This window comes from Lissotriton vulgaris, chromosome 8 (genome assembly GCF_964263255.1).
Source record: "Lissotriton vulgaris chromosome 8, aLisVul1.2, whole genome shotgun sequence".
Taxonomy (NCBI): domain Eukaryota; kingdom Metazoa; phylum Chordata; class Amphibia; order Caudata; family Salamandridae; genus Lissotriton; species Lissotriton vulgaris.
Genome location: NC_141696.1, coordinates 1,347,922,582 through 1,347,994,670, shown reverse-complemented (window position 1 = coordinate 1,347,994,670; position 72,089 = coordinate 1,347,922,582). Strand labels below are relative to the sequence as shown.

Sequence of the window (72,089 nt, the reverse complement as noted above, 5' to 3'; positions counted from 1 at the left end):
AGCTTCAGCAGCTAGGAACTTTTCCTTGCTCCAGAGCTGACTTGTCCAAAAACTGATGGAGTTTTCAAAGAACTGAGACTCTTTGATGGCGTTATTATGTCCACCTTTACTTCAAACTCGGCAACTTCAAGTTATAAATATGCCCAGACTTGCCTTAGCAAACACACAGTGGTTAGGAGCAGTTCGACTATCTACTTGCCCGATGCATCCTGCTACAGCACGTGCCGAAGGAAGCTGACCCTCCAGCAGACGGACTGGGAGAGACATTGTCTTTTCTTCTGCCGAGAAATCCGGCTCCAGTGTTTCCAAGCTACCCTTGCGGGTTGTTAGGAAATCGAATCCCGAGACTGATCTTCTCTATTCTAAACTAAGGTATGGAGCTGTTTAGACCCTAAGAGAAATCTTAGACAGATTCTTGGCAAAAGAATACTACATTTATGCTACACCTCACTTACTTCATCCCTTGTTCTAAGCTTAGGTTAGGTACACCGGGGTAGAAGTATTTTAGAAGCACCAGTTGAGTGCTTTTAGACTCTGTAATTTATGTATGTATTTATCTATGGTTTAGGTACCATACAATGCTCTTACAGTATTATTTTATTTTACTTTTTATACTGTATGCATTATATTTTACAACCAGTTTTACAATTGTAGCAGTTAATTTCTTATGCTTGAGAAAGAAGACTATTCAATAAATCCTGTTATTGAAAACGCCTGTCTATCTATTTCTCTGCACCTCTGGTGAAACGAAGCATGCATGATTGACTGAGTGAAATATATATCTATTGTTTCTACGACTCTGAAGGTCAGTTTTTTCTTGGGGAAACAAAGTTGTCATGTTTATGCGGTTGTCGGAAACTAATCCCTTCTTGTGAATTCAAGAAAGTTTCTAGTGACCTCTGAGCTAGCTGGCACTCACAAATAAGTCTAGTATATTTGATAGAGTCCTAGTAGACCTCAGTCCTACGTCTAATTTATAAGATATATTATTCCAATGTGCAGAGCCTATTGAGAATATAGGAACTACCCTACAACACCATCGACCACAAACCCCTGCTAGCCTGGGCCAGTGTGAGCATCGATGACACCATGAAGACCATGCACACAATCCACTCCGGCTCTCCGTCAGACCCATTCCCGCACCGCGTCTTCAACAAAGTAAGCAGCTCCATTGCATCCCACCTGTACAACGTCATCAATCTCTCCCTCGAGACCGCGACCTTCCCAGAGATCTGGAAACACGCCGAGATCAACGCCCTACTCAAAAAACCTAATGCAGACCCAAGAGACCTCAAGAACTTCCGGCCCATCTCTCTGCTCCCCTTCCCGGCCAAGGTCATCGAGGAAACTGTCAACAGACAGCTAACCCGATACCTCAAAGAAAACAGAATCCTCGACCCTTCCCAGTCAGGGTTCAGCAGCAACCACAGCACCGAGACTGCCCTCATCACCGCCACCGACGAAATCAGGACTCTGCTGGACAAGGTCGAGACGGCAGCCCTCATCCTCCTTGACCTCTCTGCCACCTTCGACACCGTCTGCAACTGCACACTACGCGCAAGCCTCCACACCTCAGGGATCAGAGACAAGGCTCTGGATTGGACCACCTCCTTCCTCTCCAGCAGATCCGAGAGCGTCCGCCTCCCCCCATTCCATTCCAAAGCCTCCGAGATCATCTGCGGCGTACCCCAGGGATCCTGCCTCAGCCTGACACTGTTCAACATTTACACGGCCCGCTCGCACACGTAGCCCGACAACACAACTTCAACATAATCTCCTATGCCGACGACACTCAGCTGATCCTCTCCCTCACCTAGGACACCGCCAAAGCCAAACTCCATGAAGGAATGAAGGCCGTCGCTGACCGGATGAAGACCAGCCGTCTGAAGCTGAACTCGGACAAGACGGAGGTGCTCATCCTCGGCTCTAACCCTTCAGCCTGGGATGACTCCTGGTGGCCGACAGCACTGGGGGCAGCCCCGACACCCACCGACCATGCACACAACCTGGGAATCATCCTCGCCTCAAAGCTCTCAATGACCAAGCAAGTCCACGCCGTCTCCTCCTCCTGCTTCAACACCATCTGCATGCTCCGCAAGATCTACAGATGGATCCCAACAGATATAAGAAAGAGAGTCACCCAAGCCCTCATCAGCAGCAGACTTGACTATGGAAATGCCCTCTGCACGGGAGCCCCACCCAAGCTTATCAAACGACTAAAACGCATCCATAACGCCTACCTCAACAGACGGCTCTCCTTCTACATCCCCAACCGCCAGCTACGCCAGGACAACCGCTCACTCGCCACCGTCCTGCGCATCCGAAGAACAACCACCGGTGGGAGATCCTTCTCCCACCTTGCCGCCAAGACATGGAACACCCTTCCACTGAGATTACGACAGACCCAAGACCTGCTGACCTACAGGAGGATACTCAAGACCTGGCTTTTCGTTCAGTAGCGCCCCCCCAGCGCCTTAAGACCCTCGGGGTATGTAGTGCACTTTACAAATGATTGATTGATTGATTGATTTATTATTATTTTTTTTTAAATATGCACAACCCCTTGGATACCCCCTAACGGGATCCCCATGCGACCCACCTGAGTCGCCGGTGGCGTAAGGAGGGACGTGCCCCAAAGCAGGAATAGTATGAAGACTTGTTTGCCTGGCTTGCCCGGTGGTGTGTGAGACTGTGTACGTTATTGTTGCCGGTTCTCATACTGTGTACATGTAGTCCCATCTACTAGTACTATACTAGAATCCTAATGCCAAAGAAACCAAAATTCAAGTAAACTGGAGGGCTGAAGGCAAACAGTTTGGGGGAAGTCCACACAATGGATGTCAATTCTAACAAAGTGAAAATATACTTTGCTGATCGGTGTTTAATTTTTTTGTGAGGTGTAATGGATTCCTTTGAGGACTATAAGTATGGAATTGACAAAGCTCAATCTTGCAATAATCAGAGTGCACACAGATTTTAGCTGACTATGTGGAATTAAGAACAAAATGTAGAGCATCTTTTTCCCTATAATTACCGGAAATAAACATGCTGCACTAATTATCAACTTTCTGCTTATAACTGTCCATTTTAGGAAAAAAAAACTATTAGAAGAATGAAAAGCCTGTTTTTATTTTCACAGCTTTGTTAAGACTGCACTGTGTTTATGCTCCATGACCTGCTCTTTACCCAGGCTCTTGGCATGTCTTAAGGCAACCTTAATAACTTCTTACTGTTGAACAGCTATGTCATTGGTATCCAGATGGTATTGCTTCATTCCAGGGCTTACTATGTGCAAGATCTGCCCCAGAATAAAAGAGGACTTGCTGTTTTCAAAGCAGGCTATAAAGGACTCTTTGACTGGTATATGTGGATTAATTAATATGTGTTAATTTGCAAGGGTCTTTGCTTAAATTGTGAAAATAATAAATGGTCCGAATGCTGCTCAGATGCCACTGATTAATGCTACTAAATGTCAGTGTGCTGAATACCAAGGCTCTGTAGTCCTCAGTCTATGTCAGCCTCTTTAATACACTGCCAGACACTTCCTGCCCCTTTCTCTCACTCTTTCAGGTTTCTACCTTCTCACTTGGTGATGGAGTTTCCATCTTTCTCTTTCTCCCTTTCCTCTGTGTGTGTTTTCAGGTTTTGTGTGCACCTCGTGAAATCCATTGTATTTAAAAGAAAACTTAAAAGGGGCTTACATCCCACCATCCTGCTTTCCTTGCTTTTCATTGGTTTCTGTGTTTGCCACTTACATTTCCTCCGTTTCTATTGGGTGTAGCATACAGTTTCCAGTTCCTCATGGTGTTTTCCTTATGTGCTTTTTTCATACTTTTTCCGGCGACCAAGTACTGTTTACATCCGCTGTTGTGAAACTCTTTTTTTAAGGTTTTGCATGCACAGAGCAAGCATGCAAACTCTAAAAAAATAGTTCCACAAAAGGGCTGTGCTTGTTTACTTTCTGCCGAGTGCATGGCTCTATACATTTCCTCTTCCTCCCTCAAGTTGCCCCCCCGCTCCCCCTTCGCACTCTCTCGAAGTCTTGGTTGAAAGGAGCCAATTGTAAACACATTAGCCATGGAGCCTTCAGAGACGGGTTTCTTCAGAGTCACTCTGTTCCTCCTACAAATTCCTGCTGTTGTTTCACAGGTAAAAGAAAAGAGTGTTTAAAAGCCTGAGTGTTTTGCACTCAGCTGCATTCACACTGTGCACTAGAGACCACCATGGATACGTGAGCCCTGGTAAGCCTACTGCTGGCCGCCGTCTGCCTCTCAGAAGGTGAGTCCCATTGCAGTGCAGATGCCAGGCTCCTCTTTTCCACTACATTCGACTAGTTGGGAAACACGATAGAAGTGATCAGCCATCTGCATTCTGCAGCATGTTAGTCTTGAAGGAGAAATAGAAGGAAAAATGCAGTTTTGAATTCCATCCAGGCACTTTAATAGACATATTTGTCTCACGTTTGCTATTTTAAATACTTTGAAACCCAAGTTTGGTGTGCAACTAGGCTACCAGACATGCAGTTGCAGGGGAAAATACTCTGAGCCTCATTTATGAGAAATGACGCATCGCTGCGTGAAAGCAGTGATGCGTCACTTCTCTGTGCGCACTCCGTGCGTCATGATTGATGCGTCATATTTATAATATGATGCATCATGGCGCAAGGAGTTACAGATATGTCAGTATTTCTGACATATCTGTAGGCGCAAAAATGACACATTGCTGGAGTGTGTCACAAAAGTGACGCAACTCCAGCAATGTGTACTTTCACATGGGCAAGTCCCATGTTGTTAGTGCCTGCGTCAGTCTTACGCCTGCTTCATGGCAGGCGTAAGACTTTTTTGACGCATTAGCGGCCAAGAAATGGTGCAGTGAAATCTTATAGATTTCACTGCGTCACTTTCATGACCTTTTCTGGCATCAAAACGCCCCCTTGCATACATTATACCTGGCGCAGGTATAATGTGGCGCAGGGGTTTACAAAGTGACGCATCTACCTAGATGCGTCACTTTGTAAATATAGCGCAACAAGGCCCATTTTGTACGCCACTGGTGCGTCACAAAAAGTGACGCAACGGCGGTGTAAAAGTGACGCAGCCTTATAAACGAGGCCCCGTGTTTCCAGAGTGGATTGGACAAAGGTCTGAAGGTAAGCGGACTATGTGAGTTGGGCAGAGCACCCACTTGAGTGCAGTGTAGTCCTGCTCGGAGTCTTGCACAATGTGCAGTCCCCGTAAAGCTCAGTGTCTGCAGACTGACATCTGACTCTTGTCCCTGAGCTCTGAACCCAACCATTAGTCACTGTTTAATCCCTGTCAAAGAGGCCCAGATACCACCATTTACCCAAGACAGTTTCCATGCTCCACAGTCATTGCTCTGAAGGCGCAATTACACATTTACTGCCCATTTTAGCCCATTATGAAAAGCTCATTAGGTTGAACATGAAGCTGCACCTTCAAAATGGCTTTGGTCTGTGGGAAGAAATGGAAAGTAATAATTCTCCAGTGGAACCCAAAACGTGCAAATACCAGTTACTTGTCGATCTCTGGATCCTAGCTCATGATTAAACGCTCCCAATGTGTTTAGAACAAGACACTGAGATGAAGTGACAATTTGACAATGTATTTACAGTCACTTGAAGCCATTGCAATAAGAACACCAAGGATATAACCTTGAGTATGTTAGTAGTACTGTATTGCACATATACAAGGATAACAATATTACTCGTAAAAGGAAGTCTTACACAATGTCCTTGCTAAGGAAAAAAAGACATATATATCAATGTTGAGACATGAATAACACCAGCAGCTAGTAGTCATCTTTTTTTTTTTGTTGAAAAGTCAATGCAAGTGTTCGAGCTGTATCGAGTCAACCCCTAGGAGAAAGAATGGCAAATGCAAGTTTGTGGCGGGGAGGCCTGATCAAGAACTGCTCTGAATTGATGAGGACTGGGATCTCTTGGCCATATACCGAGGATGCTGTCGGTCGGGCCCAAAGTAGGCGATGCCCTGCAGTTACTTCTGTGTTGGCCATACTGGTCCAGTGTGTCAATGGATTGCTCGCCCACCAGCTGGTAACTAGCTTTGTCAAAATGGTTTCTTGCATAGATGTTCAAGGTGTGCTTTAATAAAAATAGATTAGTGCAAGGAGTGGTTAAGCAGCGTGAGGGTTGGTGACTGGTCAATTCTCAAGGGCAGACAGCTGAGAAAATAAAAGTACAGGTTGTAGAGATTAGTAAACCTATCTAAAAGGGTTTAGTATGTCAGGAAAACTCTGGGGTGCGCCATTAAATAGTCAGTTATCAGTTTTTGGATGGGGATAGTGGAATTGGAAAGGGCTGGACTAAGGAATAGTAGGTCTTCCCGGTTTTTTACATACGTGGAACACCTTGCTAGAGTTTGAGGGTCTATTTGGGAAAAACATAGTGCTGACGCATCCAGGAATTTATGAATGTCCCTTTCAAAATAGAGTGGCTTCATAACTTCAGAAGAGATAACCTGGGGAATCAAGGGAAGGACAGCAGCACAAAAGGAGGCGCCAGGAGTCGGTCTTATAGTTGCATAGTCTGCAGGCCCCCTCCTCTCCACGTGGGGCTCATTGGTTAAGGTCAGTGATTCGCAGGCCTAGGAGTTGCATAAACATAATATTCATACGGGCCGATTGGTTTAGGCCGTCTGAGAGGTATGGTTGAGGTGTCCTTGATAAATAAGAATCAGTCAAGGCAGAAAAAATAGGTTAGGTTTTTAGGGTCCGAATGTCCTGCTGATTTGACATTTGTCTCACCAGCTTCTGTATAATCCTTTTCCAAGCTACATAGGGGATGGAGTCTAATTTCAGTGCTGTATCTTCGATTTGTAGAGATCTTGTGGCCTTTTGAATTTGTTGTTTCCATAGGTTACCAGGGCTCTCAAAGTGTTCTGTTAGGCGGGCTTTGAGGGTGTTATTCGAGGCTTTTAATACCCTTATAAAAAATGTCAGGGTATTAGCCTTGCATGTAAGTGATTGCCTTGGAAGGCCCAACTCGAGTCTGAATCTTGCCCTACATATATATTTGGGAAGTTGGAGGACTAATTTGTAGTTCATGCATTGGTCGTTGTCTAGGCTGGCCAGATTTGCATCTGGGAAGGCCTGACGCCTGTAATTTAGGGTGGGAAGAAGAATGGCTTTTATGACCTTTAGTATGGTGACGGCAGTAGCGCTGCGCAGATTCTAGTTAAGACTTGTCAGGCTGTGTGCTATAGCTCTGGCTCTCTTTTTCAGGGCAGCTAGATGACCTAATTGTCTGGAAGACTCGATAAACCATACCTCCAGATAGTTGAGCTTGAGCATAGGTTTTATTGTGGCGGTTCCAATACTCCAGGTTAAAATTTTATTTTTTGGACTGTGACCGAAGTTCAGGACCTTGGTCTTGTCCTGTTTGATTTTGAGAGAGTTGGCTTTGTTACATTTGTCGAGCCTGTTAAGGGCACGTTGGAGTCCAGAATTGGTATGGTCCATTATGACAATATCGTCAGTATATTATAAGATGTGCAATTTTAGGTGGCTCAGTTGTGGCGGGGGCATGCTGCTGTGCTCCAAAAATCTCCCAAGGTTGGCTGACTAGAGGTTGAACAAGAGGGGTGTGAGAAAGCATCCTTGCTTCAAGCCATTCGATGTGGCAATTGTTGTACAAATGGTCGAAGGGCCCGTTCTCACTCGTACCCATGTATTCATGTGCAGAGAGGTAAGAGCTCCAAGCAGGTCCCCCCGGATTCCCCAGGTGTCTAGTTTCCGCCAGAGAGTGTTGTGGACCACTTGTCAAAAAGAGCACTTTAGTCGATAAATCTACAGTAAAGAGGAAGTTGACTTTTTCGTGCTGCTCAATGGCTAAGGATGGCTTGGGCAGTGATGTTGTCGATTGTGGAGACAGCTACACAGAACCTATTTTGGAAATAGGGTATGATGTTTTTTTCCACAACCCATTCTTCCAAAGAATTGAGGACACATGGAGCATAGACCTTGGCCTCTGTATCTAATATGTCAATGAGTCAGTAGTTGGAAGGAAGGATGGGGTCCCCTTTTTTGAAGATTGGGCATAAGGTTGAGGCTCTCTCCGAGACGGGGATCTGTGCTGCGATATAGACATGGTTAAAGAGGGGGTTAGATACTTAGCCCAGTCTTTCAGGGTGCATTTGAAGGTAATATGGGGGGGGGGAATGGGGCCAAGGGCTCCATAGTTTTTCAAGAATCTGCATAACTGGCTGGTGTTGTCAGAGTGTGGGTTTCCATCAGCATGTTGTTGTTTGTACCTCTGCTAGGAGCGTCTATGGGGCCTGAGGCTTTGCTGCTGTATTGTATATTGACATGCAATATCCAGGATGCCACTGAAACCACATTCCCCTACAACTGTTGCAGGATCCTAGTTTGCTGATGTGATTCTAAAATTGGGCCAAGCTTTTCTCTTTCAGCATGCAGTGTATTTTTACCCACTCCTCCAGTTAATTAAGTGTCTTGGTTTCCCATGTTAATTTCTTGTACAATTTGAGTAGAATGACCACGCTTTTAATGGACAGAGAGGTGGGTTTTTGCTTGTGTGAACAAGTGACTCTCCTGAATGGTATTTGTGCATTGACAATAGTCCAATTGTGGGGTTTCCACGGAGGGCTCTTGGGATGTCGGCCAGGGGCACCGGATCTCATTCGAAGGCTTCTTAGTTTAGTTATTAAATCATCTCTTCTGTGAGGGTTTTTTGCAGGGAGTTGTTAAAGAAGTTTAAGGTTGTTTCTTTGAGCCATTTACCCACCTTGGCGGAGCCTGAGGTATCCCATTTAATTCTTCTGACTAGAGCATGAGATTCAGTCCGAGCCGAGAGCCCCCCTTCTGTGACTATGGCAGCTGCTGCGGCTTGTAGATTCCCAAGCACCTGATATTAAAATCGCCTAGTAGAAGAATTTCAAGAGAGGTAAAGTCTGAGAGAAGATGTTCCAAGCTCTTGGTCAAGAGTACTATTACAGGTAGTTTTGGTGTTTTCGTTATGTTATGATAGCAATTTACTAAGAAAAGGGGGAGATCCTTTGTTAGATTTGAGGCCCCTAAAATTAGAACAACTTGCCCAGATGGGAAGTTTCGGTGCAGAGGTGTAGCCGTGATCCTGCAGGATTGTTTAATGAAGATTGAGAGCCACCCTGATGGGCGTCCAAAAAGGTGGCCGGCTGGAAAAGCTCATATTAGTGATAGAAGACCAATGGATTTAGATCCCAGGTCTCCTGTAGGCAGGTAATGTCACTTTTGTTCCGATAAGCCACAAGACAGAAGACAGATGAAGTGATTTCGCAGGATCACACAGTTTGTTTAATTGCAGCACTCTGGACTGAAGCAGTTATTTCTAAGGTGGCCCAACTGAAAGTTTTGTCACAAGGCGACATCTGTGCCCACCAAGCCACCAACTCAAGCCTACCCATTCACATCACACAGATATTGCCATGGAAAAAAAAATCAAATGAAATTCCTGGTAGAAGAACAGAGTGTGGCGTCTTGAAGCCGTGCACAGTAAGACAGTGTTTGCTCACAGTGAGTGATTGTTCAAATGACGTGTCATGTTTTGCGTGCTACAATCTGAGATTGTTTTATGCACTTTTATATAGCGCAAACTCAACCCGTAGGTAATGGAGTGCTGTACATGAGAACCAATTACACTCATGTTTTTGTAGGCACAGGGAAATTAAGTGATTTGCCCAGAATCACAGGATGTTGGACTGATGCAGAGACTCGAACCTGCCTCCCCAGCTCCAAAGTCATTACGCCACATTCTGTTTTTTATGTTATAGATCTGTCAATTAAGGTAACACAAATATTAAAATGCTGTTTGCATAATACTGCCTTTATGATGTACCACCTGTAGTTGCCATTGGCTTTGGTAAATATATAAGAACTGGGAAATAGGCTCTGTTAAAATATACATCTAGTAATCAGAGGGAGATTTTTTTTTACCCGCCGCATTTTTTAGTGGTCTGGACTATAACCCATTGTTTATATTAAGTTTGCAAATTGCAACGTTTCACTGCAAGGCGACTGGGGATGATGGATTGCCAGACGAATTATACAAAAGGTTCGCCCAAATTCTGAACGTACAACTCCTTAAACTTGCTAATTACATATTAAAAGGGGGTATACTTCCGTCTTCCTTCTACACAGCGGTGGTAGTCAGCATTCTGAAGAAGGATAAAAACAGTGGCAATATCAACTCCTATAGACCAATAAGTCTTTTTAATGTTGATTATACGATTTTTACAAAGCTCCTTACAAACAGGATCAATAGATTTGTGGGTTCATTGATCCACATGGATTGATGTGGTTTCATAGCAGGGAGACAACTCTTTACTAATATGAAATGTTTAATAGAAGCATTGGATTACTTCAATAGGAAAATTATAGGGGCACTGGTGTGGTTTCTAGATCCTGAGAAAGCTTTTGACTTGGTGTCCTGGGAATTATTTTTTAATCCTCACTAAATTTGGCTTTCCAGAAGGATTTATACAAATAGTAAAATGATTATATAAGGGCTCACAGGCATAAATCACAATCAATTCTAGGAATGTGGGCAATTGCAGAAAAAGCTGGAGCACAAGGCAATGATGTCCCCTATCCCCTATTTTGTTTGTCCTATTTATGGAAACCCCTGGCAATAGCTATTAGACAAAAAATACCACACATTGCATCCCTACAAGGCATGACTAATATAAAACTTTACGCTGACGACTTAGTTCTATTTTTAAATCCCACGGAGCATACCCAGGAGGAAATTTAAGGGATCTTCTGGGAATTTCAGGCAATAGGTGGCTACTAAATAAATAGGGCCAAGACAGAAATTCTGTTATGTAACTTAAGTGCCAAGCTTCAGACCAGTATATAACTCCCGGTCGAAGGGATGCCTGGGGATATATGTGTCGGAAAGGGTAGGGGTGCTAAATAGTTTGAGCTATGTCCCCCGGTGCAAAAAGTGAAATGCTTACTAGTAAAATGGAATCAACTTCCAATATCAATAATAGGCCGGGTGGCACCTGTACGGATGACCATTCTACCACTATTCAATTTTTTATTTTCAGCAGCCCCATGGGCATTACAAACATCTTTTTTTTAGAGAGATGGATAGTTTGTTTACAACTTTCCTATGAAACAACAAGGTACCAAGACAAGCATTAGCCACTTTAAACTACCCGACTGAGGAGGGAGGGTTGTCCCTCCCACATATACCAGAATAGTATCACAGATATTTTGCACACAACAACCATAGATTTTACACCCAGCTTAACTCTTCAGAGATGGATACATTTTTTTATAGAAAAAATATTAGATAAGTTCAAAATTACAGACCCAATGAGGACAGCCAAGAATGCCAAGAAAGTGCAGTAAAAAGTTCTCCATTGGCTTTTACAACAAAAAACTCGAATGTTAACATTTTATGGTATCCCCTGGATAAATGGCTCAACAAGATTGGCTCACCTCTACACCGGGGAGGACAAGCTGTTGCAAACTGGTGTATTAAAGAAATGGGAGGAGAATGGGTGTAGGCAAGTGAGAGACTTTCTTAACTCAGATTCCAGGAAAATGTGGCCCGAGATATAAAATGGGCTGCTCCACTCCAGGGATGTGCTTAAATGATCATTTATCCAAATCAATCATTTTTTAGAAAGTATTGACTCTAGAGCGTTAAGAGTAAGTTTAGAATTAAGTGGAGCATTAGAAGCTACTGGCAAGCGGTCACTAAGCACTTGGGTGAAAATCTTTAATGATAATAAATCCACCGCTGTCTATGAGATAAATGGCTTAAAAAAGGCCTGCTTATCTCTAGAGCAGCATGAAACAGAATTAGCAAACTTAATGCAACAATAATCAGAGCTGCTAATTTTAAGCAAATTCAATTTTACACAAAATGGATAATATATAGGACTCCATCATTTCTACATAATATATACCCTCAGATTGAAGATAGGTGTTTTCGCTGCTCCAGGGAGGGAGGAGGCACTTCGTCTTATATTGTCTGGGATTGTCCAAAGATCAACCACCTATGGGAAGAAATTAAGATATATTTCAGGACGACTATAGGGCTATAGGACAAGCTCTAACTATTGATTACTACATTGCAACTCTGGGATGCTCTCCAAATACAACAATGAATAAAATGAAAGTGTTTATTTATATCTGCCCTGGTGGCAAGATCATTAATTCTACAAAACTGGTGCCGCACTGGTGCAGAACTAGAGCAACTTCTGGCCCTGCTCACAGGCTGGACGCTCCCCATGCTAATGCACGGCTCTGCCTGTATTGTTTTTGCCTAATCTTGTATTTTTCCCCTGTGCATAACTTGCTTTCTTGCCCAGACTTGTTTTTTCCCCTGTGCCAAACTTGCTTTCTTGCCCAGACTTAGTTTTATTCCCCTGTGCCTGCTTTCTTGCTCAGACTTTATTTTTCTCCTGTGCCTGTACTTGCTTTTTTGCCTGTTCTTATTTTCTTGCCTAAACTTGTTTTTCCTTCCTGTGCCCAGTGACCCCCGCCTGTTTTTTCCGCGGCTGAGTCCCTGCGGCCCGCCCCCCCCTGCAACTGTCCTCCTGCCTCCCAGCTGCTCCTCCCTCCCACATCCCCTCATATGGAGGCCGCGCAGCGGCCAAGCCTAAAGCAAGCCCGTCTGCACCAGTTTGCGCCTGGACCGCGCCAAGCGCCAGGACCCCTGAACCCAGCGAATGCCACGATGCCCGACACCGATACGAAGCTAGAACCCTCAACACACTCCACCGGACAGCCGCACAAAGAATTCAAAACCTGGAGTACCAGTGGATTTGTAAGTGTTTTGTTCAAGTGGATTGCGGAATTGAAGTTTCACACTTTCAAGGACCCTCTTGGAGATTGCAAAATCTTGGATTGTGTTGGATACTTTGGGACCCGCAGCAGAACGCCAGGAAGGTGTTCTAACTGGACCCCACTTGCTGAAGAAGGCGGCCCACTACAGTGGTAAGAATTCTTCAGAACAATTTATAAATGTGTGTCCCTGACAGAGAAAACGAAATGACTTAAGGGGCACTGTTGGTTTCTATGCACTAGAAAGTGACTAATCTTTACAAATTCATATCTCTGGTTCCCTATAGTGGATTATTTTCGTGTTGGTGTCATTTAAAAGATAAAAATATTATCTATTTTTATAAATTGGTGTTGGATTTTTATTTTGTGTTGTGTCTTAATTATTTACTGAAGTGGTGTTTTTGAATGGTTTACATACCCGTCTTTGAAGTTAAGCCTGTCTGCTCGCAGCCACGTTACCAAGGGTTGAGCAAAGGAATAATTTTCTAAGACCTATGCTAAGTCCTATCATGTGTTAGTGGCCTTATTGACAGTGGCAGACATACATTTGCCCCTACCATTAACCCACTTTCCAACAGCCTCCTTCAAAAACCACATAGACAATAACGCGCACAACAACAAAGAGCTCTTCAACATTGTGAAGGAACTCTCCAACCCCAGCTCCAACACCAACAAGGTCCTAACCTTGCAAGACTTGTGCGATTTGCTTGCCACCTTCTTCCACCACAAGATCGCAGACCAACATCAACGACGACGACACCATCAAGATCATGAACACCATCCACTCCGGATCTCTGTCAGACCCATGCCCACACCACATCTTCAACAAAGCCAGCACATCCATTGCACCCCAAATCCGGAAAGTCATCAACACCTCCTTTGAGGCAGCAACCTTTCAGGAGAGCTGGAAGCACGCCGAGATCAACGCCTTACTCAAGAAACCCAAGGCAGACCCCAAGGACCTCAAGAACTTCTGGCCCGTCTTCCTTCTTCCATTCCCGGTAAAGGTCATCGAGAAGACCGTCAATGAACAACTGACCCGCTACCTCAAGGAGAACAACATCCTGGACCCTTCCCAGTCCAGGTTCTGCAGCAACCACAGCACCGAGACTGCCCTCATCACTGCCACCGATGACATCAAGTTCCTGCTGGACAACAGGGAAACAGCGGCCCTCATCCTCCTGGATCTGTCAGCAGCCTTCGACACGGTCTGCCACCTCACACTACAAACACGCCTCCACAATGCTGGGATCCAAGAGAAGGCCCTGGACTGGACCACCTCCTTCCTCTCCAGCAGAACACATAGTGTCTGCTTTCCCCCCCTTCCGCTCCGAAGCCACCGAGATCATCTGCAGCGTGCCCAGGGCTCATCCCTCAGCCCAACTCTGTTTCACACCTACATGGCAACACTCGCCCACGTCGCCCGTCGGCACAACCTCACATCATCTCCTACGCCGATGACACCCAGCTGATCCTCTCCCTCACCAAGGACCCCCACACCGCCGAAACCAACCTTCTCGAAGGAATGGATGAGAAACAGCCGACTGAAGCTGAACTCGGACAAGACGGAGGTCCTCATCCTCGGATCCACCCCTTCGGCCTGGGACGACTTCTGGTGGCCGACCACACTGGGAACCGCTCCACTACCCACCGACCATGCCCGACACCTAGGGGTCATCCTCGACTCCACCCTCTCCATGACTAAACAGGTCAAGGCCGTCTCCTCCTCCTGCTTCAACACCCTCTGCATGCTCCGCAGGATCTACAAGTGGATCCCCATTGAAACGAGAAGAACGCGGTCACTCAGGCCCTCATCAGCAGCAGGTTGGACTACAGAAACGCCCTCTACGCAGGAGCCTCTGCCAAACTCCTGAGATGGCTCCAATGCATCCAGAACGCCTCTGCACACCTGATCCTCGACATCCCTCGCTGCAGCCACATCACACCCCACCTGAGAGACCTGCACTGGCTCCCGGTCAACAAGAGGATAACCTTCAAGCTCCTCACCCACGCACACAAGGCACTCTACACCACCGGACCAACGTTCCTCAACAGATGACTCAGCTTCTATACCCCCACCGCCAGCTCCGCTCCGCCGACCTGGCACTCGCCACAATCCCCCGCTTCCGAAGAGCAAGCCCCGGCAGCAGATCGTTCTCCCACCTCGCCGCCAATACCCTCCCCATCAACCTACGGCAGACCCAAGATCTGCTGACCTTCAGAAAACTCCTCAAGACCTGGCTTTTTGAGCAGTAGCAGCATTCCTCACCCCACCGCCTTGAGACCGTCACAGATGAGTAGTGCTCTTTACAAATGATATGATTGATTGATGAATGAGTAACACTGTACCCACCTCCCAGGCCTGGAGATCTAAACTCTATAAAGTCAAAGAGCTGGAGAGATGGTACACTTTAAGATTTGTGTCTCTTACGAAATTCGAGAATATTGAATCATGAATTGAACTCTCAATAATAAAAAATAAAAAAATTAAACTTGCAACGTTTCCCACTGTATCCCAGAATTAGCACACTTGATGTATGCACCCACGTGAGTGTTGGATAACTTGTACCCTGTTAACATCAAGTAGAAAATGCCTTGAAGAGCACACTTACCTTGAAAGTTTGTGCAGCCCCAAACATTGCCATACAATTACACTGATCACAGTGCATAGAGAGATGCGAACACTCTGCAGCACTGCTTTTGCTCTTATTTTAATACTGCACATAGATTGTAACACCACACATTACAATTAACAATACACAGAGACGTTAGCAGTCTGCATCGTGGTTTGGACGTTGATGCGTAAAGTTTCTCAGAGTGCACCAATTTTAGCACTGCACATGACTTTAGCAGTAGCAGTGCACATTGGAACACTGAAAAATGGCAGCTGGACTAGTGAGTGCAAGAAGCAGTACACAAATTGCTGTAGCGTTGCACAATGACTTGAGGACTGCACGGTGGCTGTAATTCTACAAAGATATTGAAGCATTATAGACTGTAGCATTGCACACAACCTCTACTGCCTTGCACAGAAGTTGAGAAAGCCCTGCACCATCCAGGCCCACTGCTGCGGTCTTAGCAGTCATGTTCTGAACCAGGCTCGTGTACACAAAACAGATGGAAAGAAACGTTTAGATAAAGACAAATGCCTGAGTCTTTTTCACAAAGCATTTCCTGCCACAGAGCCAAAAACCTGACTTACCCCGTAACTAGTGTGCAATAGACAATACTCACAACACCACATCCAACACACTTTCAGTATGCCATAATCAGCTACTGAAAAGTACCTTCCACCCGACAATATTTATTTCACACCACTTTTCAAAATCTACTTCTAATTTGCTTTGCTTAAACACAACAAACACAGTAGACAAATTCACTGACACCGTTGCACAGATCCACTACACCCCACCCAATTGCCTCTTTCCCAATTATCTTTTGGGGTCAGTTTTAGGGACGTTCGTTCCGGCCGCATGACACTGGGGTGAGAGACAAGTTCCAGGGACCTCATCCCCCGGTGTACCTAGCATGATTTGGCTGAGGCGCCGCAGATTCATAGCAGTGCTTCTGCCCGGGACAAAGCCACACTGGTCTGGGTGTATGAGCGATGGAATGTATTGAGCCAGTCTGTTCGCTAGTAGTTTACTTAATATTTTGTAATCCGTGTTTAGTAGTGATAACGGTCTGTAATTTGCTATACATACCTGTCTGGTTTCAGCAGTGATACTATTAGGGCTTGTAGTGTAGACTGTGGAAGACCCCGGGCCTTAAGTGCCTCCCTACATACCTCTAGTAGTCGTGGTGCCAGGAGATCTATGAAGGCTCCATAGAATATTAATGGAATGCCATCCGTGCCCGGGGCTTTGTTCTGTGGGAGGGCGTGAATGGCCTGTCGAATTTCTGCTATTGTGATAGGCCTCGCCAACTCTTTCCTCTGTCTCTCCTCTAGCTTCGGTATTTCCAACCCCCTCATGAAGTCCCCGAGGGCCCCCTCCACCATAGGGTCGTGTGGGCCGTATAACGTCCCATAGTAGTCCTGAAACGCTGCGTTCACACTCAGCTGCGTTGTTGCCATGGTCCCCCCCTGGTCAAGTACCTCCATTATGGGCAAGTGTATCGGGTCGTCTTTTACCAGCCGGGCTAATAAAGGTCCTGCCTTATCTGCCTGCGCATGTTGTCTACTCGTGTACTCTCGGTAGTCAAGGATACGCAGTTCCTCTAACAGTTCTGCATGTTGGATGTGTGCTTCCTGTAGGGGCGTGAAAGGCACATTCATGCCGGCAGCTTCACTCTCCAGTAGTGCTAGGCGTCCCTCTACATCCCGGAGTTTGTCCATCACAGTGTGCCTCATGCCCACCCGTGTGCTCATCGCTTCACCCCGAATCGTGACCTTAAAAGCATCCCACTCCACCTGACGGGCACTCGCTGACCCACCGTTTATGTCAAAGTAAGTTACAATGGCCATCTCTGGTGAGGCGCGGAAAATCGTGTCCTTTAATAGGTATGGGTTAAGGCGCCAGGTTGGTATGGGAGTTGGGATCCTACCCCACTGAAAAGCGACTTCCACCGGGTTGTGGTCTGAGAAAGTTTTTCCCATGTGTTCCGCCGTTAAAACCGACCCTAAGAGTGGCGTGGTGCAGAATACATGATCTATTCTGGTGTGCAACTTGTGTGGTGGTGAATAGAATGTATATTCCCTGTCTAATATGTGTTTGCCACGCCATGCATCTGTTAATTGCCAACCCTCTGCCCACTGCACTAGTGCCTCAGCCTGTTTCCTACTTTCCTACTTTCCTACTTTCCGTGGCCTGTAATGGTGGGTGCGATCTATCCATTGATACATCCAGCACAGCATTAAAATCCCCTCCCAGCAACCAGGGAAAATCAGCCCAATCAGCCAGCACTCCGCCAAGCGTCACCAGGAACGCTGATTGGTTCGAGTTCGGTGCATATACACTTCCCAGCACAACAGGGGAACCATCCAACAACCCTCAGACAAATACATATCTGCCATTCGTATCCGCCCTCAGTTCCACCAGTTTAAGGGGACTGAATTCCTCAGCCACACAGCTGCCCCTCTCGAGAAGGCTGAGTAAGAGGTGGCGAACAATTGACCCTTTCACTTTTTAAGCAATTTCCCACTTTCTGAGGTTGTTAAATGGGTTTCCTGAAGGCAGGCAATATTGACCTTCCTGCGATCCAGTTGAGCTAAGATTCTATGTCTTTTGTGGACCGACCCCATGCCACGAACATTCCAAGTGCACAATTTATAGTCATTAAGGGACCCCATCCCTAGCGGCAGCAGGTGTAGCCGGTGGATTCCGCACCATGGAGCAGGTATAATTAAACAACCATAAGTCTCGTGCCCTTACAAGAAACAACCCCGTAACTCCCAGGTCCCCGAACAAAACCTTTCGGGATCCAAACAGTATAGCCCAACGTGGGCATGCCTTACAGTTAAACATGTCTATATGGTGGGGGTCTGGGGCCTCTTACACCTGCCCAGAGTCTGTTGGTAGCACTCCATCTCACCAAGAGCAAAGAAGGCCCCCCCTCCCCCCGATCGCCTTGCAGATAGTTCATACGTTACCATTCGACGTGTCGCCCAGCCACAGTCACAGGTCATGTGCTTCTTGTGCCGTGATCTTGGGAAACAGCTGCAGGCTATCAGCAGACCCTGACACCTCCGTGTGGGTGGCAGAACAGCTGGCTGAAGCGGCAGGGTCCCGGGCGTCATGTTCAGCCGCCGATGTCAGTTGCCCCAGCCCCTCGGTCCTGGCCGATGACGGTCCCCCAGAGTCCGCGCGTCGGTGCGTGTGATCCTTGGTCGCTCCCTGCTGGTGTCGGCCTCCCCGGCGCGATGATCCCTCACCGTGATCCTCCCCAAAGGGGTCCTGCGAGTTCGGGGGCGTCAGTGTCACCTCAATCCATTCCGCCGCTTCCTCCGGTGATTCAAAAAAGTAGGACCTATTGTTGTAAAGCACCTTGAGTCGTGCCGGAAACAGCAGTGCGTACTTCAGATCCCTGTCCCGCAGCATGCGCTTAACTCCCAGGAACGTCGAGCGGGCCCTCTGCACCGCCGGGGTGAAATCTGGATACACCGAAATAGTCTTGTCCTCAAAGCGCAATGGGGCTTTCTCTCTTGCAGCCCTCAGGATCGAGTCACGGTCTTTGTAGTGTAGCAGGCGGGCAATTAAGGGGCGCGGTGACGCTCCTAGTTTAGGCGGCCTTGCCGGCATCCGGTGCGCTCTCTCCACACTATATAGTGGAATGAGGTCTTGGGGATCCACTATCTTCTTTAGCCAGTCCTCTACGAATTGGGTAGGGTCCTTCCCTTCGCTTTTCTCTGGAATACCCAGTATGCGCACGTTATTGCGGCGGGCCCGCCCTTCCGCATCATCCAGCTTGTCCCATATCATTTTGATCTGCTTGTCCATTTGCTTGAGTTTCGTAGAATGGGATGTTTGTTGTGGTATGAGGTCGTCTAGCGCTATTTTGTGCTCCTTGACTTTCTCCGCCAGCTTCGTATGGTCCGCCTTGAGCAGTGAGAGGCTCGTTGACATGTTGTCCATTCGGGATTCTAGCGCCTCCCTGGACGCCTTGATTTCAACTAGTATAAGGTCCAGTTTCGCATCTTGTGAGGTTTTGCCCGTCGGGGGGAATCATCTCCACGTTCGAAGACGCTAGCGGGTCCTCCGAGCCCGTGGACTGAAGATCAGCTCCAGCTCCGTGGTCCTGCGCCTTGGCCCCGTTCCTGCCCATATTGCGCGTTGGATGTGTCCCCAGTGCTACTGGTCTGGGCCAGCGATGAGTGAGTCCCAGTCGAGTGATATGCCGCCGGTGTCCCCCACGTACAGCCGCCAGGGAGAGGTCACCCGTCGTCGTCCTGCCGCGTCCAGCGTGTGCAGGAGGCCTCACCAGCCCCCCCCCCCAGGGCCAAGCAGTCACGGTTAAAAAAAATTCGGGAATGGCGGCCCACACAGCTCTCTCATAAGCTGATATCTCTCACCGTTATTACGCCAGTGAAGGGGGGTAGGGGGCCACTCAAAGGCTAGATGCTGTCTGCGGCGTGCCGCGTCGTGGTGGGGCGCCTATTATCCCGCTGCCGCTCCGTGCACTGTACCTTCTGTCTGGTGGCCCGATTCAGCAGGCAGGGTCCTCACAGTGCCGGGGGGGGAGGTGGGGGGGAACCTCCATCCGGCCCGCCACCGTCAATGTCTCGCGCAGCCCCTCCGGGTAGCGGCACTCGGGGTAGTTCAGTCGCGGCAGCGTCCTCAGGGGGTCCGCTGAGCACGGTGGGGGCAGGCGCGCTCAGGCCGGGATCTAACGCGGTCAGCGCCGTTTCCTCACCAGGCCGACAGGGCGTAATGGCAGTCCTCACAGGCAGCGCCCTTGCTGGTTTCGGGCGTTCGGGGGGTTCGGCAGGCCACTGTTGTGTATCCCTCCCGTGGGTCTTCCGCTGGCGTGTTCCGGCTCACCGCCCCTCAGCGGCCCAGGTCGCACCCGCAGCAGCCCTAGCCGGCTCCGGACGCCTCCTCACGCCAGTCCGCTGCTCCACCACGAGGGCCAGGCCGCTCCCAAATCACCGCCCGTAGTCAGCCGTCTGCAGTCGTCCTCAGCCGCCGATCGGCGTCGGGGGTCCGCACCGCCTCCCGGGACCGGGGGGTGTATCGTGGCAATCGGGGAGGTAGGGGGATAAAGGATATTTAGCTAGTGTTGGTGGTCATGGACGGAGCCTCATTAGATCACGTCTGCCATGTTCGGTCCTTGGCCACGCCCCCTTTCAAAAATTGGCTCTTAAGGCAAGGAAAAGCAAGCCTCAAGAGCTAGCGTGGGACAAGTTGTCAATGGCAGTGGATACAGCGAACAATAAGTTATTCTGGGAAACTATGAATTTGCCGTTTTTAAAGAGTGATTCACTCCCTAAACTACTCTCCCATGTTAATTGTGATGCATGGGTGAGACACTGCTCTAGTACTTTCAATCCATCTGATCTGATGTATCTAGGACGGAAGTATAAAAGGAAGTAAGTGACCAGTGATACCCTTATATATTACAATTGATGAAGTACAGGTCGGATTGATTGGAAGTAGGGGTGGTAAAGCAGCAGACCCAGATGGGGTCCCCATTGATGTTTATAAAGGCGAAATACATCTAAGGAGTCCTATTTTAACTAGAGTTTTTAACCTCACAGTGACTGAGCATATACCTTCATTATGGGGTAAATCGGTGATAATTCCTATTTCTAAAAAAGGCATAAAATCCGAGGCTAAAGACTATCGCCTCATTTCGCTTCTGGATTCATCAGTCAAAGTAATGAGCAGAATACTATTGCTGAGACTTAAAGATTGGGCTCCTTAAAATGAGATACTCTCACCAATCCAACATGGTTTTAGAAAAGGGCTGGGAGCCCTTGAGCAACGTATCAATTTAGAACTTCTATTAAATATACGCATGCTTAGCAGGAAAGATTATATCTGCGTTTTGCAGATCCTGGCAGTGCGTTTTACCTTGTTGATCATACTATTCTGTGGCCAACCCTACTTAGCCTTGGGGCTCCTAAACAATAAATTTTTTTCCTCGCAAGGCTGTATGAGAAACTATTATGTAAGGTGCGATATGGACAGTGTGTTGAGTGCATACCACATTTTGAGGTTAAAAGAGGTATCTGCCAGGGCTGCGTCTTAGCACCAATAATTTTCTCTCTCTTTATAAATGAAGTTGGCAAAGCCCTCCCGTTGGTACAGGCAGATGCCCCTCAAATTGCTGGCAGCCCGTACCTGTCCTACTCTACATAGATGATATAGTGTTGCTGTTTAGAACCCCTTTTGGCCTGCAATGATTAATAAATACTTTTAGTAATTTTAATAACAATAGGACATTTTTTGTTAACAATGCCAAAACTTGTGTTATGTCTGTAGCCAGAAAACCAATAAATGTAAAACATTTCATATGGAGAGTTCCCCAGTAGAATCTGTCAATACCATTTGTTACCTGGGAAGAACTTACTCAGTTAAAGGGAATTAGATGCACAAACTTTTTAATGTCTGTTCAAAGATGGTTAAGAGTGCTCATGGGATTTTTAGATTCGCACCAAAGCTAGGCAACCATCGTATTAAGGATATGGTTGACAGATTTAACATTTAAGGCTAGATGTGTTGCCACAGCCGTTCATGGTGCAGGGGTGTGGGGGCCACAATCATAACCAGATTTTACAAAACAAAGATAATTCTCTTTTAAAACGCCTTTTATGTCTACCCCCATCAGGGTCCACCAAAATAATACATAGTGAAGTAGCAATAAACTACCTTTCGGACCAGATTGCCATGTGGCTTTTATTACTATGGAGATCTATCTGGGCCAAAGATGAGACTAAATGTAATCAAACCACCATTAAAGATTGTCTTCTCTTGGATAAAAGGTCATGTATCCCTTGGCTTAAATATATCCATGATTCGTTTAGTATTTTATTTAATTTCCAAATTCAGGCAAATACAGGTTGTGTGACAACCATATCTAAACAGGAGATTAAGGATACCTTTTTCGCTTACAAAACAGAGACTCGTAAGAGAGTGGTAGTGAAGTAACCTACCTTTGTATTATATCAACGGATGGAGCTTAGTGCAGGATTTCAAGAATACTTGTTGATAGTGACTAGGCCTTCACATCGCTTTGTCCTGACCCGTTTGCGATTAGGTATAGTACACCACCTAGTTGCTTTCCCTACTATGAAAATGTGTCCCTGTGCCCCATGCCCCTGTGATGAGCACTTGAAACAGAGGACCATACACTTTATGCTTTTTTTGTAAGTTGTATTCTCTTTTTAGATGTTTTAATCTGAAACCACTTTTCATAAAATTTAATGCGAGAACAACCTGTGCTGCAATTAACTTATTGGTTACTCTTAATGATCATGGGATATATTTGTATGTTGCGTCTTTATTCCAAAAAACAATTGTTGCAAGGAAATGCATTGTGCTTGATAAGTAACTGGACTGTTTTATGTATTGGTATGTCTTAACAAAACTGTTTTAAATTCTGACTCTGCTTTTATGGTCGCTGTATATACTGAATAGAGCTCTTTTGAATTGAATATAGCACCAAGATCACCTGAAAATACAGGTGCGCTTTATATGACCACCAGTTATTCCGTATAAGCACACAAATAACTAATCGCCTATGCATTTAAACCTGCGTTTCAGAATTTTATTTCAAGTTCATTTTTATATAGCGCCAATATCACCTGAAGGTACAGGAGTGCTTTATATGACCACCACATATTGCGCAACATATTCCCTTTCTCAAAAAAGTTTTCACACTTTTACTGAGTTTCTTTAACTTATACTGCACAAATGCTCACCAACTTAAAAGGTACCAAAAAAAGAAAATATTACTAATCACATAAGCGAAATCGAATACCTAAACCAATGCTTGCTTGCTGCTCTCTTGCTATTGGGAAATATCTGAGGAGTAAAAATAAGTGCCAGTCCCAAAAAATTAGTGCTGTGACCCCTACAGCCAACCACCGGAAGTGTAGTTTCGTGGACTGCTTAGACTAATCTACAGAAAGGGAATCTTGGTATGAGGTCCTTCTCATGCCTTGAAAAGCAGGCTTAATTCTGAGAATTTATTTTGCGCCCTTAAGTCCTGAGGAAATTCAAGTATTTCCTTCATGCTGGTTAGAAACGTATGTTTTTTATGTTGTTCCTGCCACTGACGTCCTCAAAAATATCTTTATAAAAAGGAAAATTGTAAAAGGTAGCACAGAAAGCTCAATACATTAAGGGTATTAATAAAAGACTATTGAAAAAATGGGGCATAAAACAAGCTGAGACAGATACAACAAAGTACAAGCTAAAATGTAATACCTTTTCAGGCAATTTCAAACAAGACTCTGGGGCGTATTTTCAAGGACTTATCCCTGAGTTATCAGCACTTTATCGCAGCCAAAGTGGCAATAAATGTTTTGCCATATTCACAAGCTGGTGCTAACAGCTGATATCACCAGTTTTCCTGCTATAGCTGCAAAAAAATCATTGCCACAGATGACCCTGGCAACTAACACTAATGAGATGCAGAGTAGGCGTTTCCGTGCAAAAAGCCGTAACAACACCACTCCACAACATTCTCAACAACCAGCCAGATTGGCGATAAGATCCCAAAACAGGCAATAAGGCGCGTTAGCAGCAGGGATTTAACACCTGCTCTTACCTGGTGTTAAGTCGGATGACAACCTACACCATAAAAGGGAGCCCAGCCCAGAGCCACACCTGAAGAACAACAGATGACATGGAGCTACTGATCATGCAGCTCGGAGCCGCAAGAGGCGACAACACCCACCGCCAACACCCCCAGGCCCGTCACCCCTCGCCGAACCCCTGCGCTTCACCCCACAGACTACCACAGAGGCAGCTCAGACAAAGCCAGCGGACCTTCAGAAAATGCACCATCCTCACAGACCTAACACCAGAGGATGTCATTGCCCTCTACAGGCTCAAAAGGACAACCATCCTCCGCATACTGACTATTATTGCCCAAAGGCTGACGGTACCAACACAGCAGACAACCAACATCTCTCCGCAGACAAAGCTTCTGGCTGTACTTCATTTGTTGGCCTCTGGTACCTTCCAACCAACAACTGCCAGAGTCGGAGGAGTCTCACAGCCAGCCCTATCAAAGTTCATCACAACTGTCTTGGATGCCATCATCAGCTTGGTACCCCAGCACCTTCATTTCCCCCACACTGCGCAGGAACGGATGGAGACCAAGCAAGGCTTTTACGTCATAGCTGCTTCCCACACGTGTTGGGGGCAATTGACTGCACACATGTCCTACTTGTGCCCCCTGTCACCCCGCCATGAGGCCGATGCCATGAGCGGTGTTGCCTGCGATCCTGGTCCCCAGACCCATCTTACCCACCCCTGCGCACCCAGGCCTCAATGCTCACCTGCTGATTGTATTAGGTCCTGTGACGCCAGTCCAAAATAATTTACCTAAACTGAAGTGACACCTCCAATTTCAGGTACAACACCTTAAATGGCATATTGTAAATAAGTAGAGATGAGCAGACGTCCCATTTTTCAGACAGTTTTTTTCATTTAATTTCACTTTTAGGCTACACTGTGCTCTCATGCCCTGATGACAATCCTGTGAATCACCGCAGGGATGCGAACCACGCCAGCCATTTCCATCTGTCTTCTCCACATAGGGCATCTGATAATTCCACTTCTCTGGTGAGGGTGGACAATTCACAATGCACCCCTTGGAGAAGAGATTTTCCCATGTGGTCAAAGTTCCTTCCTAAAAAATGCCTATTGATTGGTAGAATAGGGTATTTTCAATAACAGTGTAACGCTGGTGTAATTTAACACACTTTGTTCATTTGTTTTTGTAAATATCATTGCACTGTTCCTTTTGCATATTCACATTGTTTATGTATTCAAACCACAAGCTGTGTATTTTATATGTATTGCAACTCAGGCATGAAGTGAATGTCTGTAACAAATATGTTTGAATTAATTATGAAAAAAATGAAATTCATACATCATAAGCATATGAACCTATTGGTCACTGCTTTTCTCCACCTAAATTAAATAGCGGTAAAACAGATAACCAGGTACCCTTTCTTTGTTGTACACCTGCCGACACCAGCGTGTGTCAAAGTTGGCCCACCATGTGCAGGTGCAAGCACCAGGCCCGAGGCCCGCAACCTTGACAGCCTCCTCAGACCATTTCTGGCCTCCAAGACACAGGCCCCCTGGACACCTTACTCATTGACATATCCCACGCTGCCTCTGGCCTACACTGTGGTCTAGTAGGTCACACATTTGGTACTGAGTCTTGATATCATGATTGCCGAGTTCATATGTTAATGGGATGTCTGATATCACTGTACTCTCTTCGATTTGGTGCCACCAACCCTGTGCATAGCATTTCAACGACACATGTCTGTGGTCCCTTGCTGACTACTGCTTTTGGCCTACACTGCAGTCAAGTCGGTCACACATTTGGAACTGAGTCTTGATTTATTAATGGCAGAGATTTTATCATTGTACAGGCCTCATCGCAGACTGCATCCCTTTCAGCTCTGGTGCCACTAACTCTGTGTCCCAAAATTCATGGACACTCTCTGGTTGTACTTTGGTGGCATCTGAGTATAGGGCCTGGGGGTTGTCTTCATCATCATGTAGCTGATACTTACTTGGTGTTAAGAATGAGTCTGTAGAATTCATCTCCTCCACAATTCCTGTTTCTGCTTGGTTATGCCTGCTGGATCATGCCCTGGAAGAACACCTTCCACTGTCCCCAGAAACACTCCTTGACATAATCCTTGGACATCGACGAGGACCCACTCAGCTCTCGTGGCCCTACCTCAGTGCACCGCGAATCACCGTGCCGTGGCAGTGTGCCTGTGCCAGCCGCAGTGCACCAGGGGCCACTAACTCTGTGCAGCTCAAGTCATGGACCCTTGCTGTTTTAACTTTGAACTTCTGATTGTCTGATCACTGTTGTAGTTGTTGCCAGCACCAACCACTCCCTGAGGGCTGGCTTACACTAACCCCATACCCATCCAGCATAGGCGTCACTGGACATGTGAACCTGGCAATAAAAGGGGCCGGGTGCACGTGCCCATAGCCAGTTCCACAAACTATCTAAGTGTGTCTGTGTGGTCATTATTTATGCATGAGGGCCCGGGCCCTACCACCTAACATTGTGCTGTGTACAGCGGACGCAACCATGTCACCTCAGGCAGTGGGGAAGATCTGGGACATGTAGCTGTGTCGTTCCCCCCCTGTAAGCGTAAGCGGAGTGGACTTCCATATGACAGTCCAGCATAGGAGTGTGGTTAACCAACTCGGGGCCCTGGGCGAGGTTAAGTTTTGGCCTTGCCAAGTAAGTAACTAATGCGTGTGTCTCTGTTGTAGTGTTGGCGCCACCCATCAAACTATGGACAATGTTGCATTGTAGCATGGCCCCGGAGCGTGGGCTCGGCCGAAGGGGTAAATGAAGGAGCGCAAGCCTGCTTGGGGTCCGGGATCATACATGCCAACTGTTGTGTGTGTCGCTAATACCGCAGCATAAGCCAAAGGTCTACCCTCAACTGCATTGCGAGTTCAGCCAGCCATGAACTCTACATCTGTTGTTGCCCTATTCTTACCATAGGCCTACACACACGTTCCCGCCCACTTTTAACGCACAACATCACAGTGTCGCTGTCAGGCTTGTGGACATGCCGGGACGGGCATGACAATGGTGTACAAGTGATGCAACCGCGCTGCTCACACTAGTAAATAGGCTCGGGGAGGGAGGAGCAGCAGAGAGGCTGCATAATACACATTGATGCCGCTCATTTGCTACAAGCAGGACATGTCAAACAGGAATCACTAAGTCACACATATCACACACCAATGAATCAGTGAGCCTGCCAACACATCATGCAGAACCAACTATTTACTCATGTCTTTCTGCACTGTCACAGGTGATCAAGGATATGCACTCTGCCCTTGGATGATGACACCCCTCCGAGCCCCAAACACATAGGCGGCCCACAAAGCAACAGGGGCATCGTGAAACGCACATTTGGCGTGTTGAAGTCATATTTCAGGTGCCTGGACATCACAGGTGGAAGGCTCCTGTACAGCCCAGACATTGTGTGAAAGATGATCGTTGCATGTTGTGTGTTGCACAACACATGTGTACGCACCAATGCCATATGGATACAATTGCAGATGCACCTGACGATGATGAGGAAGATGAGGCAGGTGGACCACACCCCACTGCAGCTGCAGCAGGAGTAGCCAGTAAGAACACCATCATTGGCAATTTTTCACATGAGCATGTCACATTGTCACAGTCCTTAGCAATCATGAGACAGTACAAAATGGCACAGCATGTGCAAATAAGTTCATTACAACACACATTCCCTGAGTGCAAGTCACTCTGTACAAGCACAGCACTCTGACAAGTGTAAGTGCAACATATAGTGCTAACAATCTTATAATTTGAAAATAGATGGTGGGTGTGTCACCTCTGTACATAGAGGCTGTTTAGGGTTTCACGCATTCGGAATGCCATTTCTGTGTGTCAAAGATAGTACGGAATTCCACTAATAAGCGTTTCACATGTGTGCCAAATCATTACATATAGGCTGTCATTTGTGACCTACAATTGACAACAGGCCTTGTTTTAGGGTCAAATGTTTTGGTGGTATACATACTTTAATGTTAATGGTATGTGTTGTTGCGAGTGTTCTGACATACATTCTTTCATTTCCCTTATGAAGTAATTAAAATATTGGGCGTAGAGAACTGGGTTAGACTGTATAATTTATGAAACAGTTGTTGGGTTGAGGTGGATACCCCCCTACACCGGTCCTACTTAAAACTACTGAATATTGCTCTAATTGCCAGATTCTTGTTGTTTGAATAGTCAAATATGTACCACTATGATGCAGGGATGCACCCTGTGACTCAAGTCCCACAACATGAGCAACATGGACATAAGGGGGAATCACTGCCCCTACATTTGTCCATGCTTTCATACGTGATTAATCATAGACATGAAACATCTGTGTGTATTAGTATGAATCATTCAGTGGAGTGTTGAAGCTGTCTTAGTACTTAGCCATGCAGACAACACTTTACAATGTTGCCCCGTGGAGGGCTACCCAGAGTCCTTTACGGATTGACAAATGACTCAGAAAGGGAAGAATCCAGTCCACAGGCTGATTGCTGTGTCAATGTTAAGCAAACAAAATATGGCAGTCCATGTCGAGATCCAAGGTTAGTGTCGCAGAGTGTATCGGGCGACAGTGGAAGGTGTTATTCCAGGGCATGATGCAGAAGGCAGAACCAATCAGAAACAAGCCATATGGCGGAGATGAGTGCTACTGCTTCCTTCTTACCACTAAGGCAGATTCATCCTCATCTTTGTCCTCTGACGTTTCATGTGCCTCACCTGTGGGTGGTGGTGTTTGGTCTGCAGCACTGTGTGACACTGACACATCAGGGGCCAGAGATGTGGATGTAGAAGTAGCAGCAGCATTCATCTGCGCATTGTCATGTGGCATCACTCCCATGATGAGGATCTGCAGGGCATGGAAGATCTTATCTACAGCTTTCTCGTGTGCAGCCGTGGTAGCCATTCTTTGCACCTTCATTTGCTCCATGTTCTCCATGACCCTCCTTATGTATATCACAGATGACATCGCTGTAGCCACTCTGACTAGATAGTTGTTGTCTCCAAGTCATGACTCCAGCGACGCATGGGGCTGACTGTGGGTGTCTGTTGGGGAGTGTTGTAGTGTAGTTCCTATTTCCCTTATAGGTTCTACGCATTGGAATAACATACACGATAGGATTGGCATAGGACTGAGGTCAGTATGCCCTATTATGTATATTAAACTTAATTACTGTGTACCGGCTAGCTCAGAGGCCACTAGAAACTTCTTGAAGACAAGAAGGGAATAGCTTCTGGCAAACACATAACATAAAACCCTGATCCCTCAGGATCGTGGAAACAATATACCACTTTTCATTCAGTCACTCATCTTAGAGGAGTACATAGAAGAAACAGTTGGGTGTGTTTACAATAAAATTTATTGCACAGTTGTTATTCTAGTACTGGTTATATGTGCTGCGACAAATGTTGGACAGTAGCCGAGAATTATGGCCAGCAGTGCAGTTAAATAAAAAGGCATTGTATAGTTCTACCATTTTGCAATAGTAATGAACACATACATGAAATACAGAACGCATTAAGATAAAGCCTATACCCCTATGATGCCTAACTATATGTACCTAAGTGTACCTAGCATGTGTGTAGGTCTTAGAGAGGCAAGAATCCCCCTAGGATTTAGTCTAACCCCATTACCTTAGTGGGACTTCATCCTGATTCTCGAGCTGGACCCTCCAGAGTGGGTGAGGGACTTCTGCCAGCTGGAGCCGTGGCATGACGCAGGTTGCAGCGTCTCAGATATCAGAGTGTCGGCATGGAAGTCTCTGTCTCCTCTCCCTTGCTTCGGCAAAGGGAGGTATATTTATACTGGATAGGTGCCTTGGATTGAGGTAAAGTTGGTCAGAGGAAGATGAGTTCTTGGAGAAAGGATCTGTTTCCAAGAATGTGTGTTCTTGGAGAAAGGGCCTGTTTACAAGAATTTGTTGTTCACGTAGGTTAGTCACTGTTGGACATGGAGATGATGTATTTAGGATGGACCATCTTCTGCCCTCAGAGCACACGTCAGATAAGGGGCAGCCCACTGTTGCTCATTATTGTAAAGGGAGGGCTATTCTAAGTGAAAGGGCCTTAACTGGGTGAAAGGGCCTGCCTGTCTCTGTGGCAGAAAGGATTTGTCCCTCTGAAATAGAGCACCAATGTTAGGGCCGCAATTTAGTATATAACAGTGTAAGTGGTCCCTCATGGGACTTAGACACCCACATATGGCATCTAGTTTGGCTGCCATGAGGCCGAACCCCACCCGCACCTGTGTAGCCAGCTCCTTATGGCGGTCCAACACACAGTGTTGGAATGCCATGTGTTCTTTGGTGAGGTGCTGGGAGCCAGAAGTGGTGCTGTGTGCTTCCTGCTGTTTGGTCTTTGCAGAGGGTGGGCTCACCTTGATGGTGCTGGGCTGCCCTGCTACTGGAGGTGGCATGCGGAGGTTGTCCATGAACCATTGGAGTTCGTCGTAGTCATTGTCCTGGGAGTCATCTCCATTGTCACTGACGTGATGTGCGGTCTGCAATGCAGGAGGTGTTGATTGTCTCTCTGCAATGGAAAGGGGAGATGCAGTTTCACAGTGTGTTCCATGTATGTTTATGCATTGGTGAAGTTTACATACAGACTGCATGACAATGTACATTATGACTGTTTGTGAGGAGATGCCTATTTTATGCGGGTCAGTGGGCATTTGTACTACATCACGGATGTGAAGTTGTACTCATACATTGTCATCTCACCATTTCTTTTCTCTGCTTTTATGGTGCATTTTCCAGCATGGCGCGTGGGAATTGCAGGCCTGTCGCCAGTTATCTCTGATTTTTGTATCGCGGCTTGGGACATTGCCGCTTTTTTCACGTTCATGATTCGCATTTTTTATGAGTTTCGTAATTTTAAGGTGGTCATTTGACGCGTTATCGTGAGACTATTGCATGGTACTGCTGTGTTGAGAATACAATGTTAACACAGCGTTATTTTCCCGCAATAGACTGCGAAGTGAAGAGTTGCTTAAAGCTAATTTTGCAATAATTATCACAGGTTCTTGAGAACCCCTATGTGTTGAAAGGTTTCTGCTTAGGCAGTTGTTTTTCACATCTGCCACTCTGCACTGTAGATATGTGTTTTGCAGTGTTGCCTACATAAAACCATTCAGAAAGAATAATCTCATTCTATGGTATGCAGAGCTGATAGATAACACGGTTCCGTAAAAATTGCAATATCAGACGCAGTAAAATACAAATAATCAATACCTATCAACAACTACCAGGTTGCAGGGGAACACATTAGCTTCAATCAATACCAAGAGTTGCCCGAGGGCGCCCCTCTCCACGCCTGATTATTTCTCCACTGGGGAATGGCGCTATAACCTGCTTCCGACGGTGACTGGAGGCACTTGTAGACTTCGGATTCAGTTCATTAAATAAATTCATTACCTAAATTTCTCAATGAACAAAAGTTGCAGCCATTGGGGAATTTGCAGGGCCCATTAACTGCGTGTCGGCCAAGCCATATACTCAACCTTAATCATGTCGCTCATTATTGTCCCAGTGACACTTGTCCTCAGGAGCCACCAGCCACTCCGGTGATGCGGATTCCCCAGCCGCATCCCATTAGGGCGTCTGCTGCATCTCCGCACAGTGCTCACACGGAATTTCGAAGCCTAATGCAATTCTGTTATTTGCCAGTGGCATAAACAAATTATTTTCACTTTTGCGCGTGAACCTACGTAATTATTTCCTAACAATCCAGTTTACTAAAACTTTTAAGTTAACTTTGTTTTTGGTTCTTGGGTAATTAAGATTTACTAGCGCGAAATAATGCATAGCAAGAACAGTACAGTTAATTATCTCATTGTATTACTTCTTTCCTGGAAAAAATCTATCTTGCCACGAACTTTGTCAACAAAACTTTCTAGGGTAAAGACTGGAGTAAGTTGGCATTAAATCAAAATGTCTCATCCCCAGAGTTCCTATCCGCGCTTCCATCACAGTTAATTGAAAGTGATCAAATATCCGCCCCTGCATGTTTATTGTCAGCAAAACAAATACTGCAGTGCACACGAGGGAACAACAGGAGCCTGGATGTAAAGGTGAGGGAGAGTGTTTTTCTCCACATCACCCACCAGCGTGCGCTATTAAATATTTATTTTCTGAATTCTGTATGAGAGCTAACAAGTGATTTTGATCCGGTGTCGAAAGGTAAACCATTCTTTCTTGCAAGCAGATGAAAAGAGAATCATGCAGTATTGACTGTACAGGTGTTTGGAAAGCACAGTTTGATTGCAGATGCTGTATCAATGATGGCATGTTATGAATATTGTTGCACGAAGAATCAAAAGAATTTGGCATGGAGTAGAAATGTGCTGGGTTATCTTTATAGGAAAGAACAGCAACAGTCAATAATGATAACAATAAGGATGATGAAGATAGTGATAATAGTATTATTATTAGTTGTAATAATAACAGTAGCCATCATCACCATAACCAGGAGACAGGAAACAACTAAATAATACTAATAATAATTTCTGTTATATGCATCACCATCATAAATTGTTTAAAATATGAGACCACACACCCTCTTCTACACATTATAAGGTATATTGCAAGACCCAGAGAAGTTCTGTGTCTATATAGAGGAACAAGGCCAAAGGTCGAGTTCCATTCTACGGTCATGGAACTCCAAAGTTTTTTTCAATATCCTCAGGTACAGCAGGGGTTACTTTATTCCTTATAATATGTGTTCACAAAATCACCATTTCCACAAATAACTTAAACCTTGGTGTTTTGCTCCTTCCTGTGAAAAAGAAAGGATGTTTGCAAACAGAAAGAATGAAAGTAGAAACTCTAATGCACAATTGAATAAACAAAAACATCAGGTAGGTATTTGTTGCAAAATGACAATAAAATCAGTTTAATACAAGCCAGATTATAGCTCAGAATGTGTCAAAACATGGAGAGAATGTGTCTTTTCTATATTTTCTTAAAGTGTGCAAAAATTAATATGTTACCACAAATATCAAATTTCTGCTCATCATTGTTCATCTAGCAAAACAGAGCAGAAGAAGAAAAAATCCGTTTTAATTTTTAAAACTGCAACTTTAATTATGCTATGTGTCCCTCCTTTCCTCTTAGGCAGCTGCCTCTGGCAGAATGCAATGTCTCCATAAAACTCAACTGTAATTACTTATTACAGTTTGAGTAGCTATGCCATTTCTTTATTACTGTTGACTAGACACATCACAGGTCTCCTGTATTATGGAAATCATTAAAAGATTTTTATACAGGGTTTGCAGGATTCAAACTTGTGTCATGTTGATCACACTGATGCAAGAAAAGGCCACTTATCTCTCAGAGTGGCTCTGCATCTAGGCTTCTCCAAATGGTTGCAGGAGAGAGGAAATTATTATTTTCAATTAAATGTGAAATCTGGATAACCCATCAAAGGAGACATCCAAAACCTCTTAGATTTGTGTTTGAAAACTCTAAAGAGGATGATGATGTGCTGGTTCACAGACAGATATATCAGTTCAAAGCATCATAAGTGGAAATCCCAGATTATTTGCAGTTGGATGCAAACAGTGCCTTTGTGACAGCTAAGGAAAACAACAAGGGTATTGGTGCAGCGCGGCTCCAAAAAATCTTCATAAACCACCACCTTAACCCACGGAGCTATTCACTTATTTCTCACAAATGGGCCAATAACTTTTACCATTCATTCATTCACACATTTATTCTGCTCCAAGGATTCAGTGAAAACCAAAAAGAGAGCCACGTGGCTATAGCGGAGTGCCTAAACTTAAAAACTATACAGTATTTACACATGCAGATTTAATTTTAATACCATGGTTTTCTCTAAAGGAAAGATTTAAAACACCTCATTATTCATTTTCGATGGATCAGCTAGTAAAAGTTAACTAAAGGACAACAAGACCTACTTAATTCTCCATTTATTTAATTTTTATTTAGAGATTAAATCTCCTAGTATGATCTCTACGTTCTATCGGAGAGAATAATTCAGTTATACATTAATAAGCCTTAAAAAAAAAGTTAAATTAAAAACACATTCATTTATTAGCATGACAGTTTAGGAAAATAAGTTAAAGGTATATTACCAAAACGTTGAGATGAAGACATCAGCACAAAAACAAAATAGTTCCCATTAGAAACACCTCTCTATCTCTCTCGATGTTCCCTTCTCATAGGTCTTCGCACCCATTCAAAGGTTAAAGTTCAGAAAAATTTCAACATCCCTGCGCCATAGGAAAAATTGCGCAGACCGACAGCATCTCGGGGTGCAAAGATAAGGTCAAAAAGCAAGCTTCTTTCAAAGTCCCAAATGTCCTCTTTTATACCCTTTTTTGCTAATTTATCTATCTAAATTCGTAACTCTTATGTCCTAGAATGTCCGTGATTGATCAACTTAGAGTTGGATGGACATCACCTCACCGCTTTACTGTTAAATTTATGCGGAGTCATCATTATGACACAAAAAATAGTGGTGCTAATGTTTGAACTTTACTTCCTTCGAAGTGTCCTTTAAATTGTTATTCGGTGCCCCATTTCAACGAGTCAACTTGCTGACTTCAACAAATTTGGCATGTACTCCATGTGGCAGTCTACGCTGTCCTTGACCCATTCTGCTCAGGCACAGGCAGCTCGCACTACCAGTTGGCGCATGCGTACTTAGACCGCCGCCTTGGAATCACAGTCAGCTTCCATTTTGTTTTGGTCACACAGGCCTCAATTTAGGAACTATTACAGAAACAAACACGAATAAACATAAATTTATGAAATAAAGCCTTTCTGTTTACCTCTCCCTTCGAATATTATCCCAGTTAGTAATTACCTAGCTTTAAGCAACACATATGTGTGAATTTACTTACCAATCTTCATGATTTATGCCACAAATAAACAGACAAAAAGCACATTCATGCAATTTTCAATTAGATTACTACAAATGCATACCATTTATGACACAATATAAGACAAATTAGTAAATTAAGCTTGACAATTTCATGTAAATTAATATCCCACGTGTATTTGTGTGTGTGCATTCTATTCTATGTTGGTTAATTTCAAAACCACACGCTTAGTACATATTATTTTTATGGAAAGTTAATTTTACAAGGGGTATACAAAAATGTGTGTTTCCACCTTGCTCCATTAACTTCCCCCTTTGGCGATGTTATCACCAAACATCTCCCAAAAGAGAAAATGTTTATTTCAACATGTTTCAAATTCTTTTAATTAGTGTGTGTTATGTTTCTGTTATATATTCTGGCACAGACCTTTGATGAGAACAAATTAAACATATTTTGCCCTTTAATCTATTAAAATTCTTGATGAATCAATGGAGAATATAGTCTGCCCTATGGATATGTCTCTCCTAGGCAGACACAAACTAGACAATATGTGCTCCACAATGCCATTGTTATGGCCCAGTGAACAGTCCACTTCACCACTTGTGTGTCAACGTAGCATGTCACCTTAGCTGGAGTCTTTGGAAACCAAAGCGCACATCAGGAGCAGGGACATTTTTGCATGGAGATGTGCACCTATGTTCTTCAAAGGAAAATGGCTGGGTGTTTAAGAGTGAAAGTGTTTAGAAGAAGTGAATATAAACAGGTGTATACCAGCAGACTTCGAATATGAAATGAGTTTGGTGTTGACCATGGGGGAGGGATACACTCCAATGATGTTGTGAAAAGCATGCCGTTTAAGCTAAGCATGCAAGAGTCACAAACAGTTCTTTAAGGTATGGATAACCACTTTTCCTGATGTACCATTGCATGCATTTGCCAGTTGAAAGAGAATCACTGGCCGTTGCTTATCCTGTTGGTGAAAATGGCAGGAGGTAAGGAAATATCCTGAGTGCTGTTTCAGGAGTTGAGAGACAGTTGTCAATTGATCAACTGCATGCTGATCATGAGGCTTACAAAGACGTCATTGGGCTCTTAGTTATCTGATCTTCATCGACATGTGTTACATTACACATCATTCTGTTCATGTTACCGGAACACACTTTTAATGATGCATGCTGAGCTATTATAGCTCTAGAAGGGGGTCTCTCCTCCAGGTGCTAACTGAAGACCAAGGATCAGCTGCAGTCGGTAGTAGGAGTACCTGCCGGGCAGTGATGGGGCAGGGGGAGGGGCAGGGTGGGGAGTAGTAAACTTTGGATTACGAAGGATTACAGGTAAGTAAACATATAAATAAATAAAACGAATTTCGTTGCGTGCACTGCATCGCATTTACGGAGGTAGTCCCTTCTTTTTTTAACAAAGCCCACCTGGAAGGATGATTTTCACAGTAAAATCTTATAAATTATGGAACTCACTACTGATTGTACATCTAAGTATTGAGTTTTTAATGTCATGTTATTAAAAATAATATTGCAAAAATATCAGTGACTAAAATATTGACATAGTAAGTATGTATAATTAAGCCATGGTTGACTATGCTTAACTTCATATGCATGTACCTTGCAAATGTATATATTTATACTAAATGATGAGCCACTGCTTGATGTAAACATGAATATGTGATTTGCACAATACTCTCTCCCTTTTGTACCCTTTCATCCTCACTCAAGTCCCCGAATTTTACTTTCATCTGGGCTCTTGATGATTTTTAAAGTATTCTACAGCATCGTTAATCTACATTAACAGTGTTTGTAAGGTGGGGTTAAATAACACTGTCATATCATTCGGACAACGTGGTCATTTTCAATTTGTTTTCCCTATTCATGTATATTTTCTCTGTGTGTTGTTGAATTATTGCATATTGGGACCACTCTATATTGTACTGTCCAATACCCAGGTCCCAGTGCCTTTTGGGATTACGCCTATATGTAGCGCAAATAAAGTTACACAGCAGGAAAAAAGGAACCGTTAAAGCAAGCAACCGATGCAAGGAATAGCTTTATAACCATACCATTTAATCCCATATTTCATATGAGTGCACAATCTCAGGACCCCCCCAGAACAGGGTCATACTGCCACAAAAATAGCCACTACACACACATATGCAAAGGACACTCTGGGGCCAATTATCGGTCAGTCAACCACAGTCCCGCAAAGAGACAAAACACAACAGACCCAGATAGAAAAGCCCCTGGCAACAAATAGTCAAGTGCCCACTATTGTACAAAATGCAGGGACGCACTGCGCAAGGCAACCAATCGTGCATTTCTGAAAGTGACTTAAGTTCTTCCTTGCAAGGCCAGCATCTCGGCGGAACACAGCCCTCTCTCAACCAGGTCCCATCCGGCAGCCACATAGGTACACCGATAACAACAACAAAAAACGCTTACCGTGGTAGATAACACACAGGGGAGTCCCAGAGATGCCCGAAAAATATGGAGCCACTACCAAACACAAAAAAGGACACCAAACACACCAGGAAAGGAATCAGTTCACCAAAGAAGCCCGCCTAACAAAGCAAGAACAATGGAAAACCAACACAGGACTTTGACAGCTCCTAGGCTAATAGAACTCCCAAGAATGGCACAAGGGATATAACTCTGTTTTCTAGGTCACTCACAAGTTCCAAATAGCACCCAAACATTTGCCCCTATAACTCCATGTACATAATTGGTCTCCTATAGTGACACTTGCCATTGGCCAAGCAACCATACCCCAGGAGACCGTCAATCATCAAAGATAAGTATGACTTCGCTATGCATATCGAAAGGCAAAATGGGCATCCTTAATAGAGCGAACATTCAAAAACTCCTACAACACTTCCAGTCGCTGTCTCACATCACCAGCAGGGACATTGTCAGGGTTCAGTTTGTCACCCTGACCTCAGACATAAGGAGGGAATTGACAATTATAACATGGCGAGATGTCTGCACAATAGCAAGAGCATCCAACTGGAAGATTGACATCCAGATGATTGATAAGGGAAAGTAACCATTCATCCTACAAAAACCTTCCAATAACACCCCAACGGTATGCATCAGGGGACCAACCAAGCTGGCACTCCAAAAGAACATGGAAACATGAACATAAGGTCTAGACTCGACGGTCAGGATAGGGGTAGGCAAGTAATTACTAATACCAAATGCAGCACACTTTCTCGAACGCTGCTCTCCGTAAATTCAGCCTAATGGGGTTAGGTCTCCTCCAATTTGAACAACAAAATGCAGGCATGCCCCTAGCATGGGGCCCCCTACCCACCTGGACGAAAGGCAGCAAACAACTTTTTAACATCATGACATGTACTGTCGAGGGCATCCACAAGACCCTCCAAAGTTCGGCGGCAATCACATTTCTGGAAGGTGTGAATTTCATCTGTGTGCAAGAAACTCGGGCAATGACACCAACCCCGTTACTAGGATATGTGAAATTCCATAAACCAGATTCTGGAGGCATCTCCATATACATCAAACACCCCCTAAAGTTGAGCTTTACTGAACTAAAAACACTTCAGACATGGTTCTAGCTGGCGTCTTAAAAGGGCTAAAGAGTGGGGAAGGCCCCTAACCATACTAATAACAAACCGGTATTATATACAATCTTCGTGGCCCAGGGCCCAATGACAAGCTGGCCCAACTAATTGAATAGACTGTAACATTAATCGCACAACACGCATCCCTGGAAATCATCTTTCATGGAGTCTCAACATGCACCACCGCCTGGAGGAATGGAATGCCCATGGCAGCGACACTGGAGGCACGGGAAGATTCAACATCCTCCTTCAGACTCATAACTTAGAATCAGCACAATTTATATCATCAAAGGCTGAGCCAGGGTCAGACCACCCACCCATCCACTTTTAACTATCAAACAACTATCAACTACATCCTATTGAGCCAGCATTTAGGCAAAATTATGCTAAGCTACTAGTGCTCCCATGTAACGAAAGCAATCACGCAGCCCTCCTGCTCTGTCTAAATGCAACATCTGGAACAAGCCATATACTCAGCCTCCTCTGGAGGACTAATGGCGGGGAACAGCATAGACTCTTGCAGAGAATAAAATGGTCACAGATAGATACCAAAAAATTCAATAGATGGAAACCTACCTAGGAAGGCTGGCAGCAACAAAAAAGCAGGCCATCATAGAGGCCTGGGAAAAGCTCACAATAGAACTGGGCATGCTGCTCCAAATAAAGAAGCAGAGTACAAAAACAAGTACAACATCCCACACCCTTGGTACAGTTTAAAACAGAGGGCACATAAGAAAGTGAGTACTGAAGCCTCCAAAAATTAGCTAAACTCAACAGCAAAGCAAAACAAACAACTCATCTGGACATTCAAACTGAAGGTACATGAGGAGAAATAGATAAAGATCTTTGAACTGCTGGCTCCCAGTAAAAGCCCCTAATTCTGGCAATATTCCGTGAATTTAACCCACGGGCCTCAATTACTGGGAACTTAGTCCCAGTTGAATCATAGGTAGCACATGTGAACTCACTTTAGAGTAGAGATCAGGAATCCATCTTTCTAAATGGATATGTCTCACAGAGAACATCATAAAAAACAAAGAGTTGAGAAGCTCAGGTCTCCTGCTGTACACGAGGGCCCAAGCGAAGCAGCAGTATGCATCATCGTAAAAATTTTCCAAAAAGTCAGAGCCCCGAGCCCAAATGTCCTGAATGGCTCCCTCTTTAGGGAGGATAAAAATGTTTGGACCACAAACCTCACACCTTTGTCTGCTGAATGTAGGCTCCTGGAAGATGCACAAGACTTATGGAGGGGCTCCCTTCTTCAGCCTATATTTAGGAAAGGGGCAAACAGTGAACAAAAAAACTACCAGATGATTTTCCTATTGGACATCAAGGGAAAGACCTATGGTAGAATTCACCTGTACGAACCAGTGGACTGGATCAGGGGGCTTGGCAGTCGTCGACATCACAGTCCTCTCATATCTAGCCCAACAAGCAGGTGCCCTCAGTGCCCTCCCCAGTCTTCGCCTGTTTCATTTACTACTGAGCTGCTTTCGATAGGGTAGTCCGTAACATCCTCTGGCTAAATCTGGAGGAGTGGAACTGTCAGAAATGGGGATTCTTGTTGACTAAGTGCATATGCCAGGCAGAAATTGTCAGGGTTTAGCCTTTGCGCCTGCCCAGACTACAGTTCCCAGGGAGAACGGGCTTGAAACTACCATTCCCATGAGCCTTTGCCGCCGACAGGATTTAGCGCGGCCAGGCTGAATGGGCGGTGCTCGTGATTCGTTCTGTTTGCGGGAGCGGCTGCTCTCGTTTCCCTGGAGCCTTCGTTTGGTGAGTTTGCTGTGAGGAGGATTCCAGCGTCTGGCAAACGGCTTGGGTATCGTTTACAGTGAAACGTTGACTAGCCCATTAGTATATGTAGTGGAGCGCTGTTCGCTCGTGTTGCATGGGCTTTGCTACAATCTTGGAGTTCCCTTTGGAACTGTGTTTGCTTTGATTCGTCCCTGGCTAGGGAAGGATCGGATTTGATTCATACTTGCTCCTGGAGTAAAGGGGCGTCTGAGGCAAGTGGCGGAACGTAGGGGGAGTTCCTCGCATTGCCGTCACGAAGAAGTGACAGTTGTTTAAACACCTTTCTTTGGATTACAAGTGCCAAGGCGGGCGGTCGTGGCTTGTAAGCTACACCTCATCGTATTTGGCTTCTTTTCATTTGTACTGTGGAGGATTGGGAACAAAGGCATTTGTGACTGTGTAGATGACGCAATCTACACAAATTGCTCTGACCTAGAATCTCGATCCTTAATGCACTGTTTCTTGCTCACATTCCCATACTGTGCTATAGAGGAAGCAAAGTACAGGACAGTATTCAAGAAATATATGAGATAACATTACTGCGAGTGTTTTCACTCTGGGGGTATGTTGTGTATAAGTATAGCACATAGAAGGTTGGTGAGTGGAAATAGCACGGTATGCTAATTGTGCTTTTTGTGTTATCTAGGGAACAGATGGAAAGGGGAGTACCATTGTTTGGAGATTGATTCATAGACAGCACAGGTGATATTCCACTTTAGAGAGACCTTACTGAGAGTAGACTTAGAAAGTGTATTAATCTGTTCTATTTGTTTTACAGCTTCCTTTCCCTGCTGCCCCTTCCTTTCCCTCCCTGGGTTTTTCCCCTATTGGGGTTTTTCCCTCACCGTATCGCTCGAATACCTTGTGTTTTTACATTCAAGGTGTTTGGGAGGTCCGGAGGGGGAGCTTATTACTACAAGCAGATCATGTGGAGCGCTTAACCTGACAGAATCACGAGCCCAAGAATTACGCTCTGCCCGATTTGTTTGTAGTAGTAATGGCGTCCATGGAGGATGTGTTACATGCTTTTGTTTTGGTCCAGCAGGAGCTAGCCTCCTCTAAGGCTGAGACAACGGCCTTACGAGATAAAGTGGAACAGTTGTCTAGAAATCCCTTCAATGCCTCTTCTCCTGCGTCTACTGTGCAGGTGACAGTACCCCTCCTATCCCTTTAGCTACCCCGGAAAGGTACTCAGGAGATCCTCGTAAAACTCAAGTATTTTTAACCCAGATATTACTCCATTTTTCCTGTAAACCGGCTTCATTCCCTAATAATCATTCAAGAGTAGCTTTCGCCATATCATACCTAGTGGGAGATGCAGCAAAGAGGGCGGTGCCGTTAGTAAAAAATAATGACCCCATCCTATCCGATTGGAATGCTTTCAGAACAGAGTTTGAGAAGGTTTTTTGATCGCAGGGCCACTACCTTAAGTGCGGACAAGGAATAAATTGAGTTAATTCAAGGGAAAAGTGACCTAATCAATTATTTGACTACGTTCAATAGGTTGGTGGCTGAGGCCGAATGGACTGAGGAAAAGAGAATGTCCCTATTCTATCAGGGTTTAAAGGAGGACTTAAAGGATGTGGTGGCTCCAATTGACCCCCAACCAAAAACATGCGTGGACATGATTAACCTAGCATTAAGACTAGACGGACGTATGACGGAAAGAGGGGGTAGCAGGAGAAGATGGGAGAGAGGAACGTTCCACTATGACCGTCCTTTACAAAAGACATCGGGTGGGGCAGAAGGTAGTTCAGAACCTATGGAGATAGGAGCACTCAGAGCCCCGTTATCTAAGACAGAGAGGGAAGCCACAAGAACGCAGGGCTTGTGTATGTATTGTGGGAAGAAGGGGCATTACGTTAGAGAGTGCCCCTCCAAACCCAAGGCGTCTAGTTTCAGTAGATTCAAGAGAGTAGCTGTTTCAGCTACAGGGCCTGAGATAGAACCATCTGAAAATAAGAGACCCGGGGCAGAAGGGGAACCGGAATGGAAATTGACCTCTCTATCTACAATCGGGATAGGGGAAACAGAGTCACATCTGGTTATAGGAATGACGCTTGAATGTGAGCACAAGTTCCATCAAGTGCTGGTTATGTTGGACTCCAGTGCCACAGGCAATTTCATTGATGATGGTCTAGTTACCCGCCTGGCCTTACCAAGAGTTCCGAGAGAGAATCCTGAAGAGGTTCTAGCGGTAGATGGTCAGCCCTTAAAATCTGGCCATATAACGGAAAGAAAAGTGAGGTAGGGCTGTCGGTGGTTATGCTAGGGAACATACACTCCGAGCTGTTAACTTTGAACATCATTGCTGCCCCACAGTATGAGGTCATCTTAGGCATGCCCTGGTTATGTCATCATAATCCTGTAATCAACTGGAAAACGAAGACTCAAGTTCTTGCCTGAATTTTGTCAGGAGCATCCGGAGTTTTGCCCTTCTGCTCACGTGGCTGTTTTGTCCACCCCTTATTTGGCAGCTACGGCAGTGGAAACAGATGTACGACTCCCTGATGACTACAGTCTCTACAGAGATGTGTTCAGTGAAGTTAAAGCAGAAACCCTTCCCCCCTCACAGGGAGTACGACTGCCGTATCGACTTGATAGAAGGGGCTACCATTCCTACTTGCAAGGTATACGAATTGTCAGTGCCGGAGACTACCCACTTAAAGGAATACATTGATCACTACCTTAGTCTGGGGTTTATCAGGCCTTCCCGATCCCCTGCGGCTTCCCCTCTATTTTTCATTGCGAAGACCAATGGAGATTTAGGGGCTTGTGTGGACTATCGCGTCTTGAACAAAAACACTGTACGCAATCGATATCCTCTCCCCCTCATCTCTGTTGTGCTTGACCAGGTGAGGGAAGCAAAAATCTATACCCGTTTGGACTTATGGGGGGCTTATCATCTGGTCCGGGTGCGTGAGGGGGGATGAATGGAAGACGGCGTTCAAGACGCGATATGGGCTCTACGAATATCTAGTGATGCCCTTTGGGCTTTGTAACGCCCCCGCGGCCTTCCAATACTTCATCAATGATGTTTTAAAAGAATACCTGGATCACTTTGTGGTAGTGTATATCGACGATATACTGATTTACTCCCGGGATGAATCATGTCATGTTGATAAGGTAAAACAGGTTTTGGAGAAGTTGAGGGAACATAGCCTGTATGTGAAGTTGAGCAAATGTGAATTCGGAGTGCACGAGGTGGAGTTCTTGGGTGTGAACCTCAGTCCTAAAGGACTGCAGATGTAAGATCGGAAGGTACAGGCAGTCCTGGAGTGGCCGGTTCCAAAGAACGTGCGGGAAGTGCAGAGTTTTTTGGGATTTGCCAACTACTACCGCCGTTTTATAGTGCAATTCTCACAAACATCAGTCCCAATAACCAGGTTGTTGAGGAAAGGGGTACCATTTGTATGGACTAATGAGGCTGCTGAGGCGTTCCAGACCCTAAAGCACGCATTTGTTACGGCTCCTGTGTTGTCACATCCTGTGTTGGAACATCCCTTTGTGGTAGAAGCTGACGCTTCGGAGGAAGCGATAGGGGCTGTGTTGTCTCAGAGAGATTCACTTATGGGTCAACTTCATCCTGTAGCGTATTTGTCAAAAATGCTGAGCCCTGCTGAGTACAATTACACTATCGCAGAAAAAGAGCTGTTGGCCATCAAACGCGCATTTCAGGAGTGGAGGCAATATCTGTGGGGGGCTCGTCATGCTGTGACTGTATACACCGACCACAGAAACCTGCAGTACAAGGCTTCGGCTAGGCATCTGACGCAAAGACAGATGCGTTGGATGCTTTTCTTTGCTGAGTACAATTTCGTAGTGACCTTTAGACCTGGCATTGATAATAGGAAAGCAGATGCTTTGTCCAGACAAGCTATGCCAGATGCGCAGAAGGAGGAGGTCCCTCATGCCATAATTCCAGCAGCCAAGGTGTTGTGTGTGGTTCGTGCGGAGAGTTTTTTTGATGAGATCAAGAACTCCAGGTCTTCTATGGCATGGGACAGATGGGCTAAGAGCAAACCTGGAAGGTCTGTGAGACAAGGGCTGCCTTTCCAAAGTGACTGTTTATACCTGCCCACAGTTGAGATACAGAAGAAGGCATTTGTATGGTGTCATGTAGCGCCTATGGCTGGTCACCCGGGAATTACTAAAACAGTAAGTCTGCTTCAGAGGTTTTTCTGGTGGGACTCATTGGTTAAAGACGCTACTCAGTGGGTGAGGTGTTGTGAAGAGTGTGCTAGAGCAAAAGGGGAGAATACTAGAAAGAAAGGACAATTGATGCCCATGCCCACTCCTGCTCGACCGTGGCAGCATATAAGCCTGGATTTTATAACGGGTTTGCCTTGTGATCAGGGATATTCAGCTATCCTGGTAATTGTGGATAATCTGACTAAGATGGGCCATTTTATTCCCTGCAGGAATCTCCCCACGGCAAGCCAAATTGCCCAGTTACTGGCTTCCCAGGTCATACGGTTACATGCATTCCCCAGGTGATTGTGTCTGATAGGGGGCCTCAATTCATTGCTCGTTTCTGGAGAATGTGGTATAAGGCTTTGGGTGTTGATTCAGCTCTTTCGAAGAGCTTTCACCCCCAGACCAATGGGCAGACAGAAAGGCTGAATCAAACCTTGAAAAAATACTTGCGATGTTATTCGAAGGAAGCGCATGAATCATGGGTGGACTTATTGTGGATGGCTGAATTGGCGTACAATAATGCGTGGCATAGCTCTACTGGTATGTCTCCTTTCAAGGCCAACTACGGCTATGATGCCAGCACATTGCCCATTACTTTCCCTCCTGAAGTAGGCAACCAGCCCACAGTGATGGCGCATGCACACTTTGAGGAGAGTACACAAGAAAGTACAGACACATTTGTTGAAAGCCAAAGAGGCGTATAAACGTTGGGAGGATAAGCATAGGATTCCCGGCCCTCAGTTTGAGGTGGGGGACAAGGTATGGCTATCCACCAGGTACATCCGTTTTAAGCTCAGAAGCGTGTTCCACCCACGCTTTATCGGCCCATACCCAATCGTGAGACAAGTTAACCCCGTGGCATACAAACTCCGGTTGCCTGGCACTGTGAGAATCCATCCCGTGTTTCATGTACAGCTGTTGAAAAGGGCTCTCAGAGGAGAGCACCTCCGCCCGTGGAATGCGAGGGGGGACCTGAATATGAAGTGAGATCCATCCGTGATTCCAGGATGCGCGGGGGAGTGCTTTGGTATTTGATCTCATGGAAAGGTTATTCTGTGGAGGATGACTCATGGGAGCCTTCGAGCAATGTCAATGCGCAGGGAGCCATAGCTTCTTTCCATTGAAGGTTCCCTGCCAAGCCTGGCCCTAGAAGGCGCTTGGGGGGAGGGCGTACTGTCAGGGTTTAGCCTTTGCGCCTGCCCAGACTACAGTTCCCAGGGCAAACGGGCTTGAAAATACCATTCCCATGAGCCTTTGCCGCCGACAGGATTTAGCGCGGCCAGGCTGAATGGGCGGTGCTCGTGATTCGTTCTGTTTGCGAGAGCGGCTGCTCTCGTTTCCCTGGAGCCTTTGTTTGGAGAGTTTGCTGTGAGGAGGATTCTAGCGTCTGTCAAATGGCTTGGGTATCGTTTACAGTGACATTTTGACTATTTCACTAGCCCATTAGTATATGTAGTGGAGCGCTGTTCGCTCGTGTTGCATGGGCTTTGCTACATTCTTGGAGTTCCCTTTGGAACTGTGTTTGCTTTGATTCGTCCCTGGCTAGGGTAGGATCGGATTTGATTCTTTCTTGCTCCTGGAGTAAAGGGGTGTCTGAGGCAAGTGGCAGAATGTAGGGGGAGTTCCTCGCATTGCCGTCACAAAGAAGTGACAGTTGTTTAAATACCTTTCTTTGGATTACAAGTGCCAAGGCGGGCGGTCGTGGCTTGTAAGCTACACCTCACCGTATTTGGCTTCTTTTCGTTTGTACTGTGGAGGATTGGGAACAAAGGCATTTGTGACTTTGTAGATGACGCAATCTACACAAATTGCTCTGACCTAGAATCTCGATCCTTAATGCACTACTTCTTGCTCACATTCCCATACTGTGCTATAGAGGAAGCAAAGTACAGGACAGTATTCAAGGAATATATGAGATAACATTACTGCAAGTGCTTTTACTCTGGGGGTATGTTGTGTATAAGTATAGCACATACATAGGTTGGTGAGTGGAAAAAGCACGGTATGCTAATTGTGCTTCTTGTGTTATCTAGGGAACAGATGGAAGGGGGAGTACCATCGTTTGGAGATTGATTCATAGACAGCACAGGTGATATTCCACTTTAGAGAGACCTTACTGAGAGTAGACTTAGAAAGTGTACTAATCTGTTCTATTTGTTTTACAGCTTCCTTTCCCTGCTGCCCCTTCCTTTCCCTCCCTGGGTTTTTCCCACGTTGGGGTTTTTCCCTCCCAGTATCGCTCGAATACCTTGTGTTTTTACATTCAAGGTGTTTGGGAGGTCCGGAGGTGGAGCTTATTACTACAAGCAGATCCTGTGGAGCGCTTAACCTGACACAAATCACTACTCTAGTCAGGGCAAGGGAAATACACACTGAAGATAACCCCTGCTCACCCCCTTGGTAGCCTGGCACGAGCAGTCAGGCTTATCCCAGAGGCAATGTGTGAAGCGCTTGTGCAACACACTCACACAGCAGCGACACACTAGGCACACCACAAAAGGTTATATCACAAATAGTCTTTGTATTATCCATAAACATATTAGAACAAATTCACAAATGTACACTGTGCCATCTGGCACTGGCCAATATTTCGCAGGGGATTATATGCATGACAGGGCCAATCAGGCAACTGTCAGAACCCTCTGGATGCAAGAAGTGAATAAAAAACAACCAGCAACTACTGGTAAAATACTGTACTCTGCATCATCACATTAGGCATAAACACATTATGCAAAAGAACATTAGGCATAAACACATTATGCACCACGTTAGGGCCTTGCTCCCTACCAGCACTACAGGTGCTCACAGGCCAACTGGCCTTCCTCTGGGGGCACTTCTGGGACTCCCCGTCATGCCCTATGTCCACCACAGTCAGAGCGCTACACTGCCACTGCAGCAGGGTGCAGGCCCAACAGGCCGGCACCAGGAATGATGGGCAAAGGTATCACCCACCCATGTCTCTCCTGAGACCAAAATGAAATGCCCCCTCAATGTTGCAGCTGCCCACATCTAGCTGTGCAGCTGGGTTCTCAACAAACCGGCACCAACAGTGCCGCCTTAGCCTCCCTCAACGGGGCTTCAATGCTGGGCCCAAAACAGAATGGCCCGTCATTGCAGCTGCCCGCGATCTTGCTGTGCAGCTGTGAATATCAGCACTGCCATCCACAGTGCCTGGGGATCCCCTCTGTCCTTGGGCTCCTCGAGTGCCACTACCAGGCACTAACAATGCTCCGGACAGGCCCCACTCACCGGGAGTTCTTTAGACTTCCTCTGGCCTTCCCATTGTACCCGATGGTCTGCAGGGACCCGCCTCTCCTTCTACCAGGCGGGGGAGAGGGGAATAGAGCAGAAATGGAGCCCGGGTGGCCCCGACTCCTCCTGCTTCAGCCTGGCCAACTCACGGCCAGTAAGGGCTCATGGCTCATCTTGCAGGACATGGTGGTAGCGGGACATGGAGCAGAGTCATTGTCGTGTTGTCCCCTCTGCCTCTACGCCTTCCGCAGCAGTCTCCGGCAATACGTGGGGCTTCCACTGGCACGGGAGCCCCGCCCACCTCCAGGAAGCTGGTCTGTCTGGTTTCCTCTTGTGGCGTCTTCTTCCTGCTTCCTCAGGAAGGCTCTGCCTATCTCCAAGCAGTTCACCTAACTTCCGGCTCGGGTTGCGGTGGTGCACAACACAAGCCCACGCTAGAGGCTCACACACCGAGAGCGCTAAGACAATACTGAAGCGCCCCACACATCTCCCATGAGTGGAAGGCCTCTCAGCACTCTCAAAGTGCGTGCATCAAAAATGGTGAAGCCAACAGCGCTCCACTTTCCCTTAATCTCAGAGGGCACAATTCACCAACGTGCAGCCTGTCTCCCTCCTGAGGACTGCGCTCTTCGCTTCCAAGCACATCAGGGAGGCACCCCCCATGAATCCAGCGCCACACCTTCAGGGCTGGATCCCCCCAAAGTCCTGTGAGCAGAGCTGGGGAGAGGCAGGCCATCACGTTGGGAGCCCCAGGAAGCAGCAGTTGGGTCCCACTGATGTTCCTCCTGATGCTCAGCAGTCCTTCAGCACCCAACAGGTACAGCAACCAAGCACTCCCTACATGGGGTCACAGCCCCAATATTTATACTCCATTTGTCTTTGTTCTGCTCTGGCACAGGGCTTGGAGAACCAGTCCCAACTGGTTCTGGGGGTACTGAAGCACTTTATATACAGTGCTCACACCCTCCCTTGTCAGATTAAGGTCTGGGCCCAGACACACCACAGGGGGGTGGAGGCAGCATTGAACAAGGTAGGGACAGACCTATTCAGGCTACTCCTCTCATTACTCCAACTGTAGGTATGCCTATTCAGCCAGGCGCTGACTCACCCTGCCCCTCAGGAGCAACACACCTCACCAGCCCCTGTCACCCCAGAGCCAGACATGCAATACACATCACACAGGCACAAAGACACATACCCCACAGAAATGCCCACTTCTAAAATGGCATTTCCAAAATAGTGATAATAAATCTGTGTACACCATTATGCAGCATTTATCACCACAATTCTAAAAATACTAAACTTGACCACGCTGCTCCTCTCATATCAGGAATTACCACTGAAACACTTATCGGGGAATGGACATGGAAATTGAAATGGAAATGGATGTAGATTTATAGAGCGCGAATTGCTGCCCAGGGGCGTCCAAGCACTAGGAAATAACAGAGGGGACCTCGTAGAGTGGCTAGCTAGGAATTAGTTGGGAGGGTTGAAAAGGAATGTTTTCAACTGCTTGTGGAATGCAGAAAGGTTGGGGTTGGCTCTAAGATGTAGGGGGAGGGTATTCCAGGTCTTGGATGCATTGTAGGCGAACGTCCTGCCGCCAGACCTAGTCTTTTTTATTCTTGGGGGTATAGCCATGAAGGTCTGGCTTGGTCGGAGGTTTCTACTGGGTTGGTAATGGGTGACTAAGTCACGGGTAATCATAGGACCTGTGTCCCAGAAGGCCTGATGGGCAATGCACATGGCCTTGAAGAGGATTCTCTGGCGCACTGGCAGCCAGTGAAGGCTGACCAGACCGGCCCTCACTGAATGCCTGCGAGGAAGCTCGAGCAGTGAGCAAGCCGCACAGTTCTACACTGTCTGGAGTCTGCGTAAGGTGTAATCTGGAGCGCCAAGGTAGAGCACGATGTTAAAGTCTAGGCAAGACTGTATTGGGCCCTGGATGGCTACCTGCTTAGCTTCCATTGGTAGAAGAGGGAGGATTTTCTTTAACATCCTAAGGAGGCCAAAACAGGTAGCTGAAAGTTTTGTGGCCTGGGTATTGAATGAGAGGGATCTATCCAGCCATACCCCAAGGCTCTTGATGTTGTCCTTGGGTGCTGTAGGAGGGCCTAGACAGGGGGGCTACAAAGAGTTGAAGAAGCTGGGGTCGGAGGGGCCCAGGAGCATCAGCTCCGTTTTGTCCCCATTTAGTTTGAGGGATGATGAGGACATCCAGCTCTTTACTTCCTCTAGGCACTCACTAAGTCCGCCTGACGTAGGCGTGTTGGCCTCCTGCGCCAATGAGACCACCAGCTGCGTGTCGTCCGCGTAAGAAATAATCTTAACCCCAAATGGGCGGACGACCTCAGCCAATGGCCTCATATAGATGTTGAAAAGTGCGGGGCTTGAAGAGGAGCCCTGAGGGACTCCGCACCTTAGTGGTCTACTAGTGGACACAGACTCACCATCGAATACTCGAAAGGATCTGTCCTCCAGGAAGGATTTGAACCAGAGCCAGGCTTTGTCCTTGATTCCGACACTAGACAGACGGTACAGCAGGGTGTCGTGGCTGACCGTGTCGAATGCCGCGCTGAGGTCAAGGAGGATCACTGCCACTGATCCTCCTTGATCCAGGATTTTTCTGGATTCCTCAGTGACCATAAGGAGGGCGGCCTCGGTACCTTGTTTGGGTCTGAAACCTGTCTGGGTGGGATCTAAGAATTGGTGGTCTTCTAAGAAATTTACCAGTTGGAGATTAATGTATCTTTCCAGGATTTTACTCACCCACAGGATCAGGGAGATTGGCCGGTAGTTGCTGAAATCTGAAGGGTCCAGGTTGGGTTTCTTTAACAATGCTCGGACCATGGCCCGTTTCCAGACAGGAGGGACAAAGCCGGACATGATAGATGCGTTCAAGACATCCCTAATGGTTGGCAGTGTAATCTGGGATGCTGACATTGTGATGTCTGGCGGGGCTGGATCATCAGGGGAACCGGATTTTACTTTCCGAGCCACTGACTCAAGGGTTGCAAGATCCAGGAGGCGGAAGTGATCCAGAGTAGGTTGAAGCTGAAGGGAGGGGGTTGCTATGATTTTATTGGTCTGGGCTGAGGAGGTGGTACCTATTGGGGGAAAAGCTGAGTAGATTTTGTTAACTTTTTGATGGAAAAACTCAGCTACGTTATTGCAGTGGGTTGTGGATTTTGTTTCGTGCAGGCTAGGTGAGGGTTTTGTTAATTTTTTCACAATTTGGAACATTTCCTTTGGTTTTGATTTGGCTAGGATGATTCTGTTTGAAAAGTATGTAGCCTGGGCAGCTTTGACTTCTGCTTTGTAGTCATTGATTGACTCTCGGTAACGGATTTTATTTCCTGGAGAATAGTCGAAACGCCATCGTCTTTCGGTTTTTCTGCATTGGCGTTTCTTATCCCTGAGAGCCTCCGTGTACCAGGGGGCAGTTTTGTGGGAGCGTTTCAGCGTGATTTTACTTTTAGGGAGGGTGTCTTCAAGAGTTTGGGTGATCCAATCTACATAAGCCTGGTTGGCTAGACAAGGATCCTCATTGTAGAGGGGTTGGTTACTGGTGAGCTTGATAGACCAATCGTCGACTGAGAGGCGGGACCAGGCTCGGGTGAATTTTGTAGTGGGTCCAGTCGGTGGGGGCTTGAGTGTGGTCCAGATGAAGGGCACCAGTAAGTGGTCTGTCCAAGGGAGCGGAATTGGTAGTCCGACTGCAAGGTCTGCGCAGTTGCTGAACACAGGGTCCAACAAATGGCCCTTAACGTGGGTTGGGGTTTTGACGTGTTGGGTGAGTTGCAGAGCAGCTAAGTCATCTACGAACGTAGTGACTATATGATCCAATGCGGAATCGAAATGAAGGTTGAGATCACCTAACAGAGTGAAATTAGAAGTGGTGCTAACTCGTTCTGCCACAATCGAAGGGAGAAGATTGTAGAATTGCTTGGGGGTGACTGGGGGATGGTAGATGAGTGTTCCTGAGAAGCAGTTATTAAGGGAAAGCTCGATACTGAAGGCAAGGCTCTCACAGTCAGGAATGGTTTCAGGAGTGACTCGGCAATTAAACTGTTCTTTATAAATGATTGCTAGGCCTCCTCCTCTCCCCTCAGGTCGGTCCTGCCAAGTGATTTGGAAGCCTGGAGGGAGGGCGGTTACTAGGGCAGGGTCGGAGTCTGTGGTGAGCCATGTTTCCATCAGGAATACTATGTCCGGCATGCATTCTTCTAATAGTAGGGCAATTTCCGCCCTGTGTTTCGGCAGGGATCTGCAATTTAACATAAACATACAGTAATCGTGTGTTAGTTCAGCGGCAGGCTTGGGTTTGAGAAATGACTTGCATTTCGGGCAGGTGTGTGGAATGTTTTCAGCGGAATAGAGGTACCGTAGGCAGTTCGTAGCAGGGGGCCTAAGGCTGTGAAGGTTATCAGCACTGTAATACCTGGGCTCTTGTAACTGAGGTATAGGGGGTATGGCCCAGTGCCTGGACTCGGCGCGGACGAGCGCAGACGAGCTTGCCTTAAGCGCGCCTTCGGGGTGCAATCGTTGCGCCCGCTGCGCTTGTCTGCTGCGCTTCCGGTAAATACACATGTTTATATGGCAGAGGGAGGGTACAGGGGGCGTGGCCTCAAAGTGGGCGTGTCCCATGGCTGGGCGTGGGTAATGGCGGCACAAGTTGATCAAAGAATTCTCCCTCTCCAGCGCTAATTCCGCTGTGCGGGGGTGCCTGCACCAAGTAAATCGGGTGCCAGGGAAGCCAGGTGAGTGATTTTAAAAACGATTTCTAACACAGGTATTAAAAAGTGCAACGAGCGATAGTGACTACTCCCGGCTGAGCCTCAGGAGGTTCCAAAGTTAGATGCGACGCTTGTATTTCAGCGCGTTTTTGTACTTGTTGCAGGGGGCGTGGCCTCAAAGTGGGCGTGTCCCGTGGCTGGGCGTGGGTAATGGCGGCAGAAGTTGGTCAAAGAAGTCTCCCTCTCCAGCGCTAATTCCGCTGTGTGGGGGTGCCTGCACCAAGTAAATCGGGTGCCAGGGAAGCTAGGTGAGTGATTTTAAAAACGGTTTCTAACACAGGTATTAAAAAGTGCAACGAGCGATAGTGACTTCTCCCGGCTGAGCCTCAGGAGGTTCCAAAGTTAGATTGGACTCCCCAATGCATTCCTATATGAGGGCAGCCTCACAGTGGTAAGAAACCAAAAAGGCTGTTTGTCACTACCAGGACATGCCACACAGTTAAGGTACATGTCCTACCTTTTACCTACATTGCACAGTGCCCATAGGGCTAGCTGGGCCACAGGCCTTGCAACAGGTCTGAGGCAGGTTAAAAGGGCTACTTTGGTGGGGGATGCAATCAGCGCTGCAAGCCCACTAGTAGCATTTCATTTACTAGCCCTGGATATCTGAGATATCACTTTACAAGGGCCTGACTGTAAATCAAATATGCCAAACAGGTGTACTCCAATCTTAACATGTTTACCACGGAGAGCACCCACACATTACACCGGACAGCAGGGCTAAATTGCCCATAGTCCTAAAAACAAACACCAGGTCAGAAAAAAGACTAGGAGGAAGGCAAAAAGTTCAGGGATGACCCTGCAAAAAGGGCCAAATCCAACAGGTACATCTGTCAAAATTACTGTGGGCTATCAGGTCGCTATACTCTAGAACCTGGGTAAGGATTAAACTCACCAGGGAGCCTGCCTTTTGTGTTTCAGCCTGCCTCGAAAAAAATTGCCGCAGATCGAGGGATAAAGCAGGGGTACGTCCTTGCACCGTTATTAATATTCAACCTATATACCACTGATCTGGGCCTTGAGCTGTGTGGGGCTACCCTCGCCACACCAAAAATAAGAAAAAAAATAATTCACTTGATTCAGCGTGTTGATGATCCAGTTCTTTTAGATCACACAAAATTAGTCCTCCAAAAAGCCCTCAATACACTGACTAAATACAACATCCACAATTAGTTCATTGTCAATGCGAACAAATCAAAAATGGGGATTTTCCGCAGCCCCCCCCAAAAAAAGGCTTACCAAGTGGTACTGTGTACAAGGTTCTATTTATGTAGGTGCTTGGTTGAGTGAAACAGGTCGTCCTTCACTCCACCTACAAAAAATCAGGCTGAAAGGGAAGATGGTCACGTATTTCCTTTGTAAACTACATGCTGTCCTTGATAGTCAATCAACAACGACAATGCAAAGGGTATTACGGGCCAAATTGATTCAGTCTGTCAATTACACGCAGCAGGCAATCCGGGGTATGCTAGCTGAGGATCTGGAAAAAATACAATGCTCAGCATACAAGAAACTATTCCATCTGCCCTCCTGCTCAAGAATCACCTTGATCCGCCTTGAATTCAACCTCATCCAAAAAAACCTAAAAGGGATGGCTCGTTTAGCAAAATACTTCTACCTGGCAACCACAGCCTCACATAACTCCAGGAAGACACTCATAAAACCATCTTTACAATAGCAAACAATCCCTGGTCTGTCAAACTCACAACAGCAAAAGAATCGCTGCAACTGGCTATTGAGAACTGGGACCCAAGCATTATCGACTATACAACTGTCAAAACAACAATTTAAAAAAACTGTGCCTCCTGCCTGCACTCTAGACTTGGAATCTCTCCAGGCAAGGGATCTCAATGAGACCATGAGTCTCCCACAAACATTTTAAACAACAAAGCTGCACCTAACTCTGGCCAGTGGAAGACAGGCCCTAAAAACGTTCTTAGCAGCAAGACAACACCCCCTTTCCTTAAGAGAACTGTACTCAACCTGGAAGTCACTTACACACATTTCAGAATCTCAGGAACACATATGATTATGCTGCCTGGTACTGCGAGAAGCCCACCAAATCCATCTCAGGCCCATTGTCCTCCATCAGGGCACTCCTACATCAAAGGAAGCCGTCTGCCACCTCCACATCTTGGACACGGTGAAGGACATGGACAATTTTGGCAAATTCATACAACAAACCTGTTTCCTTCTGAGAGACAAAACGGCATATAGAGAGAGTGACCAACAACCAGATGAGTCCCTAACAACAAGGAGCACCGCCCCAATAGGATTACTTACTTCTTAGATGACCCATTGCCATCATGGGCAATTTTGATCCTATACATCCCAATTTGGCCTCATTGATATGCCAGCTGAATGCAAGGTTATAATGCACAGTCCCTTTATTGAAGCCTCTCAAAAAAATACAGCCTAACTGTCACAGGAGCTCCTTTTCAAATTGAATAATAAAGAAAACTGTTTGGACACGAGACACCGGATCACGAACTGGCTCACCACACATCAAATTGCTAACATGATTTTATAGAACATTCTTGCACTCAAAACTTGATTTTAACGGGGGACATGGTTTGCATTGAATGCGCTACAACGCATTCCATTACAACACAGTCATAATGACCACTGTGTTACAACACTAACCATTACATTTCAAGTAGTTTCAACAATCCAACACCTTCCCTGCTGTTGAACAACCTGGAGAAGGAAAAGTAAATTATACTATTCTAAAGTCCAGTGCCCCCCTACAGCAAGTCATTGTAAGGACTTGCGAAGTAATGGTTTGTGTTGTAACAACGCAGTCATTGTAACGACCGTGTTGTAATGGAATGCGTTGTAGCTTATTTGTTATAAAGAGATATATTCGATTTTAACTGGACCACCACCTTGCTTCCTATGTTTTTGAATTTTTAATTTTTTTTAATGATTCTAAGTGATCACATAAATAAAAGTAATTCATTCATTTATTCATTGCTAACCAGTGGTAAAGTGCTTGTTCTCTCTCTTTTAAAACATGCCACAATTGCCTTACACTGGATAGACATGTTTACTATCTCTTTTAAAACATACCAGAATTCCCTTACACTGGATAGACATGTTTACTTTTCTTATACGTCCCTAGCACAGGGGTACTACATGTATGCAGGCCCTGTAAATTAAATGCGACTAGTTAGCATGCACTACTTATTGTGCCACCTGCTGAGGAAGCCTTTTTAAACGTGTCCCAGTTCTGCTATTGCATCCTCTGTGCAGTTTTAAACTGCCAATTTGACTTGGCAAAATAAACCTTTTGCCAGGCCTAAACCTTCCTTTTAAAAAGTTATAAGCCACCCATAGGGTAGGCACTAAATAGACTTTAGGGCAGGGTGCAGAGTATTAAAAAAGGTGGACATATATATTATTGCAAGGCTTACCTCTCCCAATGGATAGCACTGGGTTACCTTATTACATTTAAAAAGTGATACCCTTTGCTTGGAAACAGGTAAACATATTATGTTTAGACTCTAAATAATTGTAATTTAAAAACCTCCTTATGGTAAAGTCAGATTTTAAATCACAGTTTTTAACATGACACTTTTAGAAAGTTGGCATTTTTTTGCCGTAAACCTTTGGTACCCGAATCCTGTGACCTAAGTCATATGACTGGGTGAAGTTGGCAATTGACCTTTCTGTATTCTTCATAGGCAGTGACACAAAGGAGAACTGGCTGTGGCAGGTTGGTCCATACTGACAAGATGAGTGAGGGGCAGACCTGTCATCTACCACGCTTGCACTTCAGTAGGGAATACCTCCTGCACTTACAAAGAACTTCACACTTGCCTTTTGTCACCCGAGACATCTTGGGCCTGGGCAGAGTAAGGAAGTAAATCCCAGGACCAGATGTTGTAAGAAGTCTAGAAGTTTCTCCCACTTCAAAACTGGTACAAGGTATAAACATTGGATCCTGATACCCGCTCTTCAGTATATTCCTGGACCTGTGGACACTTCATAAGAAGAATTAACATGCTTTCAGAGTACTGCCCTGCTGCCAGAGGGCTCTCCTGCTCTCTTAAAAAGAAGACTGGACCTGGTTATCCAGGCTATCTCAGTGACTCCAAGGGTCAGTCCGCTGCGCTATTATGAGCTTCAGAGACACAATAAGATCCAGAGGCCTCCCTGCAACTGTCAAACTGACCTGCTTCACTGGACCAGCCTGGACCTTGAACTGGACCTGACTGAGCCCTGATGACCTCTGCTGGGGTTAATTTTGGATCCCTGAGAGGTGCCTCCCTAGGACCTGGACCTTGGCTGACCTTGGAGAGGACTCCTCCTGCCTAACTGAAAGTTCCACCATATCTGGAGTGAAGTGAAACAAAGCCCCACAAAGCCTCATCTCACAGCTCCAAGCCTCATCGGAACCAATGCAGAGCAATTCCAAGCCCCGCAAAGCCTTGCCGTACAACTGCCAGATTATTCAGAACTGCCACAAGTGGAGCATATCCCCACAAAGCCTCACAACACAGCTGCAAGCTTAATGGTAGTTGACGCTAAGCGACACTAATTGTATTGTATTGTGGCATACTTATATAGCGCAACCTGTCACCACCAAGGGCATCCTGGCGCTTTGACCCGTACTCAATGAAAACAGTAGCTCAGCCTATCCTAGGAAAAAGATGAGTCTAAGGCCCTCAAACCCTCACTGGTCAGATGAAAGCTTAATTGGAACCAACGGCGAGTGACAAAAAGCCTTGCTGCAAAGCATCATTGGAACCAAAGCCAGACAACACGGAGCCATGTAAAGCAACAACATGCAGACCCGCACTAAGCAAATAAGGTACAACTTTCAGAGGGCCAAACATAGGGCCTGATTACGAGTCCACCTACTCACTTTCTCGGCAGTCTGACTGCCCAATTTTGAACTGACCGGGAACATGGCAACAAGATCACAGCAGCCCGCCGCCTCTGCCATTACTCCTGATCCCACAGCAGGAGAGCCAGCGGTGGCTCATGGAGGGTATCCTGTCAGATGTTCCTGGTGGGGACTCCACCATGAGCGATTCAGCAGTAAGGCAGTAAATGAGTGAGAAACTCACCAAATTCTGACCCGAGTGTCTGTAACTTGTTGAGACACAATCACAGTGCGTGCAGTGTCCATTCCAAGTGACAGGGTGTGCACTGTCTCCTGTTCCATGGAGCCACACCGACAGTGCATGCAGCGCCCATACCGGAGATAGAGTATGCACCATTCCCAGTTCTATAGAGCCACACTGATATTGCACGCAGTTCCAGCTGCGTAATGTCACTCGCTCGTAACTCTGCCATAAAGAGACTGCCATTCCATTGGAAAACTCGTAATAAAGCAATCAGGAAGGCCTGCAGCTCGGCAGAGTACTCAGTCCTGCTTCCATGGTGGGACGACAGCAAGACTGCAAATATCGTCATCAGGCCCTTTGGCTTGTGCCCTACCTACACTCCACCATCATCAGCCTAACAGTAGGAATTTGTACCCGCCCAAAGTGACCAGGTAGCCTCATTTGGCACTTTGAGCATGTTTGCCTACTTTATCTAAATCATTAAAAATCAATATCTCAAGTTCTACTGATTGAATTTTTGTGGTTGTGGTATCAAATTGCTTCTTGATTCATAATCCATTGTTCTAAATTGGTTTTGGGATTTTTCTTGTGCTGTGTGTCCACTTTATTACTGTTTCTGTGCCACATAAAGTCTATACACATTGCCTCTAACAATGACTGCAGTTTAATTTGGTAACTTTCATGGTTCACCCTCACAAAGATTGGGGTTGTTGCTTGAGAAAGGTTAACATCCCCCTCAGATTCTAACAGGAGGGGGGAGAGAGAGAGTCAGTGGATTCATTCTCCCGGGTTATATGAATAAACAAAGTGGAATCCACTCAGAGTGATAGTGATCCCTAGAGTGATGGGGAACACACAGTGTTGTTTAAATGCCCCTCACACACCAACAGGCCCCTTGGTGTCATGCTTCATCATCGGGGGCTTCGCACCCCTCTACGGGATGCGGCGTGCTACGACTCGCGGATACGCAGGAGCACTTGAAGTGAACTATGTGTAGGGGTGTGTGTTTGTTACAAAAGTGTGAGTGAGGTGAGGTGAAAAAAAGGTGAATGGTTAAAAAATACCTGGCACGTGGGAGGAAAAAATACTTTATTTAAATCCCCGGCTGGTATTATTAAAACAAAAGTGCAGGGCGTGGTTTGAAATAGATACGTATTAGGGTATCCAGACCACTAATTACCTACAGGGACAGTATATATAAGGGCCCTGATTCTATCGTAGCTCACTTCATCGGAGCTGCGTTGAGGGAAGGCAGGCGATTAGCTATTGCAGTAACCGTGAGTTATTGACCACAGAGAGGAGCAGTCGTTTTCTTTACTATTGGTGCATTTAATACCCAGTTTTCCAACTGAACCCCTGACATTGATGTTTTATAGGTTGTTTCTGATCAGAAAGGAAGGATTCCCCAATATACGCTTAGGCTCATGAAGTCTTGTAGTTGGGAACTTTAAGTAAGACTTATCTTTCTTTATGTTTGCTCTCATTCCACCTGAGCAGAGAGCAATTTTGGTGTTGTGTGTATATGTTTGTATGTACTGTGTAGTGTCCTTGTGTTTTTGCTTTTCCAGGGTCCCATTATTTTTGGTTTACCCTGATGTTCTCAGAGAAGCTTGTTTCTTCTCCAGTAGTTTGTGCATTATAGATTTGTATGTTTATCTATGATTTTGTTTCCACAGGTTCTTACGCCAATTGGGCGCAACGACATTCACTAACATTAAAACATTGTTAGGAATATTACACATTATGGTAATATATTTTTTAATAACACTTTTACATTTTACATGTGAGTAAGGGGAGGGTAAGTGCATTAACCCTTGTCCTGAAGAAGGGGGCTGTGACCTCCGAAACTTGTTGACATTTTGATACAGTGGTCTGGATACCCTAATACGTATCTATTTCAAACCACGCCCTGCACTTTTGTTTTAATAATACCAGCCGGGGATTTAAATAAAGTATTTTTTCCTCCCACGTGCCAGGTATTTTTTAACCATTCACCTTTTTTCACCTCACCTCACTCACACTTTTGTAACAAACACACACCCCTACACATAGTTCACTTCAAGTGCTCCTGCGTATCCGCGAGTCGTAGCACGCCGCATCCCGTAGAGGGGTGCAAAGGCCCCGATGATGAAGCATGACACCAAGTGGCCTGTTGGTGTGTGAGGGGCATTTAAACAACACTGTGTGTTCCCCATCACTCTAGGGATCACTATCACTCTGAGTGGATTCCACTTTGTTTATTCATATAACATCCCCCTCAACCAATGACTCCGCCCTACCAAGTATCACGCATCAGGCGTTAGACATACGTATTTCAGTGTGGTGGTTCACATCACCACACTGAAGTAAAGTCACGCATATAGCGTCTTCTCAGCTGTGCCTTTCAAGCAGCCAGAGAGCACTGGCTCCAAATTATAATAAGACACTATTCATTGGCAGAGTAACCCTGTATTTCTACAAAAAGAAAGGGAAATATATCCTAAATCTCTTTAGTGCTGGAGTCTAGGTCGTAGAGTTTACTGGTGATGTGTGTGTTAGAACTGAACAATATTATCTTTGCTGTTGGATGTGAACCATGCTGCAGCAGTACCTAGAGCCTTCCTACTAGCAAGGAGCCAAACTCCTGTCACGGTTTGTTACTTTAAATCCCTTTCTAGTTTCCACCTGCTCTCAGTGTATTAATTGGCGACGACAAGGGACGAGCATTTTTCTTCCACGTACAGTGAAACTATGCTGCACTTGTACGTAGATTGCACCCCACACAGATAGATGTTCACTGTGGGAAAGTTATTTCAAATTACAATGGCATACACTCGCATACGACAGCATGAGAAAAGACCCAAATCTCACGTGGAAGTCCAAATCTTACAGAAGTGTGCAACTTTCACATATTTGTCTTTAGTTTTTTTAAAGGTTTTGAGAAAAAGAAATGTCACTCCGCCACTCCTTCACTGAATTTAATATCTTATTAGAACTCGTAGAATTTAGAGAAACCAAGCATTATATGGCTATTTCCTTTTATGTTAAGCATATTGGAGAATTCGTCTGACCTTTCTATATTAGTGTTTACTGCTTAATTTGTTTGTTGAAATGTAATTGTTGGAATATGATAATATACTTGCAATAGCAAAGACAATTCAGGTTGTTTATAGTCAGTTCTAATTGGATTCTTGTGGCACGGCCACGGAGACACTCATAGTTTACCAACCTGCAAAGAATGATAATTGGCGTGGTTCCTCGATGGACATTATTTTTAATAACTTGTTTATATTTACCTCAAGGTGGAGCTAAGGCTGGTTTCGCACTGTTTGGTATACTGTACTGTCAGATATCACTTAAGTACCAAATAATGTATACAGTGTTTACTTTTTCTATTATTGATGCAGTCTCCCCTCTGATGCATTGCATTTCTTCTTTTGATGCTCTACAGGATACGTACACTGGAGACACTTTTTTTAGATAGTTCCATTTCTACAAAGGACTGGCACAGAATGAGATGCACGTTGATGGCATGCCTCGCATTGTAAATAATCTCCCCTGCTGTTACATTATTAATGCTACAAATGTCACTCCACAGGAGGGAAACGTCTGGTGCAGAAAGCACAAGTAATAATGTTAGCTGGTAAATGTCAATAAAAATTGCAATCTGTTTGCCTTAGTAATGTTCATCAGAGTTGTGGCATCCATTTGTATGGTTCCTTGAGAACAAGGAAAACAAATAAAAAACACTGTTTTTTCTCTCAAACAATTTTCAAATTTTCCACTGTAATCGAGCACTCTTTATTTACCATCACAAGAAAAAAAGACAGCAATTAATTATTTGTTCACATTCATCTCTAAGAAGACTGGCACACTGTGTTATTTAACATCTCAAAACAAATTCAATAACTGAATTTTAGTTATGGCCTTTCTAGCTACAGAATGTTGAGGCTGTAGCCTCCGTCTTAGTGGAAGGATACCTATATATGTCGTTGCACTACTGGCACCTGCCTGAGTCCACCCCTTGTGCAGGAGGCAGAGGATATGATTCTCATATCTCTGGAACAAGTTCTATGAGGCTCTAAACATGCAGAACACCCATACTCAGCTGTGCAAGAGCACAGTATAGATGTGACTTTCATGGGGAGACAGTAGCAAAAGAGGAGTAGATGGCTATTCCACTACAGCGTTCTTCATTCACATTTTGACCCACATACCCAATTCTTCTTTGTAAGACATTGGGTTTGTGGGTGACAAAGTTATGCATCCTGTCCAAGCAGGAACCACAATCCTACTCAGCATACTTCACAAACACACCTTAAATTAAACTTTGCTCACCCTCAGGTATACACAGGGAAAACACCACAATTAGACTCCACCTCAGAAGCAATAGGCGCCTATGGGGTTTTCTGGTCACGCTGGACCGGGGCAAAGTCAAGAGTTCAGGCCGCTGCGATGGAGCGCAAACTGGACACAGGAGCCACACAAGGCCTGCTAAACAAATGTACATTGATCCTGGTCGCATCAGCAGGATGCGGGGTGCAGCGGTGTTTATCCCGCAGTAGATTTTCTCCATGTAACTATGGTGATGCATCGCTTCCAAGATACATGGGTTTCTCCATGCTGTCAAGAGAATGTGCCGATCAGCTCTCTGTGATGGCGGTGATGTGGTGGTTCTGATGCTTCAATTCCGAGGGCAATGCGCTGGTCCAAAGTGTGACGCACCAGTTCTGCAGTTATGCATCAATTCTACTTCACGCAGTGCAGGATGTGCCAGTTCCACTGGAGCAAGTACCTGGATTCACTTGCAATGGACCAAGCACAGGAGCAGGGTGTAAGACTTTAACATCCCTGTGTCTTAACACATGAGGCAAGACAGCATGCCATTGGAGGTCACTCTAGGTTCGAGCGAGAGTCCAGTTCTACCTAAGAAAGAAAGAGAGTAGCGGGATGCAGGGCAGCACAGCAGAAAATCACTATTCAGAGCAGCAGTCCAGCAGAGTGGCAGTCCTTGTAGAAGCACATCAGTCCAGAGTTTCTTCACAGGTCGAAAAGTGTCTGTTTTGGACCCAGTTGTGCTTTTGAAGTGGAAGTGACTGCAATGAGGGTATTTGAAGTGCACAGAGGACCTCCTGCCTAGCTCTGGCTCCAGACGCACTACAGAGTGGTATGCAGCCTTTTGTGTGGAGACAAGACACCGTTTGTTTAAGTGTGAGTGTCAGCTCCTCCCTCTCTTCATGCACAGAATGGCCCATCAGGATGTGGATGGCCACTCCGTCACACCTACCCTTCCTTTGTGTATGGCTGTCTAGAGAGAATGCACAAAGTCAAGCTGTCACCCACCCCAGATGTGTATTAGAGACAGGCTGCATGCACACAGAGCTAAAAGCAGAGAAATGCCATCTTTCTAAAAGTAGGAACGTAAAGCTGTCTACAAGGGATTTTATTTTAAAACAAAAGATTATATTAAAGATTCTCAATATATCTTTATGAAGTGATATCTAATAACACTTACGGGGAATGTTATACCAGACAAACTGTTACATTAGTTATAATAACCGGGTGGTGATTCGTAGAAAAATGTATTTTAAATATTGTTGCAAAAACAGAACATTGAGTCAATGAAACAAATATATATGGTGGTACAGAAAATATGCTAACAAATTTTAACTAAAAATGACAATAGAAAACATGTAAGACAAATGGAGAGAAAGGTATATTAATTGTCAATGTGCATATCCATCACCACTCAAAGAAACTATGAATTTGTCTTATACATAGGATCGAATAAGACAAATACATTTTAACAAACACTAAAGGGAAGAATGGATTTGTTGTTGATGTTTCGGTCTTCGTTGTAACAAATTATTGTGACCATCTTCAGGACAAATTAAGTTCTTATGTAGAGTTTTGACCCTTGCTCAACAGAGGGTGGATTGAACGGTAATTGAAATTCACATGAGAGTGCTCTCCAGAAACATGAAAGAACAAATGAATTAACTTGCTTAACCTCTTGCTAGGCATACAGAAAAAACATTTCTTGTAAATCTGCCCGCGGACTTGGCATTTGGCTCAAGGCCTCTCAGAAGCGCAATTAAATCATGTTAAATTATTGCATCCACAGGGCGGTACAGTTATCTGTAGAACACAAACAATGGCTACCTGATTACAATCTTAACCCAAGGGAAGGATGCCATTTTCTATTGATGGTCTTTATTTGTTTATTTATACATTTATATAGAGCAACTAATACCCAAAGCTGTCTAGGCGCTTGTAGACCAACAACCTGCCGTTGAAAAGTGCTAAATTATTGAGAGACAATAGAGAAGTACTAAAGTTATGTCTTAAAGAGCCAGGTCTTAAGACTCTTCCTGAAAGAGAGCAAGTCCGGGGAATTTTTAAGTGTGAATGGTAGCTGATTCCACAATCTGGTAGTGATGTTTAAATGTTAACAAGGGCCACGATTGTTCAAAGGAAGATAATGAATCTGGGTCAACATCAGATGTTACCCCACCAGGGCCAACTCTTCCGGAATGCCCGCAAACTGGCCCCATTATCAATGATTTGCCACTAGAAGCCCCAATTGCTCAATTAACTGATCCACCACATGTTACAGTGCCCCCTAGTTCTGAAGAAGACTCAACACAATTTGTAGTTGAAGCATCGCCATTGGTGTTAGTTCTAGCTAATACACCAACCCTACCACCGGGTCAAACCGAGTCAACACCGTCACTAATAAGTAAGGCACTATACTGGCTGTCAAATAATATGCGGATAGCACAGGGGGGTGAACAGCGGCTGGCTGACGAAATCAAAATGGCAAGGAGGGTTAGATGGATAGGAAATAAGCAAAAAAAATGGAAGGGCGACTGTGTGGTACTAAATCTTTTAAATCCAGCTGCTCTTCCCGATATTCTATCCAATATTCTTCCACCACAAAGAAGAAGTAGTTCTATAATCCCCCTTACATTAGAATTCTTTTACAATGAGTCGCAAAAAGCCAACAATCATAAGTCCCTGAAGCCAGCTTGGTTAGCGAGAAATAATGGATGGGGTGGGGGACCTACAATGTTTGACACAAACTATGCTTCTAAAAATAGGGCTGGCCCATGGCAAGTTAATCAACATAACATTCCTTGTTTCACCACTCCAGGGCAAAATTGTAATTTAATGGGCAGACGAGGGCCGGGCACATCTGCTAACAATTGTGGGGCCTTAGGTAATGGCAACTACAACGGAGGATGGCCAGGTGTGCAGCAGAATTTATTATATCCCATTACCCCTGCACCCATAGGCAATGGCAACCATAACGGAGGATGGCTAGGTGCTCACCAGAATCCAGCATATCCTATTACCCCTGCACCTAGATGGAATGTACCAGCAAATGGTTGGGGTCTTGGGACCCCATCTTATAATTGGGGAGTTAGCACCTCAAATAGGTTCGGAGCCCTAACTGGCCTAGCTGATTGCGATTGACTTGATGGAGGGGCTTTGGCAATGTCATGTGGTATAGAATATACACATCCTAGTTTGCATCCTGAAGCTGTACCAAAGCAGATCGCACTTGTTAAAAATTCTCAACAGCCACTGCACTATGTTGACACACTTAGATGTAAATGGGTCTATTATACAACAGCAGGTAACAGGGAAACCAGGTGTTTTAGAAATAGCAAAAATAATCTGTTGGAATATTGCAGGTTTGAAAAAAAACCTCTCAGATCCGGCCTGGCATGACTATCTGGCTAGTGGGGATTTAATCATGTTCCAGGAAACCTGGGGGCTCGAGAATTATTTCAAGGTTGACTATAGATCTTTTTTTATCCCCGCAGTTAACACAAATGGGGAAGACCTTCTGGCGGCCTAACAATATGGGTGAAAATCACAGGCGGCCTGTCCTTTAAGCAAATTGATACAAATGATCCCGACCTTCTATTACTTGAGTTAAAAAACACTAAGGGTTGTAGCATTTACGTGATCAATATTTACAGCAGACCACACCGATCGTGTAAAGAATCACCAGTTGTAACCCATTTGAGTAATATTGTGGCGGGGTTTGATCAAAATGCAATAATGATTATAGGTGGTGACTTCAATAGAGGTTTCGAACCTATAATAGGCCTAGAAGACATTCACAAGGACGAGGACAGCGTCAATAATATCCCCTTGGTTGACACAAATTATAAAGCACCTTGTACAGTGAGTGCCCTACAACTATTGAACTTGACTCTCGAGCTAGGCCTACGTGCCTGCAATGGGCGGTTGCCCTCAGACTGCCCCAGTAAACCAACATTTACCAGAGGGGCGAATCCCAGCCATTTAGATTATTTTATAGTTTCTCTGAATTCATGGCCCATGATCATCGACCTAATGGTGGATGACCGCACGGAAAGTGACCACTATCCATTGATTTTATCTTTCCAGACTCAGATCTTTAAAACCCTTGATAAAAGTGCTAAAAGTACTGTTTCCTTACCACAGGACCCTTTAGTGGCAAACAACCGTAGATCCCTGAAGTGGCCAGTGGTTTTAGGTAACACAACAATCATTAGTCAAATCTATAATGTATTTGTGAGGCACATGTCCCCTCTCTTAGGAAATAGTACTGTCACCCAAAATCCTTGTCTGATAGAATCTCATGATCATTTAATTGACCAGCTTGGCGAGATCCTAACCAGGGCGGTAAAAAGATCACATAACGCCCAAAAGAGTAAACAAACAGGGATCACCTGGTACAACCAGGAATGCCGGAGAGCTAAAGCAGACCTAATTACAGCGGTCAGGGGGGATTCAGCGGACATTGTGAGAATTAAGAGAGCTCAGTACAAAAGAACTCTATTAATGGCCAAAAAAGAGTGGGACGAAAGGGTTTGGTCAGATTTGTTGGACGCATGTAAGTGTAAAGACCAGACCTCCTTTTGGAGCCTCATCGCTAGAGGCACCAGGGGGGTGACTGAATGCAAAGATAAATTCTTAGAGGAGGAAATTTGGGTCAAGCATTTCACCTTGTTATATGCTTGTGAAAGTTCTGGCGAGATTGAAGGTTGGGACAGCTTGCAGCCTCTTTTGGCTGCACATGACAGACCTCTTGTCTTCTCCTTGACAGAAACAATTCTAGCAATCAAGGCAGTTAAGCCAGGGAAAGCGCCAGGCCCTGACAGAATACCAGGTGATCTTTGGAAGCACTAGAACTATATTTGGGCTCCTTATATCAATCTACTATCTAATGATATTGCTAGAGGAGCTCTTGACCCAGAAACCTGGAAGGGGGCGGAGATTGTAACACTGTTCAAGAAGGGTGATAGGTCAAATCCTTCGCATTATCGGCCTATCAGCTTAATTGACGTGTTGCAAAAAAATTTTGCCCGTCAAGTCCTTAGCCGGCTTTCCACTTGGATTGAAGAACACTCTATCTATACAAAATACCAGGCAGGTTTTAGATCAAAGATAAGCACTGTAGACCAGGTTTTTAGATTTTTATGTTTAGTCTGGAAATATACGATTATAAGAAGTTCCCATATATACGTGGCTTTTGTTGATTTGAAGGCAGCTTTCGATATGGTTCCAAGGGTAGCCCTATGGAAGACATTAAACAAGATGGGCGTCCCCGGGAACATCCTTCAAATTTTAATTAGACTTCACGAGAATAACTATGCACGAGTTAGATGGGGACCAAACGGAGAAGTCAGTGAGAAGATAAAAATAGCGAAAGGGGTAAGGCAAGGGTGCGTAATGGCACCTACCTTATTCTCCTTATACGTCAATGACATCCCCGACACTCTTTTGGGCTGCGAGCATGACTCTCCCAAATTGAGTGGGCAAGCCGTTCTGGCATTGTTGTTTGCAGACGACACCATTTTAATCTCTCGGACACCCAGGGGGCATCAAAACCTTTTAAATAAATTTAGCTTTTATTGCCATGACAAGGAACTAGAAATCAATTCCTCAAAAACAAAAGTTATGACAATCAACCCTCATAAAGGTTTTAGTAAAGTTTTTAAGATAAATAACGAACCCATTGAAGAAGTCCCCAATTTTAAATACCTGGGTATCATTTTAGACAGTAACGTTACATGGAAAACACAATTGGAGAACTCAAAATTAAGGCTGACTCAAAATCAGTGTCCGATTTTAAAGAGGCATAAGAATAGCCATTTTAAAGCAGTCTCACCAGCTATTGAACTATTCAAGTACAAAGTGCAATCATCTTCACTTTATGGCGCGGATCTCTGGGCTTATGCTTTAAAGGATACTTTCCGAGTGAGGAAAAATTCCTTTAATAGGCAACTCTTAGGGATACCTGGGTCAACACCACTGACACCCGTATTATGGGACCTCAACTTTCGACGTACAGATGACTATGCTTCTCTTCGTCCGCTGCTCTATTGAGTCCGCTTATGGTCCACTGAGGAGCTGACTGATTACAAAGAAGCATTGAAAGAGATACTGGCTATAAGGAATATCACGCATTTGCCATGGTTAGAGTACGTCAAAAATGGTTTGAAAAACTAGGGTTAAGTGATTTTTGGTTTGACCCTGATTCTCTTACAAATAGCTCAAAAAAGATCTTGAAACAAAGGTACTGGGACTATATTAGAGACTCAGTGCTATCAAACCCCAGAACAGGGACTCTAACCTCGAAATTTTTTGAATTAAAAGTGACCATGCAATTAGAGCCCCTTATGGACGAAATTTACCCTCCATTGGCCAAAAGCCTATACTTAAAGTTCCGGTATGGTATTTTGCAATTAAAAGAAAGGACAACTAGCTGGAACTGCAATAAGGGGTTGGCCGGGGCCGCTGGCTCCGATATATGTGAGTTTTGCGAGATGGGGCTGAAAGAGGATGTGTCCCATGTTTTATTTATATGCCCACCATACCTTAAAGCCAGGAAAAAATGGCTAAAGCCAATCTGTAAAAAGCTAGGCCTCCGACAAATTAAGGTTGGGCTCAGAATTTTTAAGGGAGACACTGCCCAACCGATTGTGTTCAGCCTGAGCCGTTTCCTCTTATGCGTAGCCTTGATTAGGAAGATGAAAGACCAAAAAACTTAAGGAAATAGGCTAGTTTACCATGTTACTGTGTCAACTGTTAGCTGCTAAAGTGCTGCTTGCTTTACTGTTCTGGTGTACACTTTTAACAAAAACAGATGTTTAATTTATTGTTTTATTCTGTGTATTTATTCAGTGTTCTTGTACATTAGAGGGGCCGACTAGGACCAAGTTACCCCCAAGTGGACAATCTGGGAAATAAATTGAATTCTATGTATTATATGCAAAGGAAGTGTGTCGATATTTTTATCCACCCGCTATTTTTATGTATTCAAACACATTTTCTTTTTTTATTGTGATATGATGTATTATGATCAAATGTACTGTATCTTACAAGGTTTTTTAAACCGAATAACGATTGAAAGGAAATAAGCAACCAAGAAGGCATTGTCCTATTTGAAATGGGGAAATGGATGTCACTCTTGTGTTGTATGATACATTTTTGGAGGATTTTTGATGTCTGGCCAATATATTGAAGGCAACAAGGGCACCAAGTAGTGTATACTACATTACTAGATCTACAATTGGTCAATTGGTGTAATTGATGGAGAATATTGTCATGTGTGAATTCCTTAGCATTAGAGGTATGGGCACACACTGAATAGAATAAACACTGTTTACAGTACCTACCTTTCTACTCATACCAACTTCATTTCTTAATGTAGTGTTGCTGACTCTGAGGGATTTGATGCAGATAAAAGATGTTCATTATAGGGCATTAATGTTGCAATAGATGGTGAGTATTTTGAGGAACTTGGCTTTCTCTGAATAGTTGTATAAATATTGAATAGCTTGTGCAATGAGGATTTCCCATATTTCTCTGGGTGATTGTTAATGTGAACTAGGCTACATGTGGGGTGTATGATATAGGGTCAGTGTTGCACATAACACAAACTTGCTACAGGGAGTTGTATCTGTGGTGGGATTGAGGATGCTTCATATTATTCTGAGCTGTTCTGTAAGTAAGTAAGTAAGTATTAAACTTATACAGCGTGAACTAAGCCCAAGGGCATCAAGGCGCTAAATGCAGCTAACAGAGGCAGCAGAGTAGACAACACGCTCATACTGAATTATGTGAGAAGAGCCTGGTATTTAAGCTCCTGCGAAAGATGGAGTGTGATGGTTGACCAGAGAGCTTTTTCGGGAGGGAGTTCCACAGTCTTGCCGCAGTCAGCGAGTAGGCTCTACCTTCCCACCTGGATTTTCTAAACTTAGGGAGCAGTAACAGGTTTTTATTAGAGGAGCGGCGAGACCTACTAGGAACATATCGCTGAAACATCGACTTGATACCATCAGGACCTAAGCCATAATAGGCCTTATGAGTCAGACAGAGGGACTTGAAAAGGATCCTTTGATCTGAAGGCAACCAGTGCAGTGACCTAATTGCAGCTGTGACTGGATGAAATTTTAAGAAATTCATCACCAGTCTGGCCCCAGCCTTTTGCACCAAATACAGACGTTGCATAAGACCCTTGTTAATGCCCAAGTATAGGTCATTACAATAGTCCAATCTGGATGTTACCAGTTCTGTAGTTACTTTCAGGCATCTAATCACATACTACTTGGAACCAGCCATGCCGCCACGGTGAAGACTCTAAACGCCGAAGATAAAGTACCACAACGACCTCATATAGACAAGGGCAAGGAAACAAATAATTGGATTTCCAGAATTAATTAGAGGCAGCATCTGCCAACGTTAGAAGCGTGGAGACATATAAGGGAAGAAATGCACTACACTGGAAAAAGATCGATATCAGAATAAGTAAGTGCAGGATCGATAAGGAATTAGTTTGAAAAAGGGAACTACTTCACCCCAAGTTGGCAAAAAGACCGCAGTGCCCTGAAGAAACTCCCTAGTAGGGAGTGAAATGCGTTGGCTGACCTTTTTGTACACTACTTGGTGATCTGTATTTTAAGAACGGATAAAGATAAATAAAGAATTTTTCTACTACCTAAATGAAACGTTTTGTTTGGACTTCTATTTGGTGCGCCTCCATAAACATCGAACAAACCAACTAACTGATCTGGAAAGCACAGCAACGCCAAACAGCAGCTGGCGTTGGGGTGGGCAGCACAAAAAATATATACACAAGAAATAGGACTAACTTTTGGAACTGGACTTTAGGTGCGGCATTATAGGGTCTGCTGCTGTTTTTTGCATTTTTCTTCATCTAATCACATACTAGTTTATGGAATATTGTGTACCAAAGAAGCTTGGATGATGCCATTAATGATGTCATTTGAGATGTGTAATGACTGGATTCTCAGACCAAAAATTACCCACCAACCTAGATATAACCAACCCGGCTAAAACGTAACACCATCCCTTCCCGGACCCTATTTACAATGATTCCTTAATACTAACCCGGGAATGGGGCGCTCGCAATATACAAGCTTATATCATCAAAAATACTACTAGATCTAATGTGGTTACTAGGAATAGTCACTAATAACTACGGAATTTCATATCCCATCCTATGATCTTACCCTGTAGCCCCACGACAATCCGGCCCGGACTACTCTACCCCCTCGCTTCTCGGGGAGCAGCTCCAGTATATAACGCCCATCCTGAGCGATCTCTCTTTATAGTGTCCCCACTTGTAGCCCCGCGACAATCCGGCCCAGACTACTCTACCCCCTCGCTTCTCGGGGAGCAGCTCCAGTATGTAACGCCCTATCCTGAGCGATCTCTCTTTATAGTGTCCCCACTATCCTATTAATACCTCCTGCTCTCTCTCTCTCTCTCTATTGGGAAAGTTTCTGAATACCTAATATTCACTGGAAGTTAATTCTTATCAAAACTACCCTCTCTTCCATTTCTCAGTTACCTGTCAGTACCTGGCTAAAACGAAAGGTTAATTCCGTCGTAGTAAACAACTCTCAAGTGCAATTACTATGTATTGGGGTCTCTTTACACACCAATAGGAAAATAATTAATATCCCTCATGTGATAGATAGGAAATCCGATCCTCTCACACAAGAACTGTCAATTGTCACACTTAAGGATTATTCCTTGACATAAAACTCACATCAATCTCCCGCATCAGTTACCTGTAGGAAGGGAATCACCCATCCTTCCATACGATAGCACCTGGCTGTAAAGAAAGGTTAGTTCGGTCACAAAGAAATAATAATTAAGCATGTGTTCATTACAAACTGGGGTCCTTTTATTACACAATAACATACAAAGAAAACATTATATTATAAAGTCACAATACTACCTAACAATCTAAGCATAGCCTGAAAAGTAAAGGAAAGAATTAGCATAGATACACTATAATAGCAGGACAGACTTCACCTTATAATTACGGAGTCCGGTTCTAGCTGTCATCTGGGTCCCTCTCTCGTCTGTGCCTTGGCTCATCTCAGATTCTACTCTGCACCCACGGATACACGTCTGCACCGCTATGCCTCTTCAAAGCACTGGAGCCCTTCTCTCCCTCGTCT

At 45.2% G+C, this 72,089-nt stretch overlaps 1 long non-coding RNA gene across 1 annotated transcript; it reads left to right on the top strand.

Moving 5' to 3' along the window:
• The first annotated feature begins 12,682 nt into the window (after positions 1-12,682).
• Positions 12,683-61,281, top strand: LOC147698714 (uncharacterized). Its single transcript, XR_015299222.1, has 2 exons — positions 12,683-12,987; positions 61,046-61,281. It is a non-coding gene; the product is annotated as an uncharacterized LOC147698714 (long non-coding RNA).
• The last annotated feature ends 10,808 nt before the right edge of the window (positions 61,282-72,089 follow it).